At 52.9% G+C, this 61,287-nt stretch overlaps 4 protein-coding genes across 4 annotated transcripts in view; 2 read left to right on the top strand and 2 right to left on the bottom strand.

Moving 5' to 3' along the window:
- The first annotated feature begins 1,211 nt into the window (after positions 1–1,211).
- Positions 1,212–4,936, top strand: TRPT1 (tRNA phosphotransferase 1). The gene is made up of 7 exons (XM_065407499.1): positions 1,212–1,307; positions 1,710–1,791; positions 3,033–3,202; positions 3,511–3,688; positions 3,908–3,964; positions 4,208–4,318; positions 4,854–4,936. Exons 1-7 carry the CDS (start codon positions 1,212–1,214, stop codon positions 4,874–4,876), a joined length of 717 nt encoding a protein of 238 aa, XP_065263571.1. The 3' UTR covers positions 4,877–4,936.
- FERMT3 (FERM domain containing kindlin 3) lies at positions 4,614–19,551 on the bottom strand. The gene is made up of 15 exons (XM_065408589.1): positions 19,479–19,551; positions 18,173–18,340; positions 16,539–16,772; positions 15,853–15,978; positions 15,423–15,591; positions 14,118–14,220; positions 13,689–13,796; positions 12,947–13,081; positions 12,745–12,794; positions 12,361–12,485; positions 11,660–11,766; positions 11,098–11,313; positions 10,588–10,712; positions 9,750–9,891; positions 4,614–5,709 (listed from the first exon to the last, which is right to left on the bottom strand). The coding sequence occupies exons 2-15, from the start codon at positions 18,330–18,332 to the stop codon at positions 5,530–5,532; spliced, it is 1,980 nt and encodes a 659-aa protein (XP_065264661.1). The 5' UTR covers positions 18,333–18,340; positions 19,479–19,551; the 3' UTR covers positions 4,614–5,529.
- Positions 19,552–21,977: 2,426 nt separating this feature from the next.
- Positions 21,978–38,215, bottom strand: STIP1 (stress induced phosphoprotein 1). Its single transcript, XM_065407249.1, has 14 exons — positions 38,074–38,215; positions 34,576–34,785; positions 33,360–33,501; positions 32,728–32,869; positions 31,769–31,937; positions 30,267–30,393; positions 28,597–28,699; positions 28,092–28,212; positions 27,050–27,146; positions 26,509–26,633; positions 25,650–25,686; positions 25,230–25,333; positions 22,999–23,171; positions 21,978–22,422 (listed from the first exon to the last, which is right to left on the bottom strand). Exons 1-14 carry the CDS (start codon positions 38,080–38,082, stop codon positions 22,350–22,352), a joined length of 1,632 nt encoding a protein of 543 aa, XP_065263321.1. The 5' UTR covers positions 38,083–38,215; the 3' UTR covers positions 21,978–22,349.
- Positions 38,216–47,647: 9,432 nt separating this feature from the next.
- Positions 47,648–61,287, top strand: part of MACROD1 (mono-ADP ribosylhydrolase 1) — a 209,950-nt gene continuing 196,310 nt past the window's right edge. The window contains exons 1-3 of the mRNA XM_065408286.1: positions 47,648–47,974; positions 52,717–52,818; positions 53,218–53,337. Coding sequence (XP_065264358.1) covers positions 47,704–47,974; positions 52,717–52,818; positions 53,218–53,337 — 493 coding nt within the window. The 5' untranslated portion in view covers positions 47,648–47,703. The remainder of the gene's footprint in view (positions 47,975–52,716; positions 52,819–53,217; positions 53,338–61,287) is intronic.

Raw genomic sequence — 61,287 nt, 5'->3', positions numbered from 1 at the left:
CCCCCCCAACATTAACCCCTAGACCTCACTCCCTGCCCCGTGCTGAGGATAGAACCCAGGAGTCCTGACTTGCAGTCCCTGCCCAGGGAGTGGATTGCACAGTGTGGGGGTACCTCACCCTTAGCCTCAGTTTACCTGTTCTTAATTTCACCCCATTTTTTCCTCATTTCCCCCACGACACCCTCCTTTCCTGCCCTTTCCCCTGTCTCCCACTGCCCAAGCTTATGGTGGGGCTGGCATCTGGGATGCTTCCTTCTGCAGTGGGGCCTTGGCCCTTCAAACCCCCTTTGCAAACAGGAGACCTGGCAGCCAGAGCTGGAGCTGCCTGCAAAGTGGATGTGGGGCGCCACCGTGTGTGGCCAGGCAGCACTGCTGGGCCTGCTGCAGGGTCCCAGACCCAGCCCAGAGTAGAGAGGAAAAGGGGATGGACAGAGAGACAGTGGTGGAGGGGGATGGATGGGTGGGTATGGGGATAGACAGACAGGCAGGCAGATGGGGAGAGTGACCTGAAGAAGAGCCCTGTGAAAGCTTGTCTATTTCAGCAAGGGAAGTTGGTCTAATAAGAGCTATTACCCCACATGCCCTGTTTGGCTCAGATAGGTGGGCCTGGGGCTAGACAGACAGTCATAGGCAGGGATGGAAGATGAACCATGCTTCCAGGAACCCCCGCCCGCCCCCCCCGATTATTCCACATTTGCCCAGTAGGGGGAGCCTCCCCCCGCTCGCGGCAAGTGCCGCTGGCGCATGCAGGAGCTGGAATACCGGGCTAGATGGGCTCCCTCGGCTGGCCAGTCCTACCTGAAAGACTACAACCCCCAGAGGCCTTTGCGGCCCCCAAGCTGGGCCTCCAGGTCACGTACTTGCCCATGATGCCTGGTGGGTGGGGCTGGAGCCGTTGAGTTCAGTTTGCAGCTGTGATTGCTGGGACACTGGCAGTCTGGTCTGGGATTGGGTAACTGCCCCCAGGCAAGGGGCGCTGAGAAAGAGGAGGAGGGGAGCGAGAGAGCTGGGGAGTGGGATTGGTGGGGAGGAGGCTCTGGGGGAAGGGGCAGGAGAGTGGGATTGGTGGGCAGGAGAGTGGGATTGGTGGGGGAGGGGGCAGGAGAGTGGGATTGGTGGGGAGGGGGTTCTGGGAACAGGGTAACTGCCTGGGGGCATTCTAGGGAAGCTGAGGCTGTACAGAGCGCAGGAGCAGGGTGGGAACGACTAGTATGGATCCAGGGGGGGCAGAATCTCAGCAGCCTCTTCCTAGGGCTCCTGGGAGAGGGAGCTGGAAGTCTGGGAGTCGAAAGAGGCAGCAGAACCAGGTTAGAGCCAGTCACAATCTCCCCTGCCCCTGACTCTAAACCCCAGCCAGTCTTCTCCCATGGCTGAGCTGGTGACACCTGTCTCCATGGCCAGACTTCTTGCAGGGGTTCCCCCTCCAGTTCAGGCTTGGTTGGGTGGGGGCAGCAAGAGATGACAGGAACCCCTCTCTAGGAGTGAGTTGGGAATAGAACCCAGGAGTCCTGGCTCCCAGACCCCTTACTCTAAACCATTAGACCCCTCTCCTCTAACAGAGTTGGAAATAGAACCCAGGAGTCCTAGCTCCCAATGGCTCATTCAGCCCTTTCTACTGAGGCTGCTGGGGGGGAGGGGTTATGTGGGGTTCCCTCTGGGATGAGCCCCCACCACCACTCCCTCCATTCTCTGTCCCCCATCTCTTTCAGAACCCGGATGTCCGTCTGTCCAAAGCCTTGTCCTATGTTTTGCGTCATGGAGCAGCCCAGCTGGGGCTGGAGATGGGTGCTGGTAAGTGCACTCATACTTCCATGCATCTGCTCCCCCTGGCCCTGCAGGCAGGCTTCAGGACAGCACCTCTCCTATGGAGAGAGAGCTACTGAACCCCAGCAGAAAGGGCTGAGACAGGGGACCCTCTGCTTAGGTACAACCCCCCATAGCTGACATGGGATCCCTGGCCTGCGGCTGACCCTGGCTCTCCTACCTGCCCCTGGGGCCTGAAAGTTCAGAGGGTCATCAGGGGGGACACTTGGTATTGGTGCATGTGCTCCCTGTGCCCAGGGAGGTGGTGGGAGAGAGAACATAGAGAAGGAGACTAGGGCTGGGCCTGCGATCCACAGACGCATTTCACTAAACAGCCCAGGCCCCTGCTCCAGAGGCTGTGTGCCCCCGCAGGTTATTGGGGACAGGGGTGTGCTGACATGAACTGGCCTGCCCTCTGCTGGAGGGCCCATGGATGGGCACTGCCCCAGCACACCTGGGTTCTTCAGCCCCTTAGTGCCCTGGGTTGGGTGGGAGGAGAGCCTGAAGGGGTGGGAAGGGGTAGGGCATCTTGTGGAGGCCAAGCTGGTCTTTTCCCTCAACCACCCCCAGTGGATTGCAGAGGGAGATGATGGGGTTAGATGGACCTTGGCATAGTTGGGGCAGGAGATGGGGTAGATCAGATCAGGGGAGGGATGTGTTAGAGCATGTGAGGACAGGTTAGGTCTAGGCCTTACCAGTGAAGGTTGGAGGGATGAGTAGGAGCTGCAAGGGGGTGTCAGTCTCGGCCGCACTGATTGGGGGTGCAAAGGGGGTTTAGATCTTGGCCTAGCCAGTTGTGCGGGAATGGGGTAGGGCATGCAAGGAGGGGCAGATCTCACCCTCGCTGGTTGGGGGAACAATGGTGTAGGTGTGGGGGTGTTGTGCAAGGAGGAAGGATGAGGTAGGGCATGTGGAGGGCAGGTCTCACCCTCGCTGATTGTGGGGACAGGGAGGATGTGATAGGATGAGTGGGGCGGGGGGGTTGGGGTATGGGGATGGGGACAGGGCAAGCAAGGGGGGCAGATCTCTGCCTAGCCCCTCGGGGTGTGGGGATGGGACAGGTCTCAGCCTAGCCCATCGTGGGGGTGGGAGAGGACAAGGGGGGGGGCAGCAGGTCTCGGCCTAGCCCATTGGGGTGTGGGGAAGGACCAGGTTTCGGCCTAGCCCATCAGAGTGCGTGGAGGGGGCAGGTCTCTGCCTAGCTGGTCTTATCTGTCTCCCCTCCCTAGATGGGTTCGTAGACGTGGCTGCCCTGCTGAGCCTGCCTCGCTTTGGGGGTGTCTCTGTGGCCGATGTGCGACACGTCGTGGAGACTAACGAGAAGCGCCGCTTTGCCCTGCGCCCCCACCCTAGTGACGGGCGCTTGCAGATCCGCGCCAACCAGGGGCACTCACTGCAGGTGCTGGGGGAGGGGTGGTGGGTAGCAGAGAGGGACCCCTCTTCTGGGGAAGCGTGGGGGGGATTGAGTGGAGTGGGCAGTGGGAATCCTACAACCTGGGGTCCCAGAGCGCGCGGGATGGGTCAGAGCAGGATCCTCATTCTCCCAGGATGAGGAGTCAGGGGGAAGGACAGGATCCTTGCTTCAGGAGATGGGGGGCAGGGGCACCTTGGACATAAGAAGGGGCAAGAGAATGGGGGCTAAGGGGAGCACAAAAAGGGACTCTAGGCCAGAAGCACCATTGTGATATCCCTCCAATCCCTCACTAGCAGGTGTCAGAGCTAGAGCTGATCCCACTGCTGGAGCCCACAGCCCTACCCCAGACCATGGCCCATGGCACTTACCTGCGGCACTGGCCGGCCATCTGCCAGGGGGGCCTTTCCCGCATGGGGCGCAACCATATCCACCTAGCACCTGGGCTGCCCGGGGATGGACATGTCCTCAGCGGTGAGTGTGCACGTTGTACTGGGGAGAGAACCCAGGAGTCCTGCCCCCCTGTCCCTGGTGCAGTAGTGGGGAGCTTTCTTTGGGGATGGAGGGGCTATGATCCCGAGGGACACTGGTGGTTCTGTGTACAAAGCCCAGTCAGCTGGGGGGATGTGGGTGGGTCTAGGAGTTGCTCCCCATAGCCCGCTTTTGACCACCTCTTTGACTATTGATCCACAGGGATGAGGCAGGACTGTGATGTGGCTATAGTGATCAATGGGCTCCAGGCGCTGGCAGGTGAGTAAGGGGATTGGGGTGGGGGTGGGGGGGAGAGTCTCTGGTGGAAACCAAGAAGTTTCCTTAACCCTTCCAACTGAGGAACCCTTCCAACTGAGGCACCTATCTTCTCAGCAGCAGAACCCAGGAGTCCTGGCTCCCAGCCCCCTCCTCTAACCACTCAACCCCAGTCCCCGCCCTGAGTGGAGGATAGAACCCAGGTGTCCTGGTTCCCATGACCCTGTGTGTTGCTTCCCCCTGCAGATGGGATCAAGTTCTATCGCTCAGCTAATGGTGTCATCCTCACACCGGGTGATGCTGAAGGCCTCCTGCCTCCCCAGTACTTCCAGAGAGTCCTGCAGCTCCGGCCTGACAGTAAGAGTCTCCCCCACCCTGCCTCCTACCTTCTCGGGGGGGGGGGGGGCTTGGCACTGTGGGTAGGACAGTCTCTGACCTCTCCATCACCCCATGAGCCCCACCCACTAGAAAGAGAGGAAGGGACTTGTCCAAAGTCATATAGCAAGTGGGGAGTAGGACCCAGCAGTCCTGACTCCCACTCCCCCTGCTCTAACCCACTAATTTCCACTCCCCTTCCCACATTGGGGATAGAACCCTGGAGTCCGGGGAGCAATTCCCACCCTTCCACAGAGTCACAGACCTGCCCAACATAGTGAGAGCTTGGTTTATTACTCTGTGTTTGCAGTCCCAGCCGACATGCCTGGCTGGCAACTCGTGGCAGAATCCAAGTAGCCGTGGCTTTGATCCTCTACCAGGGAGTGGCAGAGAAGTGCCCATGGGCCGGTGTGGGGTGGAGGGTCCTGTCATTCCCTGGCATGGTTAGCGAGGGCAGGTGGGTGCAGGAAAGCCAGCTGCTGCCAACACCTTTCTGTATCCTTCTTCTCTCTTTCAGGGCGTCTGCTACCTCTCAAGTGACCCCCACAGGGCCAAGCCGGCTCCAGGGCCATGACATGGAGGAGAATCAGGGCAGGAGAGAGCAGTGTAAAATAACATCCCTATTGTTCCATCTGCTGCAGCCTCTTTAACCATCTCTCTGCTGGATTTGCCGCACTCCCCGCCTCCCCCCCAAACACACACACACTGCTGGGGTAGGGGGTGCTGGCTGGGGACCTGTACTCCCCTTTCCATAGAGCACATGCAGGAGTGCTGGGGTGGCAGGGGGCACAAGAAGGGATGGGTGGATTAAGGGGTGGCTTGGGCTGGGGTTGTGTAGGCCATTGAGGGGTGGTGTTGGGGCATGGTGTGTAGGGAATTTGAGGGGGGGTAGGTGTTGGGGTGGTTGGGTTGGTTAGCTGGGTGTGTATGGAAACATGGAGGCTGGGGTTTTGGTGCATGGGGGAGGGGCTTGGGCATGTGTGTGTAGGGATTGGTGGGCTGGTTAAGTTCTGTATGGGGAGGAGGGTGGGTGTGTTGGGGATAGGAGGGTAGGTGGTTGTGATGGGTGGGTGAGGGGTCCATTGTACAGATGGCTGCTCCCTCCCTGTAGGTGGGGCCAATGTTGGCCCCAGCTCTCCCCCCTCCCTGTTGCCCCCTGGTACCCAGCAGGAGATGGGAGCAGTGCTGAGTGCTCACAGGGCCTCGTGGCCCCCTGTCAGCTTGTAGAAAAGCTCCTCATCGAGGCCCCGGCCCTTGTCGGTGGAGCGGGTGGACAGGAAGATGTACCCCCCGATGTACTCGTGCACGATATTGCACCCGGCCGACACGCTGCTGAATGCCACATTGATGTGCTCATCAAATTCAATCGCCACCTGGGAGAGAGTACGGTAGTGAGGGGCTGGTTGAGGAAAAGAACACAGGAGTCCTGGCTCCCACCTTTTAGTGTTGTTAGGAACTGGGGAACCTTTTGGGGAAGAAGTAGCCTGTACCGGGGGAGAATGGACTCCACCTTAACCAAAATGGAACCAGACTACTGGCATGCAAAATTAAAAAGGCTGTAGAGGAGTTTTTAAACCAAGAGCTGGGGGTAAGCAGACAGGTGTGGAGGAGCATATTGCTCAGCAGAGACATCCCTTAGGGATGAATTTATTCAAGGGCAAACTCAGTATCTTAAGATGGAGGATAGGAAAGAAGTTGGTAAAGTACAGATAGGAGCTAGTAAGAAACAGTCAAACATATGACTCTCATTTAAACATAACACATGAAGGCAAGCGACTAAATATTGACAAAATGTACAAGGGCTTACATACTAATGCTAGAAGTCTAAATACTAAGATGGATGAACTCGAGTGCCTGGCATTAAATGAGGATATTGGTATAATAGACATTACAGAAACTTGGTGAAATGAGGCAAATCAATGGGACATGGTAATACCAAGGTATGAAATATATAGGAATGACAGTAGGTCATGCTGGTGGGGGTGAGGTGGCACTACATGTTTTAAAAAAAGGGAAAACCTTAAATGAATCAAACTACTGTAAAATCTCTCTGGGTAGAAATTCCAAGCTTGAATAATAAGAGGATTGCAGTAGGAATATACTACTGACCACGAGAGTGACCGTGATTGTGAAATGCTAATGGAGGCTTCAGAGGCTACAAAACCAGAAATCACAGTAGTAATGGGTGATTTCAACTATCCTCATATTGACTAGGTAAATGTCACCTCAGAATGGGGATGCAGAGATGACCCCCCCCGTAAATGGCTGCTTCCTGGTGCACCTAGTCTTGTAACCCACAAGGGGAGAGGCAATTCTTGATTTAGTCCTAAGTGGAGTACAGGACGTGGTCCCAGAAGTAACCATGGCTGAACTGCTCGGTAACAGTGACCATAATGTAATTAAATTTAGCATCTTTGTAGGGGGGGAAATACCAAAAAAACCTTACCCCACCATGGTTACATTTAACTTTAAAAAGGGAAACTATACAAGAATGAGGATGTTAGACGGAAATTAAAAATAACAGTCACAGGAGTACTCCTGCAGCCAGCATGGAGACGACTTAAAAATACCATAATAGAGGCTCAGACTAAACGTATACCCCAAACCAAAAGAGACATGGCTAAGCAACAGAGTATTGGAGAGAAAAAGGCACCCTTTAAAATGTGGAAGTCAAATTCTAATGAGGAAAATAAGAAGGCACACAAACTCTGGCAAGTAAAATGTACAAGTGTAATAAAACAGGCCAAAAAAGAATTTAAAAGGTAACTTGCTAAAGATGCAAAAACTAACATTAAGAATTTTCTTAAGTACATCAGAAGCAGGAAGCATGTCAGACAACCAGTGGGGCCACTAGACAACCAAGGTGTTAAAGAAGCACTCAGGGAAGACAAGGCAAATCGCAGAGAAGCTAAATGGATTCTTTGTATGGGTCTTTGCAGCAGAAGATGGGAGATACCCACACTCCAAGCTATTTTTTTTGGGTGACTAATCGGAAGTATTGTCCCACATAGATGTGTCAATAGAGGTGGTTTTGGCACATATTAGTAAAACTAAACAATATTAAATCACCAGGACCAGATGGTATTCATCCAAAAGTTTGAAGGAAGTCAAATATGAAATTGCAGAACTGTAGTTTGTAACCTATTGCTGAAATCAGCCTCTGTAGCAGATGACTAGAAGATAGCTAATGAAATAGCAAATTTTAAAAAAGACTCCAGAGACAATCCTGCCAATTACAGGCCAGTAAACCTAACTTCAATACCAGGCAAATTGGTAGAAACTACAGTAAAAAACACAATTATCAGACAAAGAGATAAACACACTTTATTGGGGAAGAATCAACATAGCTTTTGTGAAGAGAAGTCATGGCTCACCAGTCTAACGGGATGATTAAGGGTATGGAATAGCTTCCATACAAGGAAAGACTAAAGATTAGGGCTGCTCAGCTTAGAAAAGAGACAACTAAGGGTGTGTGTGAGATAAAGGTCTATAAAATCATGAATGGCATGGAAAAAGTGAATAGGAAAGTGTTACTTACCTTTTCCCACAATACAAAAACCAGGGGTCGCCAGATGAAGTTAATAGGCAGCAGATTTAATACAAACAAGAGGAAGTACTTTTTCACACAATGCACAACTAACCTGTGGAACTCATTGCCATGGGATGTTGTGATGGGCAAAAGTATAACTGGGATCCAAAAAGAACTGGATAAGTTAGTGGTGGATAGGTCCATTGATGACTATTCGCCAACATGGCCAGGGACGTAACCTTATGCTTGGGGTGACCCTAAACCTCTGATCACCACTAGCCAAGAATGGAAGATAGGGGTGGATCACTCCGTGCCTCTCCTGTTCTCTACACTCTGGCTGAAGCTCTGATATGGGCCACTGTTGCCCAGGTTACTGGGCAAGATAGACTATGGTTTGACCCAGTAGGGCAGTTCTTATATTAGAATCGGTTACAAGATAATAGGGTTAGAAGGAATAGCCAGCATGGATTTGTCAAGAACAAATCATGCCAAACTCACTTAATTTCCTTCGTGGACAGGACTACTAGCCTAGTAGATGTGGGGGAAGCAGCAGACATGGTCTATCTTTATTTTAGTAAAGCTTTTGACATAGTCCCACATGACACTCTAATAAGCAAACTAGGGAAATGTGGTCTAAATGAAATTACTATAAGGTGGGTGCACAACTGGTTGAAAGACTGTACTCAGAGTAGTTAATGTTTCCCGGTTGAAATGGGAGGGTGTATCTAGTGGGGCCCTACAGGGGTCAGTCCTGGCTCCAGTAATATTCAATATTTTCATTAATGACTTGGATAATGGAGTGGAGACTATACTTATAAAATTTGCAGATGACACCAAGCTGGGAGGGGTTGCAAGTACTTTGGAGTACAGGCTTAGAATTAAAAATCACCTTAACAAGTTAGAGAATTGGTCTGAAATCAATAAGATGAAATTCAATAAAGGCAAGTGCAAAACACTACTCTTCAGGGGGGAAAAATCAAATGCACAATTACAAAATGAGAAAGAACTGACTATGTAGCAATATTGCTGAATAGGATGCGAGGATTACAATGGATCACACATTGAAAGTGAGTCAGCAGCTGCAGAAATGGCTAATATTCTGGGGTGTCGCAAGAGTGTTGCATGTAAGATATGGGAAATTGTCCTTCTCTACTTGGCACTGGGGAGGCCTCAGCTGCAGTACTGTGCCCGGTTCTTGGCAGCACACTTTAGGAAAGATGGGAACAAACTGGAGAGAGTCCAGAGCAGAGCTACGAAAATGATAAAAGGTTTAGAAACCCTGACCTAGGAGGAAAGCTTAAAAACACTGGGCTTGTTTAGTTATGAGAAAAGAAGACCGAGGGGACCTGCTAATAGTCTTCCAATATGCTAAAGGCTACTACAAAGAGAATGGTGATTAATTGTTCTCCATGGTCCCTGAAGGCAGGATAAGAAGTCATCCTTAATCTGCAGCAAGGGAGACTCAGGTCAGACATTAGGAAAAAACTTTCTGACTAAGGGCAGTTAAGCTCTGCGACAGGCTTCCAAGGGAGGTTGTGGAATCCCCATCACTGGAAGTTTTAAGAACAGGTTCGACAAACACTTGTCAGGGATGGTGGAGGTTTATTGGTCTTGCCTCAGCGCAGTGGGCAGGACTTGGTGACCTCTCAAGGTCCCAGCCCTACATTTCTGTGATTTTGTAGACCCACTTGCCTCCCAGAGCCAGGCAAGAGACTCCAGGAGTCCTGGAGCCCAACCTCCACCCTGCACGGGCACTGGAGAGGAGAAGACGACCCAATACAATTGTCTCCTAGGGCATTCCCCTACACCCGCTCTCCCTGTGCCAGATTCCATGATGGCTTGGCATGCTCCTTATAGGCCCCGCACCCCCTTCCCTGCACTGACCTGACGGATGTCCCAGTTGACATTCCACTGGCGCATGTTGCTGTACCGCCAGGTCTTCACCACATCTCCCACAGCCAGGTCGATTCGGATCAGACGATTATTGGCGATGCCCAGGATCTCATCCTTCCTACTGCCCTTGAACCTGCGGAGCATGGAGGGGCTGGGGGTCAGGACTCCTGGGTTGTATTGGAGTTTGGGGGGTGAGGGGCGGCAGTCTATGGATTAGAGCAGGAGGGGCTGGGGGTCAGGACTCCTGGGTTGTATTGCAGTTTGGGGGTGAGGGGCGGCAGTCTATGGATTAGAGCAGGAGGGGCTGGGGGTCAGGACTCCTGGGTTGTATTGCAGTTTGGGGGTGAGGGGCGGCAGTCTATGGATTAGAGCAGGAGGGGCTGGGCGTCAGGACTCCTGGGTTGTATTGCAGTTTGGGGGTGGGGGGCGGCAGTCTATGGATTAGAGCAGGAGGGGCTGGGGGTCAGGACTCCTGGTTTCTATCCCTAGCTCAGTGGGGAGAGGAGTGAGTGGGTTGGGGGTGAAGTGAAAGGGCTGGGCATCAGGACTCCTGGGTTGTATTGCAGTTTGGGGGTGGGGAGCGGCAGTCTATGGATTAGAGCAGAAGAGGCTGGGGGTCAGGACTCCTGGTTTCTATCCCTAGCTCAGTGGGGAGAGGAGTGAGGTTGAGTGGGTTGGGGATGGAATGGAAGGACGTGGCGTCAGGACTTCTGGGTTCTATCCCTGGCTCTGTAGGGGAGTGAAGGGTCCAGTTGTTAGAGCGGGGGGGAGGGGAGGGAGTCAGGACTCCTGGGTTCTACCCTTGGCTCTGTGGGGAGGGGTGCCTCACCTGACCACAAAGTAGGAGATGCCGAAATCAGGCAGCGACTGCCAGGCCTGGATAAACCTCATCTTGGCCTCGGTGAGTGAGAGCTGGGCCACGTTCTGATGGGCTTCCAGGATGCGCGGGGTTAACTGTGGGCAGGAGACATGAGTCAGTGTTTCACTGTGTTCCAGGCCTGATCACTGCTTGGATGGGAGACCTCCCGGGAGGATGGTGGGGGGGTGCTCCCCTCACAGTCATTGCTGGCCCGATTACCCAAGTGCAGCGGAAGGGGGCGCTGTGCTGCAGGGAGCAGGGCAGGGTGGGGGGCTCAGCAGAGGGGGTTCTGCCCTCGCAGTCAGTGCCGTCCCCATTACCCAAATGCAGCACTAGGGGGAGCTGTGCTAGAGGTGGGGCTCCATAGGGGGTGTCTCCTCTTGCAGTCAGTGTTGACTCCATCCTGGGGCCAGGGGGTGCTGTGCTTCAGGGAGTGGGGCAGGGAGCTCAGTTGGGGTTGCTGCCCCAACCCCCACCTACCTGTTTCGGCTTGAATTTCTTCTGGTAGCGGGGGGATACCAGCCACTGGGTGCCCATGGCCTCGGCATCAGGGGCCGCGGGCGCGTCAGGACTGGCTCTCTGCAGCTGCAGGAAGGACAGGATGTTCTGCACCTCAGACTGATACGTGCTGTCTGCCATGGTCCGGCCCTTGGCTGCCAGCCGGCACCCTGCCATCCAGTGGGCATACTGCTGCTCCTGCGGAGGGGTGGGGGGGAGGGGGTTAAAGGAGGGGGAGGCACTAAAGACCCCCAGCTGAGACCACCGCTGCAATGCATCTCAGTAGCCAGACCCCAGCAGTACAGAGCCTGCAGCCCCTTTCTAGAGGATAATCCCATTCACCCACCAATTCACAGCCCCTTCCCCCAGTATAGCCCCACCACAGCCCTCCCTTTATGGTGTAATCCCACTGCCCTCTCACTCCCCACAACCCTCTTCCTACATGGTACATCCCAAATGCATCCTCCAATGCGACTCCCTAGGGTATAATCCCATGGCACCCACCCACCCCACAGTCCAATCCCACTGCTGCCCCCCAACTTACATCCTCACAGCGCAGGTACACCTCGCTCATCCCCTCCGGAGATGGCACCAGCAGTCTGATGCAGAACTTTTGGCCTGAGATGTTGACATCCGGTACCACCTCACAGCCTGAAATTGGGGGTGGGGGGAGTGGAATGCAGCGTATCTGGTGATTAAAATGCTTTATTGTGGCTGCAAAAACACCTCAAAATCCCATGGGGCTGGGGGACAATCTCTTGCCTCTGTGTTGACCTATGGAACTACTTGCTACAGGAGTTTTAGGGAGGCCACAGCTTTAGGGAGATTAGATCTGGCTGTTAGTTGATGCCAGAGACCACTGGCTGGCTGCGAATGGCAGGGGCCAGAAAAGAAAATCCCATCCTTTTCCTTTCAGTTAACAGTGGAACTCCCTGCTACTGGAGTGCAAAGGGCCCAGGAGGTTGGAATAGAGAGGATTTGACGTTTCTCTAGGGAAAGGGATTCCCTTGCACCCTGGGTGCTGATGGCAAGAGACCCTCGTGCTGCAGGTGGAATATACATGGGGGGAATCCCGCCCAGCATTGCCTGGTATGGGGAGCTCAGTGTTGAGGGAAGGCTTACGCTCAGTTCTCTGAAGCAGCAGGCTTTGTGCGAGCTGGGACACAGCGGGTTGGATGAGCCCATCAGTCTGATTGGGAGGGTGTGGGGGAGAAGACATGCCGGGGGAAGGGATGCCGTACTCACCCTTGAGATTGAGCTGCTGCACGGGCTCACCCAGCGCTTCCTCACGGCTCTTGTAGTAGGAGATGGAGGTCTCTTTGAACACTACCCAGTGCTGCTTGTAGCCCTTGAGCGTCAGCTTGCGGGGCCTATGGAGGAGGGCGTCAGTGCCAAGGTGGAAGGGGCACAGTTGGGCACCCCCCAGGTATGGGAGACACACACAGTCCCCCTTGGACCCTGAGCTGTGACATGGGGCAGGTGCAAGAGGACAGCTTGGGGTATGGGGTCAGGCATGTTATTGGAACTGAGCACTAGACCCCACGTTGCTCCCAGAGCAGGGGTAGAACCCAGGAATCCTGACTTCCAGCCCCTGCCCCCATAGTGAGGATGAGAGAGTCTGGGGCTCACCTGAATATCCGGAGATAATCCTTCAGCTCAGGGATGGTGGTGAGATTTTCCTGCCAGGAGACCAAGACACAGTCACCTGCTGCTACTCCAGCCCAGCCCCCCAATGCCCCTCAATCCTGCAACCTCATGATATTCCAACCTAGCCCCCCCCCCCCCCCCCCCAGCTCTGCTGGTGCCCTTCACGCCCCCACGCCCCCCTTACCAGCATGTCCGAGGTTGATGTCCCCCCCTCCAGCTTGACCTGGAGGTTGGACAGGGCTGAGTCCAGGTCATCCATGCCTTGCTCCCCAGCTGGCTCTGTGGGGTCAGCACTCAGGGAGAGCTTGTTGATGTGATACTGGAGGGCAGGGGGAGGCAGGTTAGTTGGGGAGAAGGGAGAGGGAGATCTTCACCCCACCCACCCAGATAGCCCCCACATGGGATTGACCCACTGGCTTGACCTGAAGGAATGGATCCTTGTTCACCCGGGTGGGAGAGCTCCAGGGGTAGTTAGCCCTGGCCCCACTCGGTGAGCTCTGGGGAAGACAGACCCCAGCCCAGCTGGGGGTGGGGTGTGGAAATATATTGGGTAGGGGTGCCCCGTAGGAGGGAGGGGCAAGATCCCCACTAGGTGGGAGTGCTTGGGGGACAGATGGATCCCAGCCCAGCTGGATGGGAGGGCTCCAGAGATGGTTAGTCCTGGCCCCACTGGACGAGCTCTGGGGAAGATAGATCCCAGCCTGACTGTGGGGTAGGCAGGGGTGTTCCATGGCGGGGGAAGGGATGGATCCTGGCTATCTGCGGGTGCTTCATGTGAGGGGGGAAGGGGATGGATCCCAGCCTGACTGTTGGGGGGGATCCCTGGTAGGTGGGGCTGGATCCCAGCCCAGCAGCGGGAGGTGGATCCCGGCCTAGCTGGGGGAGGAAGGGGAAGGGGGGTCTGGGGGTGGGCGGAGTTCCAGTACCTGCAGGGCAGCGAAGACCATCATCTCCTCCTCGGTGCTTTCGGTCTCCTCCAGCAGCACGGCCCAGCGCGCCTGCTCATACAGCTGGGTGATGCGCACCGCATCGTACTGCAGCATGGGGGACAGGAAAGGTGGGCAGGGGTTAGGGATAAATGGGGGAAATTAAGGGGGAGTAGCAGGGAAGGGGGTGGAACAGGGGTCTGGAGGAGAGTTGGGGAGGGGGGAGAAGGGGTCCTGGGCTCCAGATCCAAAAAGTCAGGGTAGGTTTGAGGGGGGAAGGGAGAGTCTGGGGAGAGGCAATGGAGTGTGGTAGGGGTTGGGGGTCCCCCCTTCGGCTCCCGCATGAAGTAACCAGGACAGGCTGGCTGTGTTTGGGGAGTGAAGGATGGACAGGAGAGCCCGGGGGGAGGAGGCACAGGGAGGTCCTACCTTGGGCTCCAGGTCAAAGAAGTTGTAATATTTGAACCGCAGCCAGAGCTGCTCGTTCTCCAGCACGTCCTGCTGCATCAGTGACCGCGAGGAGCTCAGCCACCTGGAGGGGAACATGGGAATTGTCATATTTGTAAGAACAGGCATGACTCAGTTTCCCCACCCACTTGGGATTGCCACCCACTGGGCGGGAAGGGGTTACCTTCCCATCTAGGGCAGGGGAGACGGGATGGCTGTGGGTCTCTCTAGCTTGGGGGTGGGGGAAGAATGTACCATCAAGAACTGTCCCTAGGCAGGGAACCCTGGAGCGATACCGGGACCCCCGCTGGCCAGCCAAGGGAGGCTGAACATGTGTGACCCCAGCACCAGGCAGCTGGAGATCAGGGGACAGGAGGCGGCTCTAGCCTGGCCCACACTTAGCCCGGCAGAGCTCTGTGGGCTGGGGTGGGAGGGAGAGGGCAGTGTCCCCACACAGCGTGAGCCCTCGTGCAGATGCCCTGATCCCAGCATGGAAGGGCTTTGGCCGCCGTAGCTAGAGAGTGCTTCCACCAGCCGAGCTCTCCCACGTGGGAGAAGCTGCATCCCCCAGCAGCAGTTGTGGGAAGCTCTGCCAGTCAGGCCTGGGCTAGGAACTGGGCTGCCCATGTAGCACTCATAAGGCAAGTCAGGGTCAGCTCTCCCCGCGCCCTGTCGCTGTAAGGACGGAAGGTCTGACCAGCGTGGGGTGCCCCCCCAAGGGCTCAGCAGTGATGGGGCTCGTGCAGGCAGTGGGGGAGGGAGGGTTCACTCTTGGATACTAAGGGTAACACTCCACCCTGGTCTAGGAGTGAGATCACGGACAGAAGACAGGGAAGCCTGGCAGGAGCCTAGGGAACGGGGCAGGTGGCTGCCAGCATGGACTCCGGGCTGAGCCTGGCTTTCTGTGTTGAGCTCAGGACCCCATGATGCTGGATCCCAGGGGACTAGAAAACGCAGGCTTGCTCTGAACAGGCTGCACTGGGTCGCTGCAGGGAACTGAACGCAGAGAAACCGCTGGGGAGATACAGAGAGACATGGGGGGCTGGAGCCCAGGGCCCCACCTAGGCGTGCTGGAGTCGCGGGCTCATCCTAACTCCATAGCCCGGCACGCCCGGGCGCCGTTAGAGGTGACGGTATAAAGACTGGGGTTACAGAGCGCCCTGGAAATCCAGGACGGGACCCAGCTGTGGTGCTGCCCCCAGGCACAGGGCCAGCAGAAGCAGCTCTCTGCCCCCTTCCTGTCAGTTCTCCCAGTGCCCCTCAATCCCAACCTGCAGCTCCTCTCACCGGCTGTTGATCTGGGCCTTCTCCACGAGGTTGCTGGGCCGAGGCATCTTCAGCACGTGCTCGGGGGTCAGGCCAGTCCAGCTCACTGACAGCATCCGGTAACAGGCCTCAGTGGCGGGGCTATCCGAGAAATGGGCCGGCATCCCCCGGAACGGCTGCTGCTCCGCACCTGTGGGAAAAGGGAGGGCTTCTGCTCTGTGCACAAGGCGGGTTAGCGGCGCCCAGGCAGACGCACGCCGCTGGGGGCACACACGGCAGGGAAGCCTCTCACACCAGTGCTCGTGCTCACTAGTGCATGTACCCTCTGGCACAAGCACACGAGGGCACTCTCACAGGCACTCACACTAGTGCACTAGCATGCACGCTCACCCCAGCACTTGCAGGAGAGCGCACTCACACGCCCCTGCCCACCCCCCTCGTCCGTACTCACTGGCTGGCAGCACCACCCCGCTTAGGTCAAACTCATCCTCTGTCCCCAGCGCCGGCCCCTTCCGCTTCTTTTTGTTCTTCTCCTCAGGCGCCCGCAGCAGTGAAAGCTCCTCGGCATGCCGGATACCTGGGGGGAGAGGGAGCTCCCCAGTAAAGGGGCCTTCCCCCAGCTCCCCCTCATTCCATCTGTCTGGGCCCCTGCCCCCTCTCCCAAAAGTCCCATTCCTCCTCCCCCCCGTGCCCACCCAGGCTTTTCTCCCTACTTTTCCTCACTCCCAACCCCTCCCCTCACCGCCTTGTACCCCCCTGCACTCCTCTCCCCCTGCACACCTCCCCGACCCCTGCTCCTCCCAGAGTACCCTGCTCCTCCCCTTACCGCTCCCTGGGTCACCTCCTCACCCCAGACACTGGCCTGTCTATGCTCGTACTCCCCACCTGGGAAGGGGCAGACGGGGGGAAGAGCCCCAGGAGCTAGGTAGATGTGATGTCACGACTCCCCATGCACTTTTTCTAGACTTCTTTAAGCACTGCCCTCGCCCGCACCTCCACAACCCCTACCCCCCTGCACCTTTGCCCTTCCCTCCTCCAAAACTCCTGCCCCTCCCTGATGCTCACCCTCAATGTCTAACCCCTGCATCCTTCTCCACCCTGGGCCCATCTATGCCCCACCCCCTCCTGGGCACTCACTCAGCACCCGGCAGATGCCAGCCACAGCACGGAAGACAGGCTCAGAGAAGCTGGCGTGGACACGGATCATCCGCCGGTTGGGCAGCTGCAGCCGCACAGGCTTGTGCTGAGGTGTGTACCGGAGACGAGCGTCTGCCTGCAGCCCGTACTTATCCACGGTCCAGTTGGTCTTGAGCAGCCAGAGTTTCTTCTGCTCCCACCAGAGAGCGTGGTCTGACCAGTTCTGCTTCACCTCTGGGGGCAAAGCACAGTAGTTTGCACAGGGACCCCTTGTCTGGTGCTGAGATGCAGCCACCTCTGGCGTGGGGCATGGGGGCTGTTTATACAGGGACCCCTCGCCCAGCGCTGAGATGCAGCCAGTGCCACCTCAGGGTGGGACGCAATAGGTAGCTCCCAGTATAAAGAGGATGCTGCAACCCCAGGAGCTGAACTGTGCAAGCCACACACAATACAACTACAGACGTCTAAACCAGAGCCATGGTTACTGGGGCAGGGTCCTGGCTTCCCCACGCTAACCACTAGGCCCCATTCCCCTCCTGGAGTTGGAAAAGAACGCAGGTGTCCTGATTCGCAGCCCACCCTTCTCTAACCCACTAAACCCCCCCCCACCTCCCAGAGCCAGGAACAGAATCCCAAGCCCTGAAGGCTATTTATAGCCATAGTCTCTGGCTAGCTGGCCCCTTATCAGCCTCCATCCAGGGTATGGGCCTCAGTCTCCAGCAGCAGCAGCTACAGCTGCTATCAGGCACTGCCAGGGGAAGGTCCCCATACCACATAGACTGGCCACAGGAAGACATGGCACAGGCCCACCTTGTGTCCTGGGCAGATAAGGAGTCACTTCCTGTTGGATTGGTCCCTGGGCCCCCCTCCCACCAGGCCTCAGGCCCCTCCCTCGCTGGTACCTAGGGGAGTGGGGAGATGGGGGCAGGGGGCAGACACTGTAGGGGAGTACAGGAGAGGGAGACACGTGGAGACAGACGGATGGATGGAGGGGGACGGATGGATGGATCACTAACACCTAAAGGACAGACAACTGGGCAGACTAGAGCCCAGCCAGGCGTTCCAGGGTTGGCCCACCCCCTGGGTAACCCCCATGCCCACAGATGGCAGGTGCTTGTCTTCCTGACACAGAGGGCAATTCTGGGGTAATCGGGGAGGCAGTGCCCCAGCCAGACCCTGATCCTGCACAGAGTAGGAGGGGAGAGACAGGAACTGAGGGTGGAACTGGGTGATTCGGAGTTACTTCCCTGCATCAGGGCCATGACTCAGCCTGCATCATGTGAGAGACTGGCAGGAACAGCAGGGATTGGGGTCTAGTGGTTAGAGCAGGGGGCTGGGAGTCAGGAGTCCTGAGTTCCATTCCCAGCTCTGGGCTGGTGGGAGTGGGAATTTGAGGTGCCCTAGGGTAGAGGGTTGGGGAACCCCCCTCTCTGATGCTAAGATGGGTGATGCTGGGAATCCCACAGCAGGAAGTTGGTGGCTACTGGAGGGGGAAGTGCGGCAGGGAGATTTAAAGGGACATCCATGCAGGGGCTCACCCGTTGTGGGGAGAAGTGTGTAAAGTGGGGAGGGGATTTAATGGGAGAGGACACCCCTCCATGTAACCCACAGCAGCAGGGGGACCCCATACTTACTGATCTTATCCACAATCTGCAGCATGACGCCCCCAATGTGCACATCTCCGGTGACTCGCAGGGTGAGGGGCTCGGCCTCAGGCCCCAGCTCCTCCACAGCCACGCTCAGCTCCCAGGAGGAATCAATGTAATCCCCGCTAGCTGTCTTCAGCCCAGCCATGGCGAGCCCTGGAACGAGTGCAGCGCAAGGGTCAGAAGGGAGACAGGATACGGGAGTTTTGTGCACACCTCTGGAAGGGGAGCAGGGTCTAGGGGGTTAGACCAGGGGGGCTGGCAGTCAGGACTCCTGGGTTCCATCCCCAACTTCAATGGTCAGTGTAACAAGGGTGGGGAGGAGGCTTGTCCCTTTTTCTCTCTGTATGTCAGTGGGTCAGTAGCACTGGGGTGGTACAAGGGGATGAAGGGGTGAGAACGACCCCACGGTTCAGCCCTGCCCATTACACGGAGGGAGAGGATTTGCCTTCCCCCAAAGCATAGGGGGGGAGGCAGGAGGCAGAAATAGCTGGACCACTGCTCCCATACAGCAGCACTAGGCTGGCCCAGTGTTGTGCTCGGGGGCTGCAGGGCACAGGATCCCAGGCTAGATGGGAGCCAAGGAATCCCAGTCCTGGCAGGAGTGAGGTGGTGCCAGGTGGGCTCCGGGGAGTCTGTCCTGCAAACAGCTGATCAGGCCAGAGCACTAGGGTCAGCACTCATGGGTTCTATCCCCAACACTGGGAGAGAAGTGGGGTCTAGTGGGTTAGAGCAGGGAGGACTGAGAATCAGGACTCCTGGGCCCATTGCTGACCATGGGGGGGGACACACACCACCAATCCTTCCCAACTCATTACTTCTCACTCCCCAACAAGAGCTGGCAACAGAACCCAGGGATCCTGACCCTCCATCCCCCAGGTTGATACACAGTCACAGTTTACCCCTGATCCCTAGCTCATAGCTGAAGGCCACAAGGGCTGATACAAATCAGCAGGTGGGTAAATGCCAGGAGCCCCAGAAGTAGAGTAGAGAGCCAGGCACCCAAAGAGTGAGGCCTGGCCCCAGGGGCAGCCCCCCCACATCCTTTCAGCTACCCACGAGGAATTCTCCCATGGCTGGGTAGGAAGTGCCATGTGTCTAGCTAGATCACACCTCCATGCAGCCGGTCCCCAACCCCCACCCAAAATGGGGTCCCTTCTTCCACTTCAGTGGAGGATTGTGCATAAGGGCACGTGGCAAACTCGTGTGGGGGGACAGATGGAGTGGGACCTGCCAAGGCACTGTAAAGTGGAACCTTCCACCCCCAGCCACCACCATGCAGCCAGCCCCTTACCGTTCCAGGTGTGGGCTCTCTCCGAAGCTCCAGGAGCGGTTAGCTCAACTAGCACCGATAGGGATCCAGCCTGGGCTCTGTATCCCTCCCCAGCGTGCCTGCTGTCAAATCACTCCAGCCCGTTGCTCTAGCCCAAGGCGTTTCCCTTACGTGCCCCCCCCCCCCCCTTCACTTCCTCTCAGCCCGCCCAGCAGTTTGCTCAACAGCTCCAGGGCTCTGCATTGTGTTTGCCTTGAGCAGGAAGTCCTTCGCATCAGGGCCCAATGGCAACTCAGGCACCTGCTGCGTCCCTGGGATTGCTTTAGAGTAACGCCCACACTGCTGTGGGCAGCATGTAGGCCCTTCCTAGTAGGGACTGTCTCTCACTTTGTATCTGAAGCACCTAGTACCATAGGGACCCTGATCTCAGTTATGGTTTGTGCAGCACCCAGCACAACAGGGCATCCTAGCTCAACCCAGGGGGGCGCACCCTTTTATTAATCCACAGGACAGACAGCAGCTATTGGAACACAAAGGGAAAAGGAAGGGAGTCTCCCTATGAATTTTCCTCCGCCCCACTGAGCAGCACATAGTGAAAACACAAAGTTAGTCAGTGGAACTCATGGCCACATTATTCCATTACAGGCCAAAGGTTCAGAAAGGATTTCAGGGGCTAATCAAGCAGGTGGCAAGAATGTATGAGGGGGATGAATAGGAGCAGAACGCCAACAGGTGTTCAGTGGGGGGGAGTGTGCCCTGCGAGCAGGACCCCAGGGTTACTTGAATCTTCCTCTGAAGCAGGAAGCACTGAGGGGAGACTGGACTCTGGGCCCAGTGGACTCACTGGGCTGATCTGGTTTTGCAGTTCTTATGTTCCCACACTGCTGTTGGCCACTGGAATTTGGGGCACTGTTGAGAAGCATCCAGCTGTGTATGGCAACTGTGTTTGGAGTGCTAGGGTACTTATCACTTCTCCTACCCTGGATCGCAGGTGTCTTGCTTCCCTAATTGCCCCTAGGTCACACATTTCAGCAAAGAATGCTGCAGTCCCAACTCTTCTCTAAGCCACTGGACCCCACTCCTAAGAATGGAACCCCAGGAGTCCTGAGTCCCAGTTCTGCTCCAACTGACCCCTCTCCTCCTAAAGTGAAGTACAATCCTCAAGGCTTGGCTTGTTAATGTAGGACTGCACTGGCTGGCAGTTTATCAACACAACTCCGGGAGCAAAAACAACAACAAAAAAGCCTTGATCAGAGTTAACACCCAGGGCCCAGCTGGGCACAGAGCTGAGTGGGCATATCTGGGCAGGAGAAGGGGAAATGGGAGTGGCTGCATGGAAAGAGCGTGTATGTCAGACACTTGAAGTTGGGGGTGGGGGAGAAGGAAGCTGATGGGACAAGCTAGAGAGGGGAAAGTTTGAGCTGGGTTGGGGGATCCAAGAGGCATTTAGTTCACATGTGCCTGTTCCTGCACCTCTCTCCTTACAGGAGGGTTTAGATTTGTCCAGGCCCAGGAATGATCAATGCACAGGAACAGCGCACAGCATTTTAGAGACCATTTTGGCACATCACACTGGGATCTGAACTAAGCCTGCGTCACATCGCTAGTTCCTGTTCTGCGGCAGAGCCCCCTTCCTGCCTCTGTGGGTGCTGTATTTATAGCAGCAGAAGCTCCGTTCAGGCGCAGCCTCTGGGGAAGGGGGGTGGGGACGCAGCTGCTAAGGTCCTCCGGGGAAAAGGGTAGGTGCACCCTGCAGCTGGGATCAGCTGGCAGTAGAATCAGCCCACTCGCTGCACTGGGGCTATAGAGTTCTGCCTTTCTAAGGTGGGGGGAAATACACCCAGTGCCACAGCTCCCTCCGCTAGCAGGGAGAATGAGGTGTAGCAATGTCCCCGCCAGCCCCATCCTCAGCCCATGTGACCCCCTGCAATGTCATAAGTACTGCATGACAGGGGAGCAGACCCTGTAGGGCAACAGGCTGGGGCAGGGTACCCCCTAGGGGCAGCTTGACACGCCCCTTGCAAAGTGAGCCCTGCTACCAGGGTGTTTGTCATCTCTCCAGGATAGGGCCTTCATACCAACCACTCTATCTTCTCCCCTCAAGATAGGGATTCCAGGGAAGAAGCCAGTAGAGATAGTACAGGCTCTCACAACGGTAGAGACCAGAGCCTGTACTATCTGTTCATGAGCTTAAAGGCTATAGGCCAGGCGCTGGACTGGTGTCAACATAACCGTCAGCTTGTGACACCAGCAGAGGATCCAGATCCTGCCTGGCTACATATCGAGACATGTCAGTGAGATACTTCCTGTTTCACTTACTGGCATGAGACAGATACAGCCACTGACAAGTGAAGCCATGTGCCTTCTAGCACCCCCTGTGGGACGGCCAGCTGCAAAGCACGCTGGCTGCTAAGAGACAACACATGCAACCTTTCTAAAGCGTACATGGACACGTCTAGGATCACAGACCTTCCCTTGGTTGTCTGGTGGGTAGGAGGGACGGACACAGACCCAGAAGCACCGTTGACTGCTTTGCTCTTTTATTGGGAGTGCGGCATGGCAATGCAGTCTCACAGCCAGAAGAACCAGACAATGAACAGGTAGGAGCCGCCACCTCCCAGGCCTCTGCCAACAAAGAGAAAGAACCGCAGAGGGGAGGGGCAGCTCAACAATGGAACAAGCTGCTTGGAAGATACAGGAACTGGAGAGAAAGTGGCTAGCTGGCCCCGCACTGGCAAGGGTGGTGTGGGCAGCAGGTCCCGTAGAGAGCGTGATACTGTACAAGTCTTTATCTCCTATTGAGATACCCTTTCCTTTTGCTTGTACTGCCAGTGTCCAATGTCCCAGCTGCCCTATGAATAGGCAAAGGGGCAGAGCAGGGTGGCGAAGTCATCACCGAATTGCGATCAAACCAACATCCATCAGCTTCTGGATTTTCTGGGCTATTACTGGGTTCTTCAAGTGTCTGCAGAGAGGAAGAAATAGTATCACCCCAAAGCACTTGAGTTTGACACTTACATCACCTGCAAGATGCAGCTACCTCCAGGTTGGGGCCCAGTGCCTTTTTATGAAGTATTCCTTGCCTGTGACCCAGCCACCTCTGGGGTGGGATGCAAGGGTGGGGGGTGGTTGGTGTCAGACAACTCTGCTTGAGAGGGTAAAGGAACATCTTGCACATACTTGAAACTGATGGGCTGTAAGGAGTCCAAACTTCCCAGAATGGGGGAATTCAGCCAAGGCACTGGGGTCCCTGCAATGCTATGGGCTCTCTGATGTGGACATGGTCCCCTGGCATAGGGACCAGCATGGGATAATGGTTTTGAACCCAACAGCACCACCTAAAGGCTGAGCTAAGCAGTGTTATAGGTTCCTTATGAAACACACCCCTATGTGGCTCAGCAGGAAGCACAACGTAGCTCCTCAGGAGACCTCCCTGTGATCTAAGCAGACATCTCTCTACTATATACCTCAGTGATGCCTAGAGCTAGATCTAAGCAGACCCAAGCCCCAGTCACCCCCACGTTCAGGCAGCCTCACTCACTCGCTCAGCGCCTGTGGGTCCTTCTGCATCTGCTCCAGGATCAGCCGCATCGCTGGGTCGCTCATGATCTGCTGCACCTCAGGATCAGCCATGGCACGCCGCTTGACCTCCTCGGGGTTGTCGTTGCGATTGTACTGGGCCATGAGGCAGCGCTGGTAGCCATCAGCGGCTTCCTGAAGCAAGAACGGCAGGGGTAGCATGAGGAGCTCTGTCAGAGCTAGCCACTGTACTCTGGCAGGTGAGGGGCAATGGTAATGCCATGCAAGGTTGGTTTGGTGACAGGACACAGGCCTTAGACCGTCTCAGTCTTTAGTCCTTGCAACCTGGGCCTCAAGGGAGCACAGCCAGAACTGATCGCTACCAAGGAACCTAAGCAAGGCATTTCAGCACAGCTTACCCTGGGGGAAGGGCTGTCTAGCTAGTACATTAAGTCAGTTCAGTTCGGCACAAACAAGCCTGCTCCTACACCCACAGACAGACAGTCGTAAGGTACAGGACCATTGTGATCACCTAGCCTGATCTTCTGCATAATACTTTCACCCAAACATGGAGCCCAATGTTTTGTGGTTGAAAACAGCATGTTATGCTTACATGGCTTGTGTGACAGGCTGTGTATAATCTCAACTTTCATTTTAAGAGAAGTTTCTAGCTCTCATGTCTGCAGAAAACCTTCCAAATGGGACCAGCAACAGACAGTTCTGTCTGCCTGAGTCTTCAGAGAGCTTGACAGTGATTCAGAGGGGCCAGTTCTGCTACCCCCCTTAATCTGATTAAAGTGTCAACTTGAGAGCCCAGTTTGTGGTCAATGTTAACTAGCTGTAGTGGATGGAATGGAAGTGACGCTCACAATGTTCAGGTTTCAGAGTAGTAGCCGTGTTAGTCTGTAAGAGCAAAAACAACGAGGAGTCCTTGTGGCACCTTAGATACTAACACATTTATTTAGGCATATGCTTTCGTTGGCTAAAACCCACTTCATCAGATGCATGGAGTGAAAAATACGGTAAGCAGAATATATATTATAGCACATGAAAAGATGGGAGTTGCCTCACCAAGTGTGGGGGGTCAGTGCTAACGAGCCAATTCAATTAAGGTGGAAGTAGCCTATTCTCAACAGTTAAGAAGAAGGTGCGAATACCTAGGGAGGGAAAATTTACTTTTGTAGTGCTAACGAGGCCAATGCAATCAAGGTGGCCCATTTCAAACAGTTGACAAGAAGGTGTGAGTATCAGCAGAGGGAAAATTACTTTTTGTAGTGACCCATCCACTCCCAGTCTTTATTCAGGCCTAATTTGATGGTGTCCACACCCTCTTGTCAACTTTTTGAAATGGGCCACCTTGATTGCATTGGCCTCGTTAGCACTACGAAAGTAAATTTTCCCTCCCTAGGCATTCGCCCCCTCTTGTCAATTGTTGAGAATAGGCCACTTCCACCTTAACTGAATTGGCTTGTCAGCACTTGCCTTACCAAGTGGGGGGTAACTCCCATCTTTTCATGTGCTATAATATATATTCTGCTTACTGTATTTTTCCTCCATGCATTTGATGAAGTGGGTTTTAGCACACAAAAGCTTATGCCCAAATAAATGTGTTAGTCTCTAAGGTGCCACAAGGACTCCTCGTTGTTTTCACAATGTTCAGAATGGTGAGTTGTGGCAGGAAGCACAGAGGAGACTCAAAAACCAGGAGGAGAAATAAAGAGGAAAGAAATAAAGTACTGAGCCTAAACGGAAGCCTATTTCCCCACTGAGCAATGAGTCAAGGCGGCAATGAATGAGCTACAAAGGTAGCTGTTATTATAAAGGTTATATCCCCTGATCTCTGTACAAGTCTCATTAACTCCAACAGGGATCCTGCTGGGCATTTATATCCCAACCCACAGACCATAATTAAGCCTAGAATTCAGCACTGTTTCCCAAAGGAGTTTGACATCTCTAAGCTAGCACAACTCTTTTAGAGGGGCACGCCCAGTCCTGATTTAGACACCAGCGATGGAGAATCCACCACAACCCCAGGAGGCTGTTCTAGCGGTTAATTATGTTCCCTGTTAAAGAGTTACTTTACCTTATTTCCAGTCAATTTCATTCTTTGTTTGCTACATTAAAAAGCCCTCTACCTGCAGGGGGAGAAGATTCCTGAGAGCACTTACAGGCCAGGATCAAGCCACCTCTTTGGCTCTCCAACACCAACCAGCTGCTGGCAGTATAGTACCACTAGGCATCAGATGCTCTCACCTTGCAGTTGGAATCCAGGTCGAGAGCTTTCTGGTAGACATCCATGGCTTTAGTATAGTCTTTCATGGCTTCTAGCGCTGCAGCTTTTCGGGTGTAACCCTTGACTGCAAGCAAAACACAATCCCTTGGGGGTTTACGCTTGCTGAACACTTCTTCCCTGCCTGTGCTTCCACCACAGGTCCCCTTTGGTAGCAAGGTCAGTGGGGCATGTGAAACACTGATTAGGAACCACAGGCCCTGGCCAACAGGATGAACTTAAGGTATGTTCAGCCTGAACTATTCCACAGGCCTTTACAGTATCAGCCCAGGCTCCCCCCCTCACCTCAGTACATGGTGGCTATTTCACAGTGTCACGAGACACTAGGCCAGCCAAGGTGAATTGTGCAACTCACCCCCCGGTCAGACACACAGTCTACTTACTAAATGTAGGTTCTAGCCGGATACATTCTTCACAGTCCTAAAGGAGGGAAGACACCATATTAAGTTCTCTCTCCAGTGAAGTTAACAGGCTTGTCATTTTATTAGCAAAACACCTGGCCTGCTTCACACCCATAGGCACCGACTCCGTGGGTGTGCCGGTGCTCAAGCACCCTCCCCCCCAAAAAAGGGTGGGGTGGGGTGCTCAGCACCCACAGGGCCGGATTAATCTTTTGTGGGCCCCAGCACCTGGACAGTGGTCCCGCCCCATGCTCTGCCCCAAGGCCTGCCCAGCCTCTTCCCCATGAGGCCCTGCCTGCCATTTGCAGAGAGGGGGAAGGGAAAGGGAGGAGAGGAGCACCTATCAGCACTTGTGTTCATACCTATTTAACTGCCCTGAGCAAGAAATACTGTCATTTCACAACCTGCCAGGCCAGCCAAGAAAAAGCCTATACTTGAGTGTGCAGCTTCTGAAGGGTAAAATGCCTTGGAAAGCAATGTTCAGAGGGATGGTGGGGTTGGGACATAGGGCTGAAAGGTTTAAAGATGTTGGCCCACCACCAAACCTGGGTTGGAGTACAATTAACACACGCTGTTGTGTAACTAGAGACAATTCTAAGCATGTACTGTCAGCTCTTTACGGCAGGGACTGTTCTGTGTTTGTACAGCACCTAGCACAATGGAGTCCTGGCCTGTGACTGGGGCACCTACAGTAATACAAAGAAATAGTCATCTCTGGGGATGGCAAGATGCTGCCCAGGTTTGTTACAAGGATGACAGAAGCCCCGGTTTGCTGCTGGCCCAGAGGCCTAGTAATGCATGTATAGGATGGACTCGGAGACAAGCGGCCTTCGGTGCTTACCTTTAGCGCTAGCGGGAATTCCAGGAGTTTGGTATAGCAGGCAGCTCTGTTGCTGTAGAGTTTGGCATCGTTGGGGTTGCGTTTGATGGCTTCTGAGTAGTGTTTCATTGCTTGGGGATAGTCCCCTAAGAGGAGAAGAGGGCAGTGGTAAATCACAGGGACCACTGAATGCCTGCACTCACTCGTAAGCACTGCACTAACCCATTCACCAGAGCATGGCTTAACTCTTCCCTCCTTTGCCAGACAGCCCGGGAACCTGCAGTTCCTCTCAGCTTCAGCTGTAGCTCTGGAAATCAGGCTACCCGCTTCCTCATACTCAGTCCAGTAGTGAGGCTGGGCCAACAACATCCCAGCCTGATGCTATAAAAACAGCTAATGCCAGATTCAGTCACACCCCCACAGCAAGGAAAAGAACACCAGGGTACATGAGGCAGGCTCCTTTATGGCTACTGAAGACACCGACCCACTAACCCAGCCCTGCAGCTCTGGCTATGTTGCAGGGCTCTTCACTGACTTCTAGTCAAGCTTTGAGAGCCCTCACCCTTCTGGAAACACTCGTTGCCTTTGTTTTTCTCCTCAAGAGCCAGATCGGGGTCGATGTACGCCAATCTCTCCTGCTCTTTCAAGATCTTCTCAGCCTGTGGAGGAAGCATGGTATGATGTAACAGACCCTGTCCTTCTCAGTAGTACCCCCCTCTCCTTGGCAACATGTTCCACTCACTACAGACTGCTCCCTGCTTTTTGCATTCAGGCTGCAGTAGGGATAAAAATGGCCAAGACACAGGGAGACAATGGGACTTGAGAATGTGGTGCTGTGCCCTGGTAAATGCTGCGGGGAGCTCCAGTGGTCTCCTCATCCCACACACAAAGCCACCCAGCCCAGCAGGCTCTCCATGGAGTGCTAGGACAGAGTGGCCATGCTGTGAGTCAGTGCCAGACAGGGGTCAGGCTGAGTTACTACAACGATCCACTTTCACCCGGACTGGCTGCTCTCACACAGATACCCACAATCATGCAGCAGTAAGGAATGTGTTCCAGTCGATGGGCAAGTCAGGGGCCGGTGACTTATAGTGCTGCAGCAAAGCAGCCACCCCGATGCTTCAAAACCTCCCCCTTTGTTTGAAAAGATCATGCTTCTAACCTTCGTGGCTGCAGTGAAAACTTCATGCAACTGAGTTTAACAACTGCTGATGTCTACCCAAGTCTTCAGACAGCTGAAAATAATACCTCAGAGAGGGGTAAATTCCCCCTCCTTGGAACTAATTAATTCTATGGTTCCCACTCTTGCTGGCCACAAGAACTATGTCTGCAAAAGGAGGACTCTGAGACAAAGAATTAACGTAAGGTGTCAGGGGCTCACAGCTGTGATAATGGGGAAACTTGGCAAAAATCATGTTTCCAATACTACGTGGAGCCCTAGAAGCCCCCTAGCTACAAACATGCTATGAGGCTTGAATTTTAGAGTCAGGGCATTTGAATGGCAGGATGATGTCTCTGCTCTGCCAGTGGGGGAACGCTGTGCAAGTGGGTGCACACCCTGCAGCAGGCCCTACATGCACTAGGGAACACAACCCCACACTCACTTGTTGACACTTCTTTAGCACATCTGGAGTCCGGTGCTCAGCCAGAGACTTGTTATAGAATTGGATGGCTTCCTTGTACTTCTCCTCCTTGAAGTAGGAATTGCCAATCCTTGCGTAAGCTCTGAATGTGGAGAAAGCAGCCAGCATCAAGATAAGGGCAATAGGGGACAGAAGTATGGCACCTCCCTGCACAATCCTCCCTACTGAAGTTTTTCTCCCTGACCCAGAGGACCCCTGCAGAGGAGAGTTCAGTGTCTATGGCACAGCGGTCAATTGTGGCAGTGACAAAGACCCAGCAAACTTGTTTCTAGCCACTGGCTAATGACAATAGCCCAGACCCGGGCTGGATTTGAACTAGCAACCTGGAGGTGAGAAGTTTCTTCATGCATGACTAGGAGGCACTTGGATACATCACTGATGAGGGTGCTATAGGAACCCAAGGAGAAGGGCAGATGGTGAAGACGCTTTCTTCTGTAAGCCCCAGCCCCTTGCTGGATTCACTCACTTGGCAATCTGCCGGTAGTCCTCCCTGTTCTCACGCCCCACCTCAATGGCCTGCTCACACAGCTCTCGGCACTTATTGTAGTCGCCTTTCTCAAAGTACACCGCTGCAAGGGGAAAAACGCATGAGAGACTACTTTCTACCATAAGCCCCGGCCAGACCACCTGCATTGTTCTTCTAGCAGAGCCCCAATGCCACTCAAGTTAAGGTTGTGCACTCTTTCTGTTTAAAGGCTGACCCTTCTACATGCTCTAAAATCCACATGCTGCTCATACTGCTTTGAAATGTAGTGTGCCTCATGGGTAGGGCCCTCAGAAAAATTGAAATTTTTTAAAATTAATACCAGTGTCATGGGGAAAGTAGCAATTTTCACAGAATGCGGCCAGGGAAAGGTCACTTCTGTACTCATTGGTATAAAACCGGCCACTGAGTCCCCCCCGAACTACTGTGTCTTTTTCAACAGGAGGTGGAAATGGGCACCTGCACGCACCCATTTCCTGCCTGGTGTGACTCTTAGCATTGAGCAGCATCATATCAGAGGAGCAGTTTGGGGGGTGGGGGGACTTGGCAGCCAATTTTATGTGAGGCACAGTAGCCTGTGCCACCACTGCTTGGAATATGCATTATGAGCTACACTTAGCAGGAAACTGGGGCATGTGGATGCCACCTCCCGCCTCCCCACAGCTGGAAAAAAAAATCATAGCAGTACAGGGGAAAAAAAATCATAGCAGTACAGGGGAAAAAAAATCATCAGCAGCTGGTTTTATGTGAGGCACAGTAGCTAATGCCGCCACCACATGGCACATGAGCAGCCACAGCCTCACAGGGGAGACAGAAGCGTGGATCCGCACGCACCACGTCCTGCTCGGTGCAGCTCATGTTCTAAGCAACAGCAGCAGCACTGTCCCACACCGCTACAAACTACTGCTTTGACATGACATTGCTACATGCTACAAGTCAAACTAAACATGAAACTGCCACAGATGGCCACTTCTGCCTCCCTGCTGGTTTTTTTCTGGGGGGGGGGGGGGGGGAGGGGGAGAGGAGAGAGAAGCGCAGTATTGGGTTCATTTCACGATTTCCATGCAGTCAGTGATAGTGCAATATTCTCAAAGCCCTGCTCATAGGGGCATGGGACAAGGTTAGTTATCCAAATTTAGAATAGCTCATCTGAACAAAGAGCTCCTGAGCCCCCAGATCCACTGGTCTATCCACTAGACAACACTGCCTCCACAAGAGTTTGTGTGAGCTGAGCAGGGTTGGGCCAGATCAGCATGTGGATGGGAGACCGCCAAGGAACCCCACAGAGAAGCATGCCATCTACTCCATCAGCCTCAGCATGGGCCAAAGGGGCACAAATGTGGTAAGAGACTCTGCACATATAGGACATACTACAGCCCTTTTGGTAACTCTGGGGACTCAGACATGTTCCAGGTCAGATAATTCCATTCTGCCTCGCTGCTGTTTCAATGGTTATAACACTCTCCTTAATCTCCTGTCCTAAACTAGTGTTTATGGGTGTTGACAGACAGATGTCCCATTTCACCCCAGAGGTGGCTGCATCTCAGTGTGTGTGTCGGGGGGGGGGGGGGGGGGGGAGAAAGAGAGAATCTCTTTTAGAGTTAGACTTTGGAAGCAGCACCCTCAAGATCAGACTGGAACTTGCCACTTACCTGCTTGGTTACTGATGTAAGTCATGTTGGTGGGATCCAGCTCTTTAGCTTTGTCATAGTGCTTTAGCGCCGCATCAAAATCTTTCTTCTTGTAGGCCTCGTTTCCCAGCTCCTTCTCCTTCAGAGCCTGAAAGTGGGGGCAGGGGAAAGAGTTAAAAAGCATCTCCAGCTGCCATTGTATCAAGCCCTTCAGCTCTCTTAGGCCTTACAACCCAGATCTGGAGTTCAAGCCATGAGCTGAGGCCTGACCTATGCTAAGATATCTTTCTAATGACCAGTGCTAGACATTCACAGGCTTTCCTAGCATCACCCCTTCCCACCACCACTGGAACCAAAGCTTGTGGGGGCACAAATGTTTACTTTGAAGCATGGCTCTTACAAACCCACGCAATCTTGGTATTTCCTGCTGCCAGGAAACAGACAGCACGAGGTTGGAGGGGAAGGTGTCCCACAGTGATGTGTTAGCACTCCTGTCGTCAACTGGGAGCCTTGCTCTAATTACCTGTGTTTCCAGTCCAGCAATAACACATGGAGCTGTGTGATAAGACGACTTGCAGGTTGCATGGAGGGCATCTATGGGTGGACTACAGACAAGGGGCTAGTCTGACACACTAACACTGTGATACATTCAGGGGAGAAGTGAGCCAGCCTTCTGCATACTAGCAAAGGTTAATGCACTTGCCGATTGGCATGGCACATTTCTAAAATAAAGCAACTTATTTCCTCCCACATTGCAAGACAGCTCAGTGGGGCTTCATAGCCTTAGGCACTGAGCTCTAATGGAAGCCAAGAGGAACTAACGGTGTCTTTGAAAACAGTCAGGCCCCAGTGCAACATCCTTTGCCCAATGAGAAGATGAAGGCTGGGGAGGCCTTGCCTGCTACCAGTTCTTACTTGTGAACAGATTAAGTGCCTGATTTTCTAACAGGATCTCCCCCACCAAAACCTGAGGTCTGAACCAGCTGTGGGCAATAGTTCTTAGAACAGCACCTATTGAGGTCAGGCCCCTAACCTTGGCTGTTTTATTGCCATAGGAAATCCAGGTGCAGGCAGAACCCAAGATGAATTCTTTGCCCTGGCCACTGACCCTAGTGCAGGTAAAAGCCTAACCATGAAACTTATACCCTCCTCCCAAGCAGGCAGTTGCCCCTGAACAGAGGCAACAGGAGCACCATAGCGATAGCCCGTTAACCTAGTGAACACAAAGGAAACAAGGTGATGAAGCCTCAGGAGAGAAGGGTCTGTGCTAAGGCTCCTGTCACAGGGCCAATGGCCAATCTGAGCTGATCAGGTGATCTGCTGCCCTGCCAGCAAGTCGGAGGGCAAAGCCAGCCAAGTATCTGCTCTGTTCCTGAGACCAGTGCATCTTTATTAAGATGCCTTGCAGCCGTACTCAGCCCCCTACTAAAGGGCATTCCCTTGAGCCAAACCCCTCCGCCCAGCTTCTTGCGCATGACAGGAAGCTTTCAGCATAACAGGACCAGGGATTCAGCTGGTGGTACCTGCTTCTTGTTCTCTGGGAGATCCTCTTCCATGGGCTCTGGCTTGGGTTCCTTTTTGGGTGGAGGGGGTGGAGGCGGAGACATGGCTTCATCCTCATCATCCCCGCTGCTGAGGTCAACTCCCAAGAGCACACTCAGCGTGGTCATCACTCGTGGGTCCTGCAGCTTCCTGAAAGAGGCAAGGGGGAGGAGTGAGTAGCTGGGAGCCATTCAGACAGGCCCTACAGACCTGGCTTCTAATCTTGGCCAACTGGGATGATGGAATATAGTTTGAACCTCCAACTCCAGGCGCTGGATTCTCCCTGCTGTAGCCTGGGGGAAACTCAGGAAAGCCAGATACCTGGGAACTGCCTTCGGAGCTAAATACTAGCTTTCTATTCCCTTTCTGCAGCACCTTTATATTTTGCACAGCTTGGGCTTCATCTGCATCACTGCCTACTTCAACCCCCTTAACACCCTGATACTATCCTGCTCTCCTCTACCACATGCCAATCCAGAGCCCCTCAGGCAAGGACCCTGCCTGTGCATCTGAGGGGCAGTGTGAATGGTTAGAGTGATCCGTATACACTCTGCCTTTTGGCTCAAGGACAGGGCCTAAAGGGTTATGCATGACTGGGCGTCTTGGATCAGGCATATCCTGGGATGGCATGGTATAGACTGGGGAGCATGGAGACAGAATGGCTGCAGTTTGCAGAGCAAGGGAGACCCCATGCATGAGGCTCAGGACAAACTACTCTCAAACTACTTGCGTCTGATGAAGTGGGCATTCACCCACAAAAGCTTATGCTCCAATACTTCTGTTAGTCTTAAAGGTGTCACAGGACCCTCTGTTGCTTTTTACAGATTCAGACTAACACGGCTACCCCTCTGATACTTCTCAAGAGGATGAAACCTTACTCCTCCCAAGATTGAACCACAGCAGAATCACCCTCAGCAGAACTGGGGTAGGTCCAACTTACGTCCCCAGGTCAGAAGGCTTGTTCCGGAGCTGCTCAATCAGGTCTTTGTAGCTGGGGTCATTCAGCAAGGCTCTTGTGCGGGGGTCGCTCTCTAGCTTCTGGTAGAGGTTTGGCATGTTAAAGGGGTTCATGAGCTTCCTCTCTGTGGGAGGGCAGGAACAGAAGCATAGGCGGGTCATTTCAGCACCCAGGTAAGCCCAAGAGGATACTTGGGTCTGATACAGGGCATGACATTTCTGCGGCTATAGGGAAGCTGCAGCCTGCATGGCTAACACAACAACCAATCTCTGCTGAGTGATACTTGCCCCTTGACCAGATGCAGGGGCGGGGAGCCTTGTGTCAGTCCCAGCTCAGGGTTGAAAAAGGGGCAGTTTAAGCCCAGTTGCCTGGTGGAAAGAAGGTAGCCCTAGTCCTAATTCCATGGCATCTTTTCTCTCCCATGCTCCTCCTGCCCACCCAAGAGCAGAGCCCAGCCCCTGAGAGGGCACTTACTGTAGGTGCACAGAGGAGTCTGATCTCTGCAACTTCTCAGTGCCAAGCATCTAAGCAGGGTGGCTTGGAAGAAGGCAGTACTTATATATTAAGTGGAGATCTCTGGCTGCAATTCCTGCTCCCCCAGTTCGTTCCCTTACCCGCTAGCCTGGCTTCCATGTTCTGGAGCCCCTCTTTCAGTTGAGAGTTCCCTGGCTCGTGTTTCAGCCCTTCCTCATAAGTCTTCTTGGCCTCCTCAAAACGATTCAAGAACTCCAGGGCAGCTGCCTTGCGGGAGTAGCCCTGAAAGCGGGAGAGAGGGATGCAATAGGGCGGGAGGTCATGAGGTCCCAATAGAGGATGGGATGAGTCCCCACACTCATGGAATTTCAGCATCACTACATCCCACCCCAAACTCTAGCATACTTGGGCACATAGGAATCTTAGCAGAGCAACCTGCCTCTGCAACATTTAGGCCCATGTCTCCTGTATGGCAGGGAACAGAAACCCCAATATCCTGTGCAGGAAAACAGACACCACTGGAGGACAGAGGTTTGACAAGCACATCTTTGTAAGCTGCCACTGTGTTACAGGTCGCCTTCTGTTGCCCATGCCCAGAGCATATGAGTCTGTCCCAGCCCCCAGCTATGAGCCTAACCTTTTAGCTCAAGTTATAGCGACTCATGGCTTATAGCACTGTGTCCCCAGTGACAACCAACATGGCAGCCAATACATAGAACAGCAGCCACAAATGTTACTTCCGGAGACTGGAAACTGCTCTGATTGAAGAGAAATTCCTCAGGGTTAAACTCAAGACACGTGGGTTCACGTGCTCCACCAAACTAGGTGATGTTGGGCAAATCAGTCTCTCTGTGCCTCATTTCCCCATCTGTAAAACGAGGTTAACAGCACTGCCTTGCCTCGCAGGGGGATTGTGTGGATAACTATGTTAAAGATTGCAAGACCCACAAATACTACAGTAATGGAAGCCATACAAGTACATGAAATAAAAAATAGGCTGGGATTTAGTCACCCAACACCAGCTCCTTTGAAGATCTCAGCCAAGATCAAAGGAATTCCTCTTAACAGCATGTTTTCAGAGCACTGAGGGATCATTTATTCCCGGTTTAAACTACAAAGATAACATGGTTATGTTGTGTTACAATACAATTTTTCCTGGCACATGTGGCTAGGGAGAGTCAGGCTAACTCCAATTGGCATCTATTGCAAAACATGACTCTCCAATGACCAAGATTTTAAGGCACGAAGTCACCCTTGTGATCAGTCTGACCTTGATAACAACAGCCCTAACATTCAGTCCACAGGCAAAACAACATAGTTTAAGACCCCAAAAACAATCTAGAGAGGGACCCTCACCTTGCCCCACTCTGGCTTGAGCTCAACGGTTTTACAGGCATCCTCCAGCGCTTTCTGGTACTCCCCTTTCTTGGCATAGGCTGCAGATCTGTTGCTGTAGAGTACATGGTTCTTGGAGTCGAGTTTTATTGCCTCCGAATACTGCTTGATGGCTTCTGCAATGTTGCCTGCGCTCAGGGCTTTGTTACCTTTCTCCTTCAAGTCGTTCACCTGTGGAGGGGGGAGCAAGAGTGAGCAGGGGATTAGCATGATCAGCTATGGGTGGAAGTCTCGAAGCAATCCTCTTGCCCTGGAATTATCTTTCCCAACTCACAGCATCACAGGCAGGAAAGTGACTTTAAAGACTGCCCCTTGTTATTGCCTCTTGGGTTCTTCACAAGCAGCAGCTGCTTGAAGTCTTACTGCAGTTGGCACTTGGAATAGGAAGAATAATCTTTCACCAGCAACCACTCTGACTCAATACCTGCTTGAAGGGAGACATACTGCCTCCTTTAACGGTCCCAGAAAGGTTAATACAAGAGCACGATCAGCATCTTGACAGCACAGAGATTCAATAAGAACTAGGAAACTGACATGGCTGTTCTATGGAAGTTGTGCAACACCAAAGGACTCCAGATTTCTCAGTAATTGGTCTGTGAATACCCCAAATCAGAGATAGCCAAGTCTATCCCTCTTGAAATTCTCACCCAGCCAGCTACTTCTCCCATTTGGAGACGCCTCATCGATGGAACTCTCCCACATGACTGATTCAAATAGTTTCAAACAATGCCCAAGAAATGTCATCAGTTTCTCGGAAGATGCAGCTTGGGCCAATCAGTCCGTTCAGAGTCAAAGGAAATTTATCTATGATTTAACCACCTAGCGCAAACACTCCAGAGACCCAGAAGTCATCAGGTGGGTAAAATTGTGTAGGTGTGATTTCCCTGCAAGCGTGAACTGATGGGGAGGCAGTACCTCTCGAAAACCCAGCAACTGCTAGCGAGATGTCTCGGCCAAGGGAAGGCAATCACTGATGAGTCACTTCAACAGCACATCAGGTAGGAACTCTCTCTAATGAGCTCCTTAGGAAGGCTGTATATAATATTTGCATTTTTCTCAGCCTGTCCACTCTCCAAGTACTCCATAGCCTGAACTCTGCCAGTACAAACAGAAGCATGTCCCAGTTATATCCAAAGTCTCCCTTCTACAAGGAGTGTTAAGATGGATCCCTAAAAGCTGTGTTCCAATGCTATCTCCATTTTCAATGCTGATGGGGCCTGAGCAATAATGGATCTTTAAATTATATGCCATGAATGGCAAAATAATTACTGCCTCTAAAAGCTTTTGAATGCTCACCCCCAAATTAGCTGACAGCATAAGAGCCTTACTATTTGGGGCAGAAGCAGAAATAATCAAATTTAAAAAAAATAATTTGACATTCTACTTCAGTGTTCAGGTATCTGACAAAACTGGCACTCCAGTTTCCAGTGCCAGGGTTTGAGAGCTCAGAGATGGTGCTACAAATTAAGAACTTTTTTTCCATTTTAGAGCTGGATTTACATTCTGACACAGGTCATAAGCAAAGAGTTTTGGTGGGCCTCATCCCAGTTCACAGTGGATGTTTGTATGCAAGATAAAAAGCCAACACATAATTGTGCAAAAAACTGGGCTTTTTTTGCTCAAGTCAGGGACCAAGATAGGAAATGAAGAATGACATTGAGATAAATCAGGAGTTATGTCTGCAGGGGCAGGAGACAGGATGAATTCCTTGAGTGGAATGGGGAGGCAGTTGGGATTGACACGCATCAGCAAAGCTGTGAGGAAGTGGAACTTAGGGCTGGGATAGTAGGGTCAGGACTGAAGGGCATCGGCAGAGCTGTATGCAGAAAGAACCAAAGACAGGAATAGCGGGATGGGGGCCTTGTAGTTCAGGATTGTGGGGCATTGGCAAGGCTGTGCTTGTGTAGGAGGCCTCATCCACACTATACCTAGGCTCTAGCAAGCACGAGTGCCTCAGTTTCATTAGTTCCACAGCAACATGAATTTTAGACCAAGATGCGAAGTTGAGTTTAACTGCCCTACTCCAAGATAAAGCAGCTCCCTCAGGTCGGTGATTTGCTGTGGTCCAAGAAGCAAAGTCAGCTGTGCAGCTAGAAGTTTGCGGAGAAAACAATTAAGAGCCTTTCACCCATGCGAAAGCAACAGGCTCTCTTCAAATGGGACAGGTAGGAGGGAGATTCTGGTGACATTTATTATGCCAGCTGTACACCTGCTCCAAACACTCCCTCCAATAAAGATACCCCAGGGTCTCTTTACTGCACCTTAAGAAGCCTTGTTTAAACAGCACCTCAGCTATGTACAGCTCCCATCTCCAGCATGGGAATGCATCCTTCGCCTCCTCCCCAAACAGTTTAACGTTGCTTGGAGACCTTAACAGCTACCCAACAAGAACAATTACTCCTACCTGGGCACATCTTCTATGGTAGGGGTATGAGGCAGGGGTGTTTATGCATATGCAGAGGTGAGGCTGAAAATAAGGGGGATGGTACTTCCATCCCAGCTACCAAGCAACATATCTCCGGACAGTCCCTTAAACAACCCCGATCATACACATTTAGTTCACATCCAACTCAGACTCCCTATGCTGCCCCCTTTACTATCTCATACATCACTCTATCTCCTCCTACACTCCTGCTTCCCAGGTACCCCACCACCACCAACTTCCAGGACTCTTAGCTACCTCTTTTCACAGCTGTTCCACTCCCAGTGTCCCAGACTGCTCTTCAGTAATCTACCCCACCCCTCAAATCCCAGCCACCCTCTCCTGAGTGCTGTCACCCCAGCACCCACACTCACTTACTCGGCCCCCTCCCTTTCAGGCTCAATCTAGACCAAGATAAAAAAAGTGTCTTAAAACCACGTTAGCAAACACATTTTGACACTCAAATGCTGCCAAGATAAGATGGTCTTTGATATGTGTTAACTGGCAGAGCTAGGTCGTGGGGGAGGGTTTACCACGCTAAAACACAGCTTGACCCTGTCTACGCCAGGGTGTTAAAATGTATCCGGCAACAGGTTCTTAAGAGACACCTTTTAACCTAGTTTAGGCAAAGTCTCCTACTCCAGGGCCCTGCACTGACTCCCTGGCTATGTCCCATCCCCCACCCCCCAAACACCTTCCCCGGGCTGTTCCTTCCACCCTGACACCTCCCGCCCCCGCTGGTCGCCTGAGGGAGTCTCCCGAGGCTCCATCCCTTGTAGATGTCAACCCCTGCCCCGGGCTGCAGCCAGACAGCCCCGCATCCCCCTACCCCCACCTCGCGGGCTGTCCCCCAGATCCACCCACAGGCCGCCCAGCCCCTCAGCTGCCCAGATTTCCCCGCGGCTGCCCCCCAGCTCCCAGGCTCTGCCCCGCGGCTCCACACCCCCCAACAGGCGCCCCCTACAGTCCGCCCCACAGCCTGCCCAGCTCCCGCCTTCACACCCCTCAAGGGGTCCCCCAACAGCCCCGCCCCTCACCTTCTCCATGGCTCCGGCTCAGGGTCCAGCTCTGTCTCCGGGACACTGTCGGTTAAGTCTTCTCCGGCCCGGCCTACCCCTTCTCACGCCGCCTTCTGGAACCTGCTAGAAGCCTCCTGAGCCGCCCTCGCCGCCCCATTGGTAGGTGCACATCCGGGCCCCGCCCTCCCAACACTATGATAGATTAGAAGATGTGTCGCTCACGGGCCGGGCCATGCCTACTCCCTGCCTCCGCGTCAATGGAGGCGGGGATCATTGCGATAAGCACAGTGATAGGTGGAAACAAATGTCAAGAGACAACTAGCCCCGCCTACCCCGCGTCTCATAGGTCTGGCGGTATGCCAATCAATATCACCTCGAGGAGCTCTCCTACCCGCCCTCATTTTGATTGGATGTCAGCCTTGTACCACGCCCCCTGCTCTGCCCATCTGATTGGCCAGCATCTCCAATAGCCTCAGCAATTCTCAAAGTCCATTGGTCTGGAGACCCCCTCAGGCTCCAAAGGCCGTGCCCATTGGTTAGAGACCGTTTCTGGAATTTTCCATCCTTTTCATTGGGTCTCAGGAACAAAGTGACGACATGCGAGGAGCTGCATCCTGATTGAGCGTAGCGGGTTTGCGTCATCAAGACACCATCCCTTATTGGGAGACTCCAAGGGGTGGGGAAGAGGTTCTGAATGTATAGCTTGCCTGATTGAGCTGGAGTTCCTAAGGAGTGGTGGTGTGTGAAATATTTGTACGTGCTTTCCACGGCCCCTAATAATGCTGGGTTTTTTTACACGTGCCTTGCACACCCTCCACTGGAGAATCTTGTTTGCATGTACCTTGCAGGCAGCCCTGAGGTGGGGGAACAGGCTGTGTTGGCCTCCCTCCCATGTGATCAATGTGTAATTTTCACTTAAGTTCTCTTGAGCTTTTGCACCCGGCCCGTATTTTACACGTGCCATGGGTGCTGTAGTGCAACTATTCCAGTCCCACTTGCCCAGAATTATTAGTCTTTGCACGAGATTCATTGTAAATGAGTAAGTGCAAAAATTCGCGTCCCAGGTTTAAAAAAGTGTCCCATGGTATGCACACAGTACAAAATTTGTACATCATGGTGTGACAGTTATTGCAACCACATGCAGTTTTTTTGAAGACTATATTGTATTCAGTTTATGAATGTTGAGTCTATTGTGGGCCAGGGACTGTATGCAACTCTATGGGATACCACAGCTGCTCCAGAAACAAAAAGCCTCAGAAATTGTAACCAGCTCCAGAAAAATAACAACCCTTGGGTGTTTTCCATATATATATACTGGTTCAGGCTGGGTTTTCCAGACACTAAAAAACAAAGACTTTTGGTATATAAAGGCTGAGTTTTGAGAGACTGGGGGGGGGGGGGGGTCTCAACCCTTGCTGAAAAGTTGGAAAGGCTTTGACTAAGGGTATGTCTACACTAAGAGAGTAGTTCGATTTTACTTAAATCGAATATGTGGAATCGATATTACAAAATCGAACGTGTGTGTCCACACTAAGGACAGTAATTCGACTTTGTGAGTCCACACTAACGGGGAAAGCGTCGACATTGGAAGCGGTGCACTGTGGGCAGCTATCCCACAGTTCCCGCAGTCCCCGCTGCCCATTGGAATTCTGGGACGAGCCGCCAATGCCTTCTGGGTAAAAAAATTTGTCGAGGGTGCTTTTGGGTAACTGTCGTCATCCGTCCGTCACTACCGCCCTCCCTCCCTGAAAGCACCGGCGGGAAATCAGTTTGCGCACTTTTCTGGTCAGTAACAGCGCGGACGCCACAGCACTGCGAGCATGGAGCCCGCTGCGACCATCGCTGCAGTTATGGCCGTTGTCAACACCTCGCAGCTTATCATCCACCTTTCTCAGAGGCAGATGCAGAGAAATCAGGCGAGGAGGCTACGGCAGCGCGGTGAGGGCCTGAAGTCTGAGAGTGGCACAGACCTGTCAGAAAGCACGGGACCCCGCGCCGAGGACATCACGGTTGCAATGGGTCATGTTGATGTTGTGGAACGGCGATTCTGGGCCCGGGAAACAAGCACGGACTGGTGGGACCGCATAGTGCTGCAGGTCTGGGATGAATCACAGTGGCTGCGAAACTTTCGCATGCGGAAGGGGACTTTCATGGAACTTTGTGAGTTGCTGTCCCCTGCCCTGAAGCGCAATGACACCCGGATGCGAGCAGCCCTGACTGTCCAGAAGCGAGTAGACATAGCCCTCTGGAAACTTGCAACGCCAGACAGCTACCGGTCAGTCGCGAACCACTTTGGCGTGGGCAAATCTACCGTGGGGGTTGTTGTCATGCAAGTAGCCAATGCAATCGTTGAGGTACTGCTCTCAAAGGTAGTGACCCTGGGAAACGCGCAGGTCATCATAGATAGCTTCGCCGCGATGGGATTCCCAAACTGCGGTGGGGCTATAGATGGAACTCACATCCCTATCCTGGGACCGGACCACCAGGCCAGCCAGTACATCAACCGAAAGGGCTACTTTTCAATGGTGCTGCAAGCACTGGTGGACCATAGGGGACGTTTTACAAACATCAACGTCGGATGGCCGGGCAAGGTTCATGACGCTTGTGTTTTCAGGAACTCAGGTCTGTTTAGACGGCTGCAGGAAGGTATTTACTTCCCGGACCACAAAATAACTCTTGGGGATGTGGAGATGCCTATAGTCATCCTCGGGGACCCAGCCTACCCGCTAATGCCCTGGCTCATGAAGCCCTATACTGGCGCCCTGGACACTGAAAAAGAACTCTTCAACTACCGGCTGAGCAAGTGCAGAATGGTGGTGGAGTGTGCTTTTGGCCGTCTCAAGGGGAGATGGAGAAGCTTACTGACTCGCTGTGATCTCAGCGAAACCAATATCCCCATTGTTATTGCAGCTTGCTGTGTGCTCCACAATCTCTGTGAGAGCAAGGGGGAGACCTTTATGGCGGGGTGGGAGGTTGAGGCTGTCACGGAGTAAGGGGGGACTCAGGGCCCTGCACCCCCGGCTTCCTGCGATTCACCATGACTCTCAGCCAGCCAGTAAAGCAGAAGGTTTATTTAGACGACGGGAATACAGTCCGAGACAGGTCTTGCAGGCACAGACAACAGGATACCCCTCAGTTAGGTCCATCTTGGGGTCCTTGGGCACCCCAAGCCCCCTCCAGAGGTCAGAGCCCTCCCTGCCTCCAGCCTCCTCACCAGCTAGCTTCCCCGAGTCTGCCTTCAGCGACCCTCCCACAGCCTTTGTTCAGTTTCCCGGGCAAAGGTGTCACCTCGCCCCAGCCCCCTCCTGGGTTCTCATGTTACAGGCTCAGGTATTTCCCTTCAGTCATTCTCCCATCCCCCAATGGAGACCATCCTAGCCACACTCCCCTGTCAGCACTTACAGATCACAGTAAGAACAGTCCCAGTTCGTCACAGAGGCAAATAGCCTGGCTGCTGATTACGCCCAGCCAGACAGCCGGGCGATTAGAAGAGCCCAGCGGGACGCGCTGTGCATCCGGGAGGCTTTGAAAGCTAGGTTCCTGAGTGAGCAGGGTAACCTGTGACTTTTAAGTTTGTGTACAGAGAAGCTGAACCTGCCCCCGTTTCTTTACCCACTAAATGTTCAGTATCCTCTCCAGTTACATACCCCGTTCCCCCCCTTCCAACACACGTTTAAAAATAAAATCACTTGAATTTTGTTAATGAACACCGTTTTCTTTATTACTGTTTTCGCGGGAAAGTGTTGAACCTGGGACGCAGACTGTGGTGGGGAGCGGGTGTAGTGTAGTGATGCAAATGACGCTTCTAAACTCCAGGAATGACAGGCTCCGCAGTGGTGGACTGGTTGTTTCAACGGAGCCTGCCACCCATCCTGTTCGGGACTCTGTGTGTGGGGGGGCTATGTGACTTTGTGGCAGGGGGAGGATGGTTACAGATCCCCTGCTGCGTGGCTCTGTGATCCAGGATAAGGACCGCTGCATAAGATCTCTAACTGCCCTCCCCCGCCACAAAGTCACAGAGCAACCCTCACCCCCCCACCACAGAACATGAAAACCACCTCCCAGACTGACCAGGGTAACTAGTGACTGCACTGTGTGTGTGCCCTGCTGCTGAACCTGCCCCCGCCTCTGTACCCTGGTAAAGGTGACTGTCCTGTCCAATTACCAACCCCCTTCCCCCCCTTCAGACAGACTCTCCTCTAAAAGAACATGATGGAAACAGTAATTAACAGAAACGTATTTTTTATTAGCAACTACACATGAAACTGGGGGGTGAAACTTGGATGGGGGCTTGGGTGAGGCGGGAAGGAAAGGACTTGTCAAATTTTGGGGAATGAGAGCCTTCTAGTACTAGAGCAGTCTGCAGGGGTGGAGTGAGAGTTTTCACGGACTCTGCTGCCCCTCCTTCTTTGGACTTTGGGTGAGGGGGGTATGGGACTTGGTGGTGGGGGAGGGCGGTTACAGATAGACTGCAGCGGGGCTCTGTCCTCCTGCCTCCGGTCCTGCAGAACATCCACAAGGCGCCGGAGTGTGTCCGTTTGCTCCCTCATTAGTCCAAGCAGCGTTTGAGTTGCCTGCTGGTCTTCCTGCCGCCACCTCTCCTCCCGTTCCATGTGTGATCGGTGCATTTGGGACAAGTTATCCCTCCACTGGGTCTGCTGGGCTGCCTGGGCTCGGGAGCAGCCCATAAGTTCCGTGAACATGTCCTCCCGTGTCCTCTTCTTCCTACGCCTAATCTGCGCTAGCCTCTGGGAGTGTGATGCCAGGCTAAGTTGGGAGACAGTCGCAGCTGTGGGAATGGGAAAAAGGGAGTGAATTCCTCAGAAAGATAAATTTAGTTGTGAACAAAGAACATAGTCTTTCTCTGTGAACAAGACCATGCACAGCACCTATCACATGCGCACTCAGGACAAGGTCGAATTTTCGGCCTTCGCATTCAGTGCCTGGGGTCTTGCAGTGCAGATCAGAGAAGCGGGGCAGGACACCGGAATTTGTGTAGCAGGCCGACATGGTAAGCCGTAGACTTGTGGCTGCTTAAAACTTTAATAGTAGCACTGGCCTCCTTTCACATTGAAAGCAATGTCAGTCCCTGCTGCCAGCAATCCGGCAAGCATGAACTCTGCCCCTGTCCCACCCCCTCGCGGCTGTCCCAGGGAAAGATCCCTGTATGCTGCCCCTCTCCCGCCTCCACCGCGTGGCTGTAAGCCGCCGGTTACAGTTCTGTAAAGGAACAGGCAAGCAGTCCCAATACTAACATTCCCCAACCTAATTCAAAGCAGGTCACCATGAGCGACATCACTCTGATGAGGATTTCAGAGACGGAAAAAGAAAGGATGCTTTGGGAAAGCCTGCAAAGACCAGGGCCGTATGCCGCCATGCTCTGCAGGGCAATGATCCCGGAGTACTTGCTTGTCTCCTGGCGTGGAAATGTTTGCTACTACGGAGGACCCAATAAGGCTGCTCTCCCCAGGAACCTGATGCAAAGGCTTTCCAATTACCTCCAGGAGAGCTTCGTGGAGATGTCCATGGAGGATTTCTGCTCTATCCCCAGACATATAGACCGGATTTTACTGTAGCTGCACTGGCAGGGACTAAACAGTAGAGCGGCTTGGGCAGAACAATCATGCTAAACCGGACATTGTTAGATTTTTTTCAGCAGTTGCACTGCCAGGGACTGAACCGTTAAGCGCCTAGGGCAAAGTAATCATGCAAAACCCATTGTTAATATTGTTAATATTCCTGTTCTGTTAAAAATAAATGTTTAGGTATTTTAAACACTTACGGAGTGATCCTTCCCCTGATTCTGTGTCCGGGTTAACGGCTGGGGACGGTTGGTAGGGGATCTCTGTAAGGGTGATGAAGAGATCCTGGCTGTCGGGGAAATCAGCGTTGTAAGCGCTGTCGACTGCCTCGTCCTCCTCATCTTCCCCGTCCGCTAACATGTCCGAGGAAGCGGCCGTCGACAATATCCCATCCTCAGAGTCCACGGTCAGTGGTGGGGTAGTGGTGGCGGCCGCACCTAGGATGGAATGCAGTGCCTCGTAGAAACGGGATGTCTGGGGCTGGGATCCGGAGCGTCCGTTTGCCTCTTTGGTCTTCTGGTAGCCTTGTCTCAGCTCCTTGATTTTCACGCGGCACTGCGTTGCATCCCGGCTGTATCCTCTCTCTGCCATGGCTTTAGAGATCTTCTCATAGATCTTTGCGTTCCATCTTTTGGAGCGCAGCTCGGAAAGCACGGACTCATCGCCCCACACAGCGATCAGATCCAAGACTTCCCGATCAGTCCATGCTGGGGTCCTCTTTCTATTCTGAGATTGCACGGCCATCTCTGCTGGAGAGCTCTGCATCGTTGCCAGGGCTGCTGAGCTCGCCATGATGTCCAAACAGGAAATGAGATTCAAACTGCCCAGACAGGAAAAGGAATTCAAATTTTCCCGGGGCTTTTCCTGTGTGGCTAGTCAGAGCATCCGAGCTCGGACTGCTGTCCAGAGCGTCAACAGAGTGGTGCACTGTGGGATAGCTCCCGGAGCTATTAGCGTCGATTTCCATCCACACCTAGCCTAATTCGACATGGCCATGTCGAATTTAGCGCTACTCCCCTCGTTGGGGAGGAGTACAGAAGTCGAATTTAAGAGACCTCTATGTCGAACTAAATAGCTTCGTGGTGTGGACGGGTGCAGGGTTAATTCGATGTAACGGCGCTAAATTCGACATAAACGCCTAGTGTAGACCAGGCCTAAGACTCCATAAGACTTATGGGTAATTTCTGTTATGTTTAGTAAACATGTAGGAACTTTTGTTGTTTGTTATATTTTCTCTAGGGTTTTTTCTTTTGGTCCTTAAAATGTACTCTGCTGAGAAAGACCTGTGTGGTCACACCGTTAAAAACATGAATTGTCCTCGGAGAGAAAACAGCCCAGGCACTAGCCTTCAGGCAGAACGGCTGGCTGGGGATGTTACAGTATATGGCAAGGGTCTATGCAACTGCAAACTTAAAACTCTAGGTCATCAGGGAGTGGGATAAAGGTCCCTGCCCAGAGACTGGTGTTGGTTGGAGCCCTGAGCCATGACTGGGCACACCTGGAGGGACCACACAGATGAAGAAAATAGGTGCAGTTACCCTGAAACTGTGACACATGGCATGCAATGTTATGCAAAATGGGTATATGCTAAAATTAGGCGCTGTGGTGTGTACGCTATAATTTTGTAAGTGCAGTGTACAGCAAAGAGCATGGGTTGCATAATTTCTGTATACTTGTGTATTTCCCAGGGCATGATTTTTGTATACGGTGCACATGCCTTGGGGCACGTTCCGTACATACATGTACCTTTGCATGGATTCACCCCCTGCAGCAATTTCACTAACTCAGTGTAACTCCTAGGAGTTTACCTGATGTCATACAACTGCCGGGGTGTTTTCCTCACTGGACACAAATCTCAGCTTTGTTTTCCCAGAGGAGTTTCACAGTGGGAAGCTCTTATAGAAGCTGCAGTGCAGGCTACTGGGCAGCTTTCTGTAAAACATTTGTAGGAGCTGATGTGGGGGAGGAACAGGAAATCTGCTGCGCTTTTGGTGCATTATAACAAGGAGAGTGTGGGGGACAGAGTCCGGACTCTTGGGTTCTATTTCCAGCTCTGAGAGGCGAGGGAGGTCTCATGGTTAGAGCAGGGAGGGTCTGGGAATCAGGACTCCTGGATTCTGTCCTTAGCTCTAGAAAAGAAGTGGGGTGTAGTAGTTAGAGCAGGGAGGCTTGTAGTTAGGACTTCTGGGATCTGTCCCCAGCTCTGGAAGAGCAGAGGGGTCTAGTGTTCGGGGGGGGGGGGGCAATGGGGAGTCAGGACTCCTGGGTTCTGCCCCTTGCTCAGCTAGTGACCTTGGACAAGTCATTTTGCTGCTCTGTGCCTCATTTTCCCCAGGATGGGGAATAACACTGATTTATCCCCAGGAAGTTTGCAAAACTATTGATCACTGTGAAGTGCTTTGTAATCCTCCAAAAAAAAAAAAAAAAAAGGACCAAGCAACAGTATGTGGTGATAAATGCAGAGCTGAATCTTGAAGGCTTGCTCTAAGAACTGCAAATCTTCCTAAATCAGGATTTGGGGGCATAAAAGAGGGTGCCCTGCTCTTTGGATAGCATGGATCTGAAGCAACCGCCTAAGAGATTAGCAAAAGGCCAGGTCTCCCAGCAAGCGGTATCTATCTGTCTTCTGGTGTGACTAGCACTGCTAAATTTAGTAGGATTGCTAAGGCACCCTGCAAACTCAGGAGGCAAAGATCTATTTATAGATTAAGCTAACCTACTGTGCTGTTAAAATGTCCTGGGTGTGTGAGTGTGTGTCCCCTTTGCAAATGATTGCTTTTTAAAGTATGGTAGTTAGTTGTTTCCTGGTTCCTGCCCACAAGCAGCTTAGAGGCAGGTTGAGAGCAAGAGTCACTGAAATTAAATTACAGCTTGTTTTGCCTGGGATTCTGGGAACTGTAGTTTGCAAAATTGGCTCCAAAGTTTTCAGTCTCCCAGTTTTCAAAGTTAAGCCTGGTCCCAAGAGTCTGAGGGGCAAATGTGGAAGAATTCTGTTCTATGTTTAAGCTCAGCGCTTTACCGACATGGGTGAATTAATCCCCCTGTGTGATCTTGGGTGATAAATAATGTTATCCCCATTTTATGTATAAGGAGCTGGGGCATACAGGAGGGAAGAGGCTTCCAGAAGTCAAACAGCTAGTCACTGGCAGAGCTAGGGATAAAACCCAGGAGTCCTGGCTCCCAGGCCGCCCTTGTTGTTCTAACTCACTAGAGCTCACTCCCTTTCCAGGGCTAAGGCTATAACCCAGGAGGCCTGACTCCCAGCTCTGCCCTGCTCTAACTTACTAGACCACACTCCCCTCCCAGAGCTGGGAATAGAAGCCAGGAGTCCAGAATACAATACTACAATGAATGTAATTATTGAGGGGCAGAGTGGTCCAGTGGGTAGGACTGCAGCTCAGGACTCCTGGATTCTAGTCCAAGGTCTGCTGCAGACCTTTCTCTGTGTGCCTCTATTTCCCCTCTCACCTTTTGTCTAATTGGACTGTCAGCTCTTCAGGGAAGGGACTGCCTGTCATTGTGCATTGGTGCAGCACCCAGCACGACAGGGCGCAAGTCTCAGTTGGGGTCTGTACAGCACCCAGCACAACAGGGGCGGGTCTGGCTGTGCTACAATAATGCAAGGTGCGGCGGGGGCACAGTAATAGTAAAACCAGCTAACAGCAGGGAAGCACATGGTCATCGTAGGCCCTGTTGCTGAACTCAGGCTCTGGATCCCATTGTGCCTGAGATGCCATCCCAAAACACTGATAGGCTTTGCTCATCTCGCTGAGTTTGCTGCATCAGGACCCTTTATTGGGAAGGAAGAGGAAAACTGCAAGAGCCTGGACGGGGGCGGGACTACATTTCCCAGGATCCCTTGCACACAGATGGGCGGGTCTTGCAAGTGCAAAGCCCTTGGAGAGTTTCAGTGGCAGCGCAGCAGCAATTTTGTCCTCTCTCCCACCCCCCTTTGCAAGCCAAATACCAGGTGCAGTAAATAAGGGAGAAGAATTTCTCTCGACTGCTCAGGGACCAACCAGGGAGGCTGGTCTGGGAGCCCCAGTGCATTCCCTTCTGTGCTACTATGCCAGGGGTTCTCATGACCCTGCTAGGCAGGAGACTGTCTGGAGCTTTAGGGCAGCTTCTGGGGGGCTGGGGCAAAGGCAGGATCCCCTGGGTGCTGGGTAGTGTCAGGAGGGGCACGTGGAGCTGCAGGGAACCAAGCACTAGCAGCCTTCCCCGTGGCACGGTCCAGTTGGTGTCAAGAGCCTTCCGGAGCTGGGCAGCTGCTCCCCCACTAGGCATGGCGGCTAAGGTGGATCTGACCACATCCACTGACTGGAAAGAGGCAAAAAGTAAGTGTGAGGGTGTGGGTGTGTGTGTGTGTGTGCGCGGCATCATACAGCCCTTTGCAACATGTCTCCACTTACCCTGCCTTCTGGGCCACTTACCCTGCCTAATTTCGAACCCAAGGGCATTTGTCTCTTCCCTGGGCACCATGCAGCTGTGCAGGGAATCTGAATACCAACATGAAGTCCACCCCCAGGTATGGAACAGCTGGAGGCCTGTTGCCACAGTGCATTGGGTTAGTTAAAAACTGATACAGCTCTTCCAACATCACTCATCTCTGCACCCCGCCATGCAGCATAGGTAGGAATCCCATAATGCCTTGTGCCGCCTCAATGCATTGTGGGTGATTTGTGGGATCCCCTTCTGGAATTGTGGGAGTGCATGTGTGTGTCAATACTCACAGCATCCCTTGTGCCATATCCCAGAACTCACCTGGCAGCTGCACCATTCCCAAATTACTTGGAGGGAGGCAGCACTTCCTATCCCAGGTGTTGCATGGAGAACAGAGCTGGTGCGTTAGAGCTGTTCCCTATGGGGCTGGCCTTCCAGAACCAAACCATGGGACCAGAACACTCTGCACTGACTGCAGTGTCACATGCCAGCCCTGACCCCACCATGAGAGCTGCCCTGGGCACAGAGAACGTATTGGCCTATCCGCTTTCTAGCAGTCAGTGGCAGAAAGTGCAAAAGCATCCATGTTGTGCTGCTGGCACAGTCCCCCTGGGTTATTAATCCTCTTCATCATGGTAGTGCCTGACACCAGCCAAGAACAGGACCCTGTTGTGCCAGGCACCATACAAACCCAGAGTAAGGGACAGTATCTGCCCCAGTGAAAGATGGTATAGCAGGGGCTCATATTGACTGGTGCCTCTGCATTTCATCATTGCACCCCTTCTGGGGCTGGCTTATTATCATAAAACCCAACACCGCAGCCCTCTTCCCTGGCCCCTTTCAGTTTATATTGAGATTCAGCATCCATATAGCCTCCCCCAAACCCCCATGCTCTAGGCTCAAGAGTCTTTTCAGCCCCTAATTAGGGGATTATCTTCCTTAAGGCTGGTGGCACAGGATTTCTTAGGCCCTTGGCACAGCTGTCTTAGGCCGAACCTAACGGTCCAAGACAGAAAAATTGGGAGCTCTTTAAGAAGAGTTTATTAGATGGCCAAAAAGCCACAATTCCACAATCAAGAGAGATGACAATTTTGGCCAAAAGCCCAGCCTGGCTCAGTGGCAAAGTAAAGGCAGCAGTTAGAAATTAAAAAGAAAGTAATATAAAACAAATGGAAAAAGGGGGTAATAGCAATGATCTAAATTAGAGGGTAGGAAATGTAGAAAACTGATAAGGGGTGCTGAAGACATCAGGGAAAAATGCATTTCTGGCAGGGCCAAGGAAAATAAGCAGTTTAAGTATCTTAAGAACAAAAGAAATCCTAGCAATGGTACAGGCCAGTTACAAGCTGGAGATGGTAAAACTGCTGTTAATGATGCAGAAAAGACAGAAGTGCTCAATAAATATTTCTGTTCTGTATTTGGAAAGACATAGGATGGTGTACTTGTAACCATCCTCATGTGAGAAGTACTTTTCAGTCCATTATTAACTAAGGAGGAAGTTAAAACACATCTATGAGGGATAAATATTTTTAAATCAGCCAGTCCAGATAACTTGCACCTGAGAGTCCTAAAAGAGCTGTCTGAGGAGATCTTTGGCTTGCTTGATGGTAATTTTTGATAAATCTTGGAATACTGGGGAAATTTCAGAAGACTGGAAGAGTGCTAATGTTATACCAGTCTTCCAAAAGGGCGAGTGGGATGACTCAGGTAACTGTAGACTGGTTAGCCTGATATCAGTGCTAGGCAAAATAATGGAAAAACTGATATGGGAGTCAGGTGATATAGAACGAAAGGACAGGCCTATAATTAATGTCAGTTTGATAGGAAATAAGTCTTGTCAAACAAATCTGATTTCTCTCTTTGAGGAGATTGCAAGGTTGGTTGATAAAGGTAACTGCGTAGATGCAATACACTTAGACTTATGTACGGCATTTGACTTCATGCTGCGCAACAATAATAAGCACTATGTAATATCAGTAGAGCACATGTTACCTGGATTAAGAACTGATTAACTGACAGATTTCAAAAAGTAGTTGTCAAGGGTGAATCCCTATTGAATGGAGATGAGTCTCAGGGTGGCTGGCCCTTTAAGGGGAGCCTGGAGCAGGGTCCTCTCTACCGTGATGGGCTTCTTTAAGGGGAATGAGTCCATTGTGCCAAACTGCCTAGGTGGCTGCTTGGCAGTGAATTGGTTAATGGGCATCTGGACCAGATAAAGGGCCGCAGAGCTCAGTTGGAGGAGGATGCTTGTTAGGAAGAGGAGGTTCCCAAGGACAGGAGTTTCAGTGGTACAGAGGAAGAAAACTCCCAGGGAAACTTCACTTGCATCTGAAGAAGTGAGGTTCTTACCCACAAAAGCTTATGCTCCCAATACTTCTGTTAGTCTTAAAGGTGCCACAGGACCCTCTGTTGCTTTTCCCAGGGAAAGGAACTTAAGGAGGAGCCTAGATAGCTGCAGGAGGCCCAGCCTACTAGGATCTGTGATGCCTGGAGAAGAGCGGCAGTCAGATGGAGGGCCCTGGCTCCAGGGAAGGAATGGTGGCTGAGTGCCTCTTGGCTAAAGGGCCCAGGATGATAAACACAGATGGAGTCTGCCTCCCTGCTAAGAAGACTGGGTGGTGGTCTTGTGTTTCTGTAAAAGTTTCTGTTGTTAAATGAGACCTTCAAAAGCCTTGCCAAGCCTCCTAATGACCCAATTGGGGAAATTGTCAGGGGGTGTCTGTACCTGGCCACAAGGGGGCGTGTGGGATGGCATCTGCCTTACAGGGCATCCCTAGTGAAGTTCTGTAGGGATCAGTACTAGGCCTGATGCTAGTCCACATTTCCATCAATGCATTGGAAGTAAATATAAAATCACTGCTGCTAAAATTGATGGATGACTCAAAGATTTTTGGAGTGGGATGGTGAGGACAGTCCTGCACAGCAATCCACATTGCTTGGTAAGCTGGGCCCATTCCAAGGAAGCATGTTTTATTACAGCCAAATGTGAGAGCATATATCTGGGAACAAGGCTTGCTGGCCGTTCCTACAGAAGGGGGGACTGTATCCTGGAAAGTGGTGACTCTGAAAAGGATTTCAGAGTGGTAGCCGTGTTAGTCTGTATCAGCAAAAACAACGAGGTGTCCTTGTGGCACCTTAGAGACTAACAAATTTATTTGGGCATAAGCTTTTGTGGGCTAAAACCCACTTCCAAACAACTCAGGATGAGCTCCCAGTGTCACGCTGGGATAAAAAGGGCTGGTGCGATCCTGACATGTATGAAGAGGGAAGTAGTGAGTCGGAGCAGAGAGGTGAGTTTACCTCTGAATACGGCCCTGGCGAGACCCTGGCTGGACTGGTACATCCAGTTGTGGGGATCACATTTCAAAACCAATGTTGAAAATTTGGAGAGGGTGCAGAAAAGATCCCCCAAAATGATTTGAGAGTGGGAGAAGATGCCGTAGAGTGAGAGACCTGGGGGGCTCAGTCTGGTGCTGATTTCCCCTCCCTGGTGCAGCGCACCCCCTGTTTGCAGAGGATCCCAGTCTCAGGTTCTGCAGGCGGGCGTTGGCAGGGTGTGGTGTGATGCTCCCCCAGCCGGGCAGGCAGGGCTGTGCCACTCAGAGGGCCCCAGGCTCAGAGTGCATCACACCAGTGCCTGGGTCCACCCTGCTCTGCAGGGCCACCTCAAGCAAGGCCCCTCCCCTGCACAGCTCTGCGTGCCTGGCTCTCACAGTGTTGTCGCAGTGACAGGGTTTCAGCTGGGCTGGGGGCAGGGCAGACTGCATTGTTTGGGGAAACCCCCTCTGACAGGCTGCCTGCCCCACGGGCCCGCCTCCTGGGGTGAACAGCCAATTGGAGTGGCTGTTGGAAGTGCTCTCAGCAACCTTGAAGCCATGCTCACCGCAGGGGAGGGGAGAGCCCTGAGCTGGGGGTGGCCAATGGCTCCCCTTGGGAGCAAGGGGGATGGGGTGTGTGAGGGGGATGAGCCCCTGGAACTGCTCGCCCAGCCGGAAGGGAGAGGGGGACCTCACTCCAGCTAGGCCAGGGAGAGGGGGGTGAGGAGCCCAGGAGATGCAGAGGTGGGGCTGGGCTGGAGACAGAATGAATGGAGGGAGGGGGTTGGGGGTGGGGTGTAAAGTGGCATGAGGGGGGACTGGGTGAGGGATGGGGAGTGAGTGGGGGTGGGGTGTAAGGTGGTGTGAAGGGGGATTGGGTGAGGGATGGAGCTGAGGGGGCAGAAGTGATGGGCAGACTGGGGGGACAGTTTTGACTTGGAGGTGGTGTGGGGGGCAGAACTGGTCAGGGGTCGGGCAGATGGCGGCGGCGGGGGGGAGAGCTCCTGCAGCAGGAGCCAAAGTCACCTTACCCAATAAAGCGGGAGATTGGGCAGAACTAATTGTCCCTGCCTGCCTGCCCCCGCACACACACACTGGGCATGGGCTGTGGGAGTTCAAACATCAAACACCACAATATACTATTTATAACAAAATCTCCTGGTTGGGGTGGGGTCTGACTCATGGTTTTGCTCCCTTGGGGTGGGCAATACCGAGCTGTATGGATGAGAAGCGCTACAGAATTGCTGGGGGTGATTATAGGGGCACCTGATTCTCGTTACCCTAGTAACACTTCTGTGGGCCTTGTCCCTCCCCTGCAGCATACCTGAAAGGTCTGAATCAGAAGCAAAGACGGGAGCATTACTACACCAAGGACTTCGTCACACTGAAGGACATCGACACCTGGAAAAAAATGGCTAAAAGTGAGGCTGGGGTTTTAAAATCCTTTATTAGTGCGTAGTAGATTTTCATTGTGAGTTGGGGTTGAGGGGCACTGACAGAGCAGTGGTGGGGGAGCCCAGGGTTGGGATAGCAGGGGACTGTGGGTTGGGATTGAGGGGCACTTCAGTGGTCTCCCAGCATAGCCATGTGGATGTTAGAACCCAGTGTGAATTGTGGGGTGGAGGGCTCCCCAATTCTGGGATCTGCTCTCCCTCTCGCTTCTGATAGAGCCTACGCCAATCATGCTTTGGGGCATGGCACAGCCCTGCCCTTTCTATCCCAGAATCCTGGTTCTGGTGGCACAATGGATGAAGCAGGGTATGGCTGGACACTTTTCCTGTAGGGCGTGGAGATCCCTGACCTTGGACCCTTGTCTCTAGGTGCCCGACTGAAGCAGCCCGAGGAGACCAAATTCCCCAAGGACAATCCCCTGAACGAGAAGATCTCGCTTGTCCGCCGGGACATCACCAAACTGGAGGTGGATGCAATCGTCAATGCTGGTGAGTGGGTTACAGATCCCCTCTGCTGACTGGACCCCCTGCTCGTGTAGCACCAACAGCTCCTCCTCTCTGCATGTTGCTGGTTGGGGTGGAGGCTTTGGGTCATGGCGGGCTCGAACCCCATGGTGAACATATGGCGAAAGAGGGTTGGGTGTGAGAAAACGTGCTCCCATCCATGTCTGGGACTGGCAGGAATCCCAGCTGCCCGTCAGGCTGTGCTCTGAGCCAGGAGAGGGAGTTTCAGTGGGGTAGGGTGCTGGGCTGCCCCCAAGAGCAGCTGGCTAGGTGCCATTTGGCTCTGGCCTGTCTGTTCTGGAGGGTGGGGCTCCTGTCTGCTGAGAGAACATGCAGCCTGTGCCACTTCTGCACAGTTCTGTTGCCCCCCAGAACCCATTGGTTGTGTAGGACTTAACCCCATCCCATATGTGGTATAGGGTCTGTCGATCATCCCACTAAAGAACTGCTGTGTGTGTAGGGTCTAGCCCTTTTCCAGATGTTCTATAGGGTTGGTTATTTGCCTGCCCAAAGATCATGGTGCGTGTATAGGATTTTGGTTGGCTGTGGAGGGTGGCTTGATCTGTTTCCACCAGTAGCTGCTATATATGTATGTCCATGGGCTCTGTGTCTCCTAATTACTTAGTGAGTGGTCTCTGTGAGGTGGTTGGGGTTCGTTACTGTGTCTGTCTGTCTGGGGGAAGGGTGGGTGTGGATTTATCTGAGGGTTTTTTGTTTTGTTTTGTTTTTAAACTTTTGTTCAGAGCAAAACTCCCCTTCCCCATTAGTGAAGCTGGGGTGTGTCTGACTGAATTGGGGGAGGTGGGTTTCATGTGGCACTGGCCTCGTTTTTGCTGCTGTCCCTCTGTGAGCTTGGCTTGGGGTGGGGGTCATAATATTGCTGGAAATGGGGCTCTGCAACTAACCCTCCCTGAGCTTTGGGCGGCTGTAGAACCCCAACCCTGCCACCCATTGGGAAATGGGCTGAACCAAACTCGAGGGGTGGGTGGGTTGGGTGCTGTCCAGATTCCGTGACTGTTCTGATACAACTGAATACCCCTCTGTTGTACAAAAGCTGAGCCGGGTGTGGGGCAGGCTCTCCTCTCCAGCGTCTTCAGGGTTAAATGAACCAGTGAGACATCACTCCCTGCAGCCCAGGCTGTCGGCCAGACTCAGGTGAGCGTAGTTGTCAGTTACTCAGGGCAGCTCCCCACTCTGAGTGGTTGGCTCAGGCTCTGCAGAGTCTGGCAGCGTTGCTGTGTTGGATTACACTCGGGGCAGCTCCCTCCATCAAGAGTGATCGGCTCAGGCTCTCTGCAGACTCAGGCAGGGGTTGCTGCGTGTGTTACCCTGGGACAGCTCCCCCGTCTCGGTGTGCTTGGCTCAGGGTCTCTGCAAGCTCGGGCAGGCGTTGCTGCAGCGGTTACACTTGAGGTCACGTTTTCCAGCTTTTGGGCTTAAATCTTTCTTTGTATAAAATGGAAGTCAAGACTCGTGCATCATCCCATGACTCCAGGAGTTAGGGTTTTAAGAGAAATGTCAAGTAGCAGGAGCTTTTTGATAGAATTGTGGGAGCTGGCAAGTGTGATCATGGACCTGATGCCTTAGAGATGATAGGCCCCATGTTCTGTTCCTTGCAACTCTCTTGCCCTGGGGCTGGATTGGAGCCAATGCCCCCTTGAGGGGAAAGGCCCCGTGTCCCATTTCCCATCCCCTGAGCCAGCCACTCACCCTCCCTCTGATCGGGGGCCAGATTGGAGCTGGTGGCCCCTAGAGGGGAAAGGCACTTTATCCAATTCCTTTTCTGCAAAGCATTCTGTGACCAGGAACTCTGTGCGAACAATGAGAAGCGGGGAGAGAGAGAGAGAGATGCTGTATCCAAATGACATCACTGAAAGATGAGACGGTGTCAGATTCTGATTCACCTTCTCCCCCTGTGGTCCCCAATCTGGTGTGTGCCAGAACTGAATGATGGAGCCTTCCCCGGCATCTCCCCTTCCTTAGCACAGACTCTCCATTCTGTAAGCAATTCATCCCAGAGTCCCCCATGAGAGATGACTCCAGTGCAATTTATCTCTGACATCTGGCTAAGGAGCTTGTCAACCCAGTCAGCACATGCCTCTTAAGCTGCAGGGAGATAAACTCTAGCCATATGTTCCCTGTGTGTGTTCCTCATAGCGGGTGCTTGTTGGGAAAGGGCTCTGCTTAGAGCTGGCTGCTTTCTGAGAACTGTCTCGACCATGGGAATTACCAGACTGGTCCATCCATCCCTGTATCCCACCTCTGACAGTGGCCAGTACAAGATGCTTCAGAGGAAGTTGTGAGAGCCCCGTGGTGGGCAGATGTTGGGTAACCAGTTTTCCATGAACGTCTGATCCTAACCCCCTACTAGAGATCAGCTTAAGCCCTGAATCCTGAGGGTTTAGCTCCCATCCAAAATCTTTGTTAGGGAGGTTCTGTTACTTTGGCACTTATATGACAAGTACTGAAAAACTGTCAGATTCTGGGGTCCACAAATCCAGGTGATGTTACTAGATTGGAGAGGGTTCAGAGAAGAGCCCCGAGAATGATTAAAAGATTGGAAACAGTGCCTTATAATGAGATACTCCAGGAGCTCTGTCTGTTTAGCTTACTGAAAGTTAAGGTGTGACTTGGTTACAATCTATAGCAGGGGTGGGCAAACTTTTTGGCCCAGGGGCCACATCTGGGTATGGAAATTGTATGGCGGGCCATGAATGCTCACAAAATTGGGGGCTGGGGTGCGGGAGGGGGTGAGGGCTCTGGCTGAGGTGTAGGCTGTGGAGTGGGGCCAGAAATGGGGAGTTCAGGGTGCGGGAGGGAGCTCCAGGCTGGGGCAGAGAGTTGGAGTGCAGGGGGTGGGGAGTGCTTCGGCTGGGGGTGCGAGCTCTTGGGTGGGGCTCGGAATGAGGGGTTTGGGGGTGCAGGAGGGTGCTCTGGGCTGGGACCGAGAGGTTTGGAGGGCAGGAGGGGGATCAGGGCTGGGTCAGGAGTGCAGGCTCCGGGTGGCTCTTGCCACTGCTTCCAGGAGCTGCTTGAGGTATATCCCCCCTCTGGCTCCTATGCAGAAGCATGGCCAGGTGCTTCTGCGTGCTGCCAGGTCCGCAGGCGTCGCCCCTGCAGCTCCCATTGGCTGCAGTTCCTGGCCAATGGGAGCTGTGGGGGAGGCGCTTGGTGCAGGGGCAGCGGGCGGAACCCTCTGGCTCCCCCTACGTATAGGAGCTGGAGGGGGGACATGCCTCTGTTTCCGGGAGCCACGGCATGCGTGGAGCGGGACAAGCCCCGGACCCTGCTCCCTAGCGGGAGCTTGAGGGCCAGATTAAAATATTTGAAGAGCCGGATTTGGCCCCTGGACCGTAGTTTGCCCACCCCTGGTGTATAGGAACCTACATGGGGAACAGAAATTTGATGGTAAAGGTCTCTTCAATCTAGGAGACAAAGGTCCAATAAGATCCAATGGCTGGAAGATGAAGCGAGTTAAATTTTGACTGGAAAATAAGGCACAGATTTGTATCAGTGAGGGTGATTAACTACTGGAACAACTTCCCAAGGGGAGTGGTGGATTCTCCATTATTAGTTGTGTTTTAAATCAAGATTGGCTGTTTTACTAAAAGATCTGCTCTGGTTCAACCAGGAATTAAGTCAGGGCTGTCCTATGGGGCCTTTGTTATACTGGAGGTCAGACTAGACAATTGCAGTGGTCCCTTCTGGTCTTACAATCTATGAATCCACTGTTCTAGCTCTGGACATTCTCGTTAGAAATACACCTCTACCCCTATATAACGCGACCCGCTATAACACGAATTCGAATATAACATGGTAAAGCAGCACTCCGGGGGGGAGAAGGGGGGCTGCGCACTCCAGCGGATCAAAGCAAGTTCGATATAATGCGGTTTCAGCTATAACGCGGTAAGATTTTTTTGGCTCCCGAGGACAGCGTTATATCGGGGTAGAGGTGTATAAATGCTCAGCCCATCTTTGGATCTTGCTAAGTTTTTGATTTCAACAGCATCCAATGGAAGAGAGTTCTGCTGGCTAATAATGCGTCAAGTGAATCAAGTATTTCCTTTGATCAGTTTAGAATTGGCCACCTCCCATTGCAGTGGTGATCCCCTGGCTCTTGTGTTATGTGACGGGGAACAGAAGTGTCCCCATTTCCAATTGCTCTAGCAAGCCCTGAAGGTTCAAAGTCATTGGAGGATTATTTTGTACTGCGTAGCTACAGGCCCTGCCTGAAATCAGGAGGCCCCTGTTGTGCCGGGTGCTGTACAGACCCACAATTCAATGAGGAGGTTGCAAATGAATTTTTGTCCCCTAAAAAAAGGTGGTTGGGTTTTTTTGAGACAACGGCATTTCTGGTTGAAATTATGTTTTGATGGGAAAATTTCCCTCCCACTCGCTTTGGCGCTAGCGGAGGGGGCTCATGTTTGTAGCAGAACCTGGGGTGCTGTGGGGGGCACACCAAGAGGAGGTGATGCAATGAGTGTGACAAGCCAGGAATATGTCTATGGCAGGAGGGTTAGGAATGGATGTGAGAAGGGGCCAGTTTGCAGGCACGGGAAGGGCAGCTGTTTGAAGGGCAGTGGCCAAGCCAAGCTCAGAGTGGCTGAGGGTGAATGAGCAGGTGTTTGGGGAGCAGGAGCACTCTCTAGGATTGGAAGGCATGAGAAATTGCTGTGGCTGAGTGCTTCAGGGACTAGCAGAGCCATTTCTTAAATGCAGCCTCGGACTCTTGGCTGGAAACGGGAACGCAGAGGTGGTAATGAAGTGGTGGAGGCTGCGACAGCAGATCTGGAGAAAACGCTGAAGGCAAGATGGTAATTTGGGCAGCAGTAAATAATTTAAACCCTGTCATGCTGGGTGCTGCAGAGACCCTGACCAAAGTTAGGACCCCGGTTTGTGCAGAGCCTCATGACACACAGTGAGAGACCGTCCCTGCCCTAAAGAGCTCACGTTCTGAATAGACAAGGGGCAGGTGGGAAGATAGACACCGTGTGAGGGGAAGGGGTTACCCAAGGCCAGTGGCAGAGCTGGGAACAGAGCCCAGATTTCCCCTCCTTCCCTTTGTCTGATTTGGCTCTTTCTGGCTTTGCTTCATATAGAATTTGCACCAGTGACTTAAATCCCTGGTGGAACGGAGTTAGTTAAGCCAGTGCAACCCCTGTGGATATTTGTTTCTGCTTAAAACGGCTTAATCGGTTTAGTTTGTGCCTGTAAATTGACTGATGTGAGGTTAAATCGATATAAGCCAGGTTTAAATTGATGTAAGGGCATCCACATGCAACGTTGCATTGGAAACGCTAACTTGATGTAAAGTCACATCTCTGGTTATATTGGTGTAACTTTGTATTTAGACCCGTCTGTGTCTGTGCAGATCTCACTTGATCCTACCTTGCTAGACATAACAAATAATAACACATCTAAGATTGACACAGCTGATTCTTCACTGAAATGTTCTCTCCCCCGCCCCATGGCTGGGCAGCAGAGGGCGCCAACGTCTCAGCTTTCCAATGTGCTGCTTATTAATTTCCGCCCCAATAAATCAACCTGTTTATTAGAAGAATAAAAGTCTTAACTAACAAGGGGCTTTGTCAGTGCTTCATAAATCCTGCTTCTGTGCCTCATGAAACCCATATGTGGTTAATTCATATGTAAAGTCACAAGCAGGAATATAATACCTGTCCATTAAATTCTACGCGACTTGATAATCATCATTAGCCATGAGTAATTGCCTGATCAGCATTGCACAGCAGCAAGGGAAATGCATTTAAGCTAGTAGCTCGTCTGTACTAACAGGGTGTGTGGGGATGGGGGGGTTCGTTTCCGGTCCTGGGGGCACAACATACTCCTTTGTAGGCCACTGCTCCTGGGGAGAGGGGGCTGGTCCGGGCTTTTCCTGCATGAAATGGAGCGTTCCTGCCAGGGCGTTGTTCCCCTGGAGGCTTGCAGCACTGAGCTGGGTGGGCCTGGCTCCTTGGTTGAAAATCTAAGAGGTTCCAGTTCACTACGGGACAGGGCAGGGCAGGGGACGTCCTTGGCTGACGTACACTGACCCAGGTCCGTTGGTGACAATTTACAGCTCCGATGACCAATTTACAGCAGCTGGGGACCTGGCCACGCTCATTCCAATGGAGCGGTGGCCGATTTACACCAGCCAGGGATCTGGCCTGAAGACCCTATGAAGATGTAAGAGGACTGCAAAGTTTGATCTCAAAGAACAGTATGGATATTAACAAAGCATCCCATTTCCATTTACAAGTGGAAAACATGATGCACAGACAGGGAAAGTGACTCACCCAAGACCATACAGCAAATCGGTGGCAAAGCTGCGAATAGAACCCGGGAGTCCTGACTCCCAGTCCCCTGCATTCTGATCACTAGTTGCCCTCTGTAGTTAAGATAATAATGAAGTGAGACATGATTATGGCCACTCGTCATACAGAACCTGGGGACATAATATTCAGATGTTGGTTGCTAACATTAGGCCCCTAAATGAATATTTGAGCATGTAGAGATTTGGCTTGATTCCTGTACACCCCACTAACTGCTTGGGCTCTCAAGAGACAGGCCGGCTTGTAGCTAAAGCTCTGGGCCAAGATTCAAGGCACCTGGGTTCAATTTGAGATTGGGGGGCCCCCCACGTGCCAGGCATTGCACATACACAGAGTGAGAGGCAGTCCTTGCTTCAAAGAGCTCACCGGCTAAATAGATAAAGGGGGAGGAAAACTAAGCCACTGATGAGGAAGGGACTTGCCCACATCAGAACCCAGGAATCCTGAGCTATCCGACCCAGTGTGTCTGTCTGGACTGCACTGCTTTTCATCTTGGGAATTAATAACCTCTGACAACCTTGGGAGACCTGGTTCAAGCCCCTGCTTTTCCACAGGCTTCCTGTGTGACTTTGGGCAAGTCGGCATTTCTGTCTGTGCCCGGTGTCCCCTGGGGATGAGAGCACTGCCCTGCCTTACAGGCAGCTTGTGAGGATAACTACATGACAGCAGTGGGGTTCTCCGCCTGTTTGGGTTCAGGCCCCATCTGTAAACTGTGGTGGCTTTTTGTTACCCAGAAACCTCTCCAGATGTCCAAGACCATGCAGGGATCCACTGGGAGAGGGGAGGCTCTGAGCTAAGATTCCAGATGCTCCACCAGAGGTGAACGACTGGCACGCACCCCACTGGCAATTGGGGGAAGGGGCAAAAACCTGAGACACCCCCAAAAAACACCCTCTGTCCCCCCATGAGCAGTGTAAGGGGTGGGGAGGATTTGGGGGGCCTGGAGGTGAAGTGGAGAGATTGTGGGGCCAGGTGGTGTAGTGAGGAAGGAGTTGCAGGGGGTAGGGTGTGGAGGCTGGGGAAGGAATTGGAGTGCAGCGAAGGGCTGGGGGAAGGCTCTGGAGCCCAGGGGAGGGTGGGGGGAGCCGACAGCTCCCAAAAACCACATGGCCCCCACACACGGCCCATGGGTGCACAGGGTAAAAGTGTGGGGTAATGTGGGGTTCTGGGGGTAATGTGGGGGGGCTGGGGAAGGAGTGGGGGGGGAGACAGAAAGGGCTGGGGGTGTAGTGGGGAAGGATCTGCAGACACTTTGCTGGGGTTCCAGAGCTGTGAGCCACTGTTACCCCTATCAGCCTCAGCAAGTGAGAGCTTTGCTTAGCTGTGTGCCCGCTCCCTGACACACCAGCCTGGCTGCCTTGCCAGCAAACTTTTTAGGGCTCGGCCAGCCCAAAGCTCGCCTAGCTGATAACCATCAGTGACCTCCCGAGTGCCACAGAACCGTCTTCCCCTGCAGCACTCAACCCCCCCTTACTGCACCACCCACAAAACCTTATCAGATCCACTGCTCCTCTACAGAGACAGTCTGCAGCAGCTTATTAACTTATGGAGGTTTACAAACCCTCCCCTTCCGTCAAAGCACTGAGTTGGTTTATAGTACAAGTAA

The sequence above is a fragment of the Emys orbicularis genome, chromosome 7 (genome assembly GCF_028017835.1).
Source record: "Emys orbicularis isolate rEmyOrb1 chromosome 7, rEmyOrb1.hap1, whole genome shotgun sequence".
NCBI classification, from domain to species: domain Eukaryota; kingdom Metazoa; phylum Chordata; order Testudines; family Emydidae; genus Emys; species Emys orbicularis.
Note: the sequence above shows the minus strand (reverse complement) of the source record. Positions and strands in the feature narration are given on the sequence as shown.

Bases quoted from the DNA above. Each gene is read 5' to 3' on its own strand.
- STIP1 (XM_065407249.1), bottom strand. The intron at 27,147-28,091 runs GTGAGTGTGGGG...CTTCCTCCACAG, and splicing joins TGCTAAAGAAGTGTCAACAA to GCTGAGAAGATCTTGAAAGA. The intron at 25,687-26,508 runs GTAAGCACCGAA...TCCCTCCTTTAG, and splicing joins AATTCCCGCTAGCGCTAAAG to GACTGTGAAGAATGTATCCG.
- TRPT1 (XM_065407499.1), top strand. From the start codon at position 1,212: ATGGATCCAGGGGGGGCAGAATCTCAGCAGCCTCTTCCTAGGGCTCCT. The intron at 1,308-1,709 runs GTTAGAGCCAGT...CATCTCTTTCAG, and splicing joins GAAAGAGGCAGCAGAACCAG to AACCCGGATGTCCGTCTGTC. The intron at 1,792-3,032 runs GTAAGTGCACTC...TCCCCTCCCTAG, and splicing joins GGGGCTGGAGATGGGTGCTG to ATGGGTTCGTAGACGTGGCT.
- FERMT3 (XM_065408589.1), bottom strand. From the start codon at position 18,332: ATGGCTGGGCTGAAGACAGCTAGCGGGGATTACATTGATTCCTCCTGG. The intron at 13,797-14,117 runs GTAGGACCTCCC...CCCATGCTGCAG, and splicing joins TCTTTGACCTGGAGCCCAAG to TACGATGCGGTGCGCATCAC. The intron at 10,713-11,097 runs GTAGGTGGGGGT...TCCTGCCCACAG, and splicing joins AGAAATTCAAGCCGAAACAG to TTAACCCCGCGCATCCTGGA.